The sequence below is a fragment of the Ovis aries genome, chromosome 6 (assembly GCF_016772045.2).
Source record: "Ovis aries strain OAR_USU_Benz2616 breed Rambouillet chromosome 6, ARS-UI_Ramb_v3.0, whole genome shotgun sequence".
NCBI classification, from domain to species: Eukaryota; Metazoa; Chordata; class Mammalia; order Artiodactyla; family Bovidae; genus Ovis; species Ovis aries.
The window spans coordinates 26,397,262-26,458,209 of NC_056059.1; the positions used below are offsets into that span (position 1 = coordinate 26,397,262).

General features: G+C 41.7%; 2 pseudogenes; one reads left to right on the top strand and one right to left on the bottom strand.

Annotated features, from left to right (window-relative positions):
- Positions 1 to 14,586: 14,586 nt before the first annotated feature.
- On the top strand, positions 14,587 to 16,935 carry LOC101123379 (nucleolar RNA helicase 2-like; annotated as a pseudogene).
- A 16,500-nt stretch (positions 16,936 to 33,435) lies between these two features.
- LOC101123634 (actin-related protein 2/3 complex subunit 1A-like) lies at positions 33,436 to 42,062 on the bottom strand (annotated as a pseudogene).
- Positions 42,063 to 60,948: the final 18,886 nt, after the last annotated feature.

Genomic DNA, 60,948 nt, shown 5'->3' on the forward strand with positions numbered 1-60,948 from the left:
TTTCCAGAATTCTGGGAGGTGGATCATAGAGGATCCTGCTGTGATTTATGTCTGAGAGTGTTTTGCCTATGTTCTCCTCTAGGAGTTTTATAGTTTCTGATCTTACATTTAGATCTTTAATCCATTTTGAGTTTATTTTTGTGTGCGGTGTTAGAAAGTGATCTAGTTTCATTCTTTTACAAGTGGTTGACCAGTTTTCCCAGCACCACTTGTTAAAGAGATTGTCTTTACTCCATTGTATATTCTTGCCTCCTTTGTCAAAGATAAGGTGTCCATATGTGTGTGGATTTATCTCTGGGCTTTCTATTTTGTTCCATTGATCTATATGTCTGTCTTTGTGCCAGTACCATACTGTCTTGATGACTGTGGCTTTGTAGTAGAGCCTGAAGTCAGGCAAGTTGATTCCTCCAGTTCCATTCTTCTTTCTCAAGATTGCTTTGGCTATTCGAGGTTTTTTGTATTTCCATACAAATCTTGAAATGATTTGTTCTAGTTCTGTGAAAAATGTGGCTGGTAGCTTGATAGGGATTGCATTGAATTTGTAAATTGCTTTGGGTAGTATACTCATTTTCACTATATTGATTCTTCCAATCCATGAACATGGTATATTTCTCCATCTATTAGTGTCCTCTTTGATTTCTTTCATCAGTGTTTTATAGTTTTCTATATATAGGTCTTTAGTTTCTTTAGGTAGATATATTCCTAAGTATTTTATTCTTTTCGTTGCAATGGTGAATGGAATTGTTTCCTTAATTTCTTTTTCTACTTTCTCATTATTCGTGTATAGGAATGCAAGGGATTTCTGTGTGTTGATTTTATATCCTGCAACTTTACTATATTCATTGATGATCTCTAGTAATTTTCTGGTGGAGTCTTTAGGGTTTTCCATGTAGAGGATCATGTCATCTGCAAACAGTGAGAGTTTTACTTCTTCTTTTCCAATTTGGATTCCTTTTATTTCTTTTTCTGCTCTGATTGCTGTGGCCAAAACTTCCAGAACTATGTTGAATAGTAGCGGTGAAAGTGGACACCCTTGTCTTGTTCCTGACTTTAGGGAAATGCTTTCAATTTTTCACCATTGAGGATAATGTTTGCTGTGGGTTTGTCATAGATAGCTTTTATTATGTTGAGGTATGTTCCTTCTATTCCTGCTTTCTGGAGAGTTTTTATCATAAATGGATGTTGAATTTTGTCAAAGGCCTTCTCTGCATCTATTGAGATAATCATATGGTTTTATTTTTCAATTTGTTAATGTGGTGAATTACATTGATTGATTTGCGGATATTGAAGAATCCTTGCATCCCTGGGATAAAGCCCACTTGGTCATGGTGTATGATCTTTTTAATGTGTTGTTGGATTCTGATTGCTAGAATTTTGTTGAGGATTTTTGCATCTATGTTCATCAGAGATATTGGCCTGTAGTTTTCTTTTTTGTGACATCTTTGTCAGGTTTTGGTATTAGGGTGATGGTGGCCTCATAGAATGAGTTTGGAAGTTTACCTTCCTCTGCAATTTTCTGGAAGAGTTTGAGGAGGATAGGTGTTAGCTCTTCTCGAAATTTTTGGTAGAATTCAGCTGTGAAGCCATCTGGACCTGGGCTTTTGTTTGCTGGAAGATTTCTGATTACAGTTTCAATTTCTGTGCTTGTGATGGGTCTGTTAAGATTTTCGATTTCTTCCTGGTTCAGTTTTGGAAAATTGTACTTTTCTAAGAATTTGTCCATTTCTTCCACGTTGTCCATTTTATTGGCATACAACTGCTGATAGTAGTCTCTTATGATCCTTTGTATTTCTGTGTTGTCTGTTGTGCTCTCTCCATTTTCATTTCTAATTTTATTGATTTGATTTTTCTCTCTTTGCTTCTTGATGAGTCTGGCTAATGGTTTGTCAATTTTATTTATCCTTTCAAAGAACCAGCTTTTGGCTTTGTTGATTTTTGCTATGGTCTCTTTTGTTTCTTTTGCATTTATTTCTGCCCTAATTTTTAAGATTTCCTTCCTTCTACTAACTCTGGGGTTCTCCAACTCTTCCTTTTCTAGTTGCTTTAGTTGTAGAGTTAGGTTATTTATTTGACTTTTTTCTTGTTTCTTGAGGTATGCCTGTATTGCTATGAACTTTCCTCTTAGCACTGCTTTTATAGTGTCCCACAGGTTTTGGGTTGTTGTGTTTTCATTTTCATTAGTTTCTATGCATATTTTGATTTCTTTTTGATTTCTTCTGTGATTTGTTGGTTATTCAGAAGTGTGTTGTTCAACCTCCATATGTTGGAATTTTTAATAGTTTTTCTCCTGTAATTGAGATCTAATCTTAATGCATTATGGTCAGAAAAGATGCTTGGAATGATTTCGATTTTTTGAATTTATCAAGTTTAGATTTATGGCCCAGGATGTGATCTATCCTGGAGAAGGTTCCATGAGCACTTGAAAAAAGGTGAAATTCGTTGTTTTGGGGTGAAATGTCCTATAGATATCAATTAGGTCTAACTGATCCAATGTATCATTTAAAGTTTGCGTTTCTTTGTTAATTTTCTGTTTAGTTGATCTGTCCATAGGTGTGAGTGGGGTATTAAAGTCTCCCACTATTATTGTGTTATTGTTGATTTCCCTTTCATACTTGTTAGCATTTGTCTTACATATTGTGGTGCTCCTATATTGGGTGCATATATATTTATAATTGTTATATCTTCTTCTTGGATTGTTCCTTTGATCATTATGTAGTGGCCTTCTTTGTCTCTTTTCACAGCCTTTGTTTTAAAGTCTATTTTATCGGATATGAGTATTGCCACTCCTGCTTTCTTTTGGTCTCTATGCACGTGGTATATCTTTTCCAGCCCTTCACTTTCAGTCTGTATGTGTCCCTTGTTTTGAGGTGGGTCTCTTGTAAGCAGCATATAGAGGGGTCTTGTTTTGTATCCATTCGGCCAGTCTTTGTCTTTTTGGTTGGGGCGTTCAACCCATTTACGTTTAAGGTAATTATTGATAAGTATGATCCCGTTGCCATTTACTTTATTGTTTTGGGTTCGGGTTTATACACCCTTTCGTGTTTCCTGTCTAGAGGATATCCTTTAGAATTTGTTGGAGAGCTGGTTTGGTGGTGCTGAATTCTCTCAGCTTTTGCTTGTCTGTAAAGCTTTTGATTTCTCCTTCGTATTTGAATGAGATCCTTGCTGGGTACAGTAATCTGGGCTGTAGGTTATTGTCTTTCATCACTTTAAGTATGTCTTGCCATTCCCTCCTGGCCTGGAGAGTTTCTATTGACAGATCAGCTGTTATCCTTATGGGAATCCCCTTGTGTGTTATTTGTTGTTTTTCCTTGCTGCTTTTAATATTTGTTCTTTGTGTTTGATCTTTGTTAATTTGATTAATATGTGTCTTGGGGTGTTTCGCCTTGGGTTTATCCTATTTGGGACTCTCTGTGTTTCTTGGACTTGGGTGATTATTTCCTTCCCCATTTTAGGAAGTTTTCAACTATTATCTCCTCAAGGATTTTCTCATGATCTTTCTTTCTGTCTTCTTCTTCTGGGACTCCTATAATTCGAATGTTGGAGCGTTTCATATTGTCCTGGAGGTCTCTGAGATTGTCCTCGTTTTCTTTTAATTCGTTTTTCTTGTTTCCTCTCTGATTCATTTATTTCTACCATTCTATCTTCTATTTCACTAATCCTATCTTCTGCCTCTGTTATTCTGCTATTTGTTGCCTCCAGAGTGTTTCTGATCTCATTTATTGTGTTATTCATTATATTTTGACTCTTTTTATTTCTTCTAGGTCCTTGTTAAACCTTTCTTGCATCTTCTCAATCCTTGTCTCTAGGCTATTTATCTGTGTTTCCATTTTGATTTCAAGATTTTGGATCATTTTCACTATCAATATTCGGAATTCCTTCTCCGGTAGATTCCCTACTTCTTCCTCTTTTGTTTGATTTGGTGGGCAACTCTCCTGTTCCTTTACCTGCTGAGTATTCCTCTGTCTCTTCATCTTGGTTATATTGCTGCGTTTGGCGTGGCCTTTTATATTCTGATAATTTGTGGAGTTCTCTTTATTATGGAGCTTCCTCACTTTGGGTGGGGTTCTATCAGTGGTTTGTCAAGGTTTCCTGGTTAGGGAGGCTTGTGTTGGAGTTTTGGTGGGTGGAGCTGGGTTTCTTCTCTCTGGAGTGCAGTGGAGTGACCGTAATGGGTTATGAGACATCAAAGGTATTGGGATAATTTTGAGCTGCCTGTATATTGAGGCTCAGGGAGTGTTCCTGTGTTGCTGGAGAATTTGCGTGGTATGTCTTGTTTTGGAACTTGTTGGCCCTTGGGTGGAGCTTGGTTTCAGTGTAGGTGTGAAGGCTTTTGATGAGCTCCTATTGCTTAATGTTCCCTGAATTCAAGAGTTCTCTAATGTTTTCAGGCTTTGGGTTTAAGCTTCCTGCTTCTGGTTTTCAGTTTTATTTTCACAGTAGCCTCTAGACTTCTCCATCTATACAGCACCGATGATAAAACATCTAGGTTAAAGATGAAAGTTTCTCCACCTTGAGGGACACTCAGAGAGGTTCACTGAGTTACAAGGAGAAGAGAAGATGGAGGGGTAATTAGAGGTAACTGGAATGAGATGCGGTGAGATCAAGAGAGGAGAGCAAGCTAGCCAGTAGTCACTTCCTTATGTGCGCTCTATAGTCTGGACCGCTCAGAGGTATTTACAGAGTTATACGGGGAAGAGGAGAGGGAGGAAGTAGACAGAGGTGGCCAGGAGGATAAGAGAGAGGAATGAGTAGGAGAGAGACAAATCCTGCCAGTAACCAGTTCCTTAGGTGTTCTCTACCGTCTGGAACACAGAGATTCACAGAGTTGGATAGAGAAGAGATGGGGAGAAAAGAGACAGAGGCCACCTGGTGGAGAAAAGGAGAGGCCAGAGGAGGAGAGAGTGGACAAGCCAGTAATCTTGCTCTCAGGTAAACTTGGGTAGTGAAGTTTGGGTTTTAAATGTACAAAATTGACAACAAAGATTAAAAATCTGGAGTAGAGGTTGGATTTTCAAAGATACAATATTAAAGAAAAGCAGAAGGAAAAAGGAAGAAAGAAAAAAAAGAATTATTAAAAAACAAACAAACAAACAAACAAAAACAAAACAAAACACCAACAACCATCCAAAGAGTATATATGGTGTTTGCCTTAAAAAAAAAAAAGTCTTTTTTTTTTTTTAGTAATACTAGGTTATAGAAATAAAAATTAGAGGAGAAATAGATGATTTAACAATTAAAAAAAAGCTCGGAAAAAAAAGAAAAAAAAATGCAAAGGCAAAAAAAAAAAGAATGATTTTAAAAATATTAAAAATTAAAAATATATCTGGCTCTTCTCTGATGTTATGGGCCGTGTGGGCTCACTTCCAAGGTGGTTCCCTCTGTTTAACTTCTTCTGTTTGCTGGTTTTTAGGCTCACTAGTTCAGTCGCTGTGGGGAGGGGGATGCTGCAAACAAATAGCACTGTTGTGTACACAGTATCTCTGCCCGCTTGACCTGTCCTTCCTCGCGGCGCACAAACCGCTCCGGCTCTACGATGCTCAGCCGGGGAACCGTCTGGGGCCGGCCCTGGGCTGCGTGCACTTCCCGGTCCAAGCCGCTCAGGTTCGGCCTCAGGCAGCCCTCAGAGGCACAAATGTGGCTGGGACTGCGCTTTGTGCCCTTCCCAGGTCCGAGTAGCTCAGGAGTTTGGCGAGCGCAATCGCCGCGGCTTGTCACCTTTTCCGCCGCTGCCGCTCAGCTCTCTGGGTGGACCGCTGGCGCACCCCGTGAGGCAGACTGTGACCGTCCAGCACCCCCAGAAGTCTTAGCAAAGGAGCCTGCTTGCAGTTAGGTAAGTAAAGTCTCTCCGGGTCTGCAATTGCCCTTTCCAGTCCTTACGGCTCTGGCTGCCTGTCCCCGGCGGGGAATGGTCTGCAGCCGGCTTTTTCCATTCCGTCCTTTGTTCTGTGCTGGATCCTGGCGGTGTCTTATGTTCGAGCTTTTCGTGGTAGCTATCCCACAGTCTGGTTTGCTAGCCCAAGTTAGATCGTTCTGGTGGAGCGTGGGGCGTTCGTGCCCGATTCTTACAAAGCTCTGCAGCCCGCGCCTCCCGCGCGTCCCTGCCCTGCCCCCACTTCCCAATGGCGGATGCAGGCGTCTGTGCTGCTTTTCCACTGGGGGAGTTACTGGTGAGCTTGTAATCTCTTGGTTTTAATTATTTATCTATTTTTCCTTCCTGTTATGTTGCCCTCTGTGTTTCCAAGGCTCGCCACAGACTCGGCAGGGAGAGTGTTTCCTGGTGTTTGGAAACCTCTCTTCTTAAAATTCCCTTCCCGGGACGGGCCTTCCGGGACGGAGCTCCCTCCCCACCTCCTTTGTCTCCTTTTTCGTCTTTTATATTTTTTCCTACCTGATTTTGAAGACAATGGTCTGCTTTTCTGGTTGCCTGATGTCCTCTGCCCGCCTACCGAAGTTGTTTTGTGGAGTTTGCTCGGCGTTGAAATGTTCTTTTGAGGAATTTGTGAGGGAGAACGTGATCTTCCCGTCCTATTCCTCCGCCATCTTTCCCTCCCTCCTGATGTTCAATTTCATTAGGGGTTCATGTTATACACTGGAAGGAGAGCTGAGCTAATTAATAGTTCTATTAATTAGAACCATTTAAACTGATTATTAAAAAGTCACATCTCTTTTTGAAGATTGATTGATTGATTAGTTTTTGGCTATGCTAGGTCTTTGTTGCTGCACGTGGGGTTTCTCTAGTTGTGGTGAGTGGGGGCTCCTCTTTGTTGTGGTTCCCAGACTTCTCACTGTGGTGGCTTCTCTTGGTGCAGAGCACAGCCTCTAGGCGCTTGGACTTCAGTAGTTGTGGCGCGTGGGCTCAGTAGTTGCAGCTCAGGGACTCTAGCGCCTGGCTCAGTAGTGCATGGGCTTAATTGCCCTAGGGTGGGTGAGATCTCCCTGGACCAGGAATTGAACCTGTGTCCCCTGTATTGGCAGGTGAATTCTTAACCACTTCCCTGGTGGCTCAGAGGTTAAAGCGTCTGCCTCCGATGCAGGAGACCTGGGTTCGATCCCTGGGTCGGGAAGATTCCCTGGAGAAGGAAATGGCAACCCACTCCAGTATTCTTGCCTGGAGAATCCCATGGACGGAGAAGCCTAGTAGGTTACAATGCACGGGGACGCAAAGAGTCGGACATGACTGAGCGACTTCACCTTCAGCTTCACCTTCACCTTCAGACCACCAAGGAAGCCCCAAAATGTCATGTCTTACTGAACTGGGGAGACTGGTAAGTGGCTGACTTGAGGCATAGTCAGTGATGTCATTGCGGCGTTCTCACTTTGAGACAATCTTTCTCTACCTGGCAGGCTAAGAAGTCCCTGGAACCCCAAAGCTAATATCCAACCACTCGAACAAACCCAGATAAAACAGAATTGTCCCAGAAAGTGCCTGTAAAACTGTTTCAGAAAGGACTCTGCTGGATAGCTTGATTTATATGCTTATTCCTAAACTGTGGTCCAAGATAGGGGTTATTCCAACCAGCCATGCTGGAAGCATGTGTCTACTTATGGAGAATAAAGGTTGGGAGAGTTGCCATGTGGGGTTCAACCTTCCTGGAATCCCATATAATGGATACTTCCCAAGTAAGGGTATCCTTTTACAAGGAAAAAAGGGGGAAACACACTGTATGATATATCCATTCTAGATACAGTGATGATAAAATTTATTCCCCAAGCTGGATAAATAATGATTATTCTAGGACAACAGTCATGAAATAGAATTTTCCTTAACCACTCAGGAAATATGGTCCACCTACTTGTGGGGGAGAGGCTATGTGATCCTTTAGTTTTTACTCCAAACTGTACAGAAAATCCTCAATTAAATTTTTGTCAATTCTTTCAGTACTCTTATAATAGAGATACAGTATATTTAATAATGTCAAACTCATTCCTGGTTTGATGACTTTGATATGCTTTTACAGATTAACCTTGATTTATCAGAGTTAAAACATCATTTTCCCCTGATTATAGTAGTCATCTTTAAAAAGAACTCATGAAAAAATGATGTTAAATAACATAAATATGATGAAAGCATAAAGTGTAAGTCAGGGAATCATGAAATACATGTCAGTGATATCTTTTGGAATAAAAATCCAGCATGTTTTGACTCAGATGCTTAGAGACTGAACAGGAAGTTATCCCCAGAATCCATGGACCTCAGTGAAGGTAGTCGTGGTGGCTTTGAAAAGGAGGACAGTAAGTTACAGATTTGTTTAAGAGATAGGACCCAGGACTTGGTGATTTGACCTAAAAATACAAGGGAAAGACTAAGGTCCAGGATTCTGAATCAGGTAACTTCCTAGGAAGGGAGCCCATCATAGAAGAATTATTGGAAGACAAGGAGGACCGAGAGATGTGAAAGAAACACAGTCTCAAACCTGTTCTGAGTCTGATTTAATTTATAATCCCATTCTTGAAATTCAAACCTTCTTTTCTTTCTCTTCCTTGTTTAACAATGATGATTTAATGTTCTCTTTACCTACAGAATGCTCTGCCAAGCCTTACTCTTTGAGATGACCACAATAGGCCTCTTCTTTGCAGCCAAATCATGACGGAATTCCAACATGTGCTTGTAACTGGGGAAATGCAGAGGAGGAGACTGCATGCTTCATTTATAGACATTTTAAACCTTAGTTCTATGGAGATTTTTGTAACACAAAAATAGTAATTATTATAGAAATATATATCTACTGAAAGTATAAAGCATAGGAATCTTGTTTTCAAATCATCTTTATCTATTCTTTTTTTCAATATTTGTATTTCTTTCTGTGAATTTTCTTTTGGTTTGTTGCCTTTTTGAAATTCAATTGTTGATACTTTTTATAATTTAAGGATATTGCTCCTGATCAGGTGACTTTTCTAGGTGGCATCTTAGAGTTGGAGTCTTCTGTAGTGACCCCTCCTTGACTTGTTTCACTACTATCAGAAGCTAATTGCTGCTTCAGCAATTGCTATGCACCAGGCATTGTTCACCTTGGCCTCCCGAATAGAACCACATTCTGCTGCTGCAGTATTTGCCAGATATTGTTTGTTGTTTAGTTGCCAAGTCATGTCCAACTCTTTGAGACCCCATGGACCCTAGCCCTCCAGGCTCCTCAGTCCATGGGATTTCCCAGGTAAGAATACTGGAATGGGTTGTTCTCTGGGGGATCTTTCTGACCCTGGGTTTGAACCCGCATCTCTTGTATTGGCAGGCAGATTTTTTTTTTTTTTTTACCACTGAGACATCAGGGAATAAATACTTGATGAATAATGATAGCAGTAAGGTTCTTGAATGATGACTGTTTTCCAGGAGTTACTAAGCATATTGCAAACATTATTTCATTCAAATGCCTCCAAATGATTCTATAAGGTAAATACAATCCTTGTCATCATTTTACAGATCAGGAAACTGAGGATATATAAATAATTCCTCTGAGATCCCACAGCTAGAACTGAGTTTAGAACCCAGTCCTCTCTTACTTTAGAGTTTAAGCTTTTAATTATACTATCAAGAGAATTGTACCTAGAAGGGACGTTTTAGACCATATGTATGGACTTTTGACCCTATGAAGAATTAATCATTAATGTGATCTCACATTTTGAATCAGTTTTTTTTTTAAATGAAGTTAAGAGCATTGCATTATACAACTAGAAAAATCCCAGACCATAAATTTCATGTTTCTCAAAGCTCCTGAATTATAGTACCAGGCAGAATTTGGCAGAGAGAGGACCCAATGGATACTGAAAGACCCCACAGGTAATAAAGTAAGCTAATGATCCAGACTAGAGTCATGAAACTACCCATGAGTGCAAAAGGCAAAGTTAGCTTTGTGGAATTAGCTCTTATTTTGTTGAGCTTTTATGGCGGCTTTTAGGCGGAAACCTTGGTCTTACGTTGTAATCAGTTTTTGCAATACAAGTTAATCTTGAGACCATCTTCTACTGATACAATTTTAGGAGTGCTAATGTGTAAAATCCTCTTCCTGTAGGTAGAATCAAATTCCTAATTGACTAGGCCAGTTTAGATTTGAGTTCACTTCTGTAAGCAGAGGGCCACCTTCATAGTCACGTGCTGCTTTCTCAGCTGAGCTCCAGCTCACTGGCTTCTGGGGTTAAGCAGAGAGAAACCATATCTAAGGCCAGCTAGCTCCTCTTTCTTTCAACTCATTTTCCTTATTGCTTAATTGGTTAGAATATATTTTGTCTGTTTTGTGGAAAGAGCATAGGACAATGAGTCAGAAGATACATGTCCTTATCCTGTGTGATTTAAAACAAGACATTTCAATTTCCCTTTAAAAATTTTTTTATTTTATTGAAGTATAGTTGATTTACAGTGTTGTATTAATTTCTGCTGTACAGCAAGGTGATTCCATTGTTTATACAATGCATATGTATTATATATTCTTTTCCATTATGGTTTATTATAGGATATTGAATATTGGTACCTGTACTGTACAGTAGGAACCTATCGGTTATTTATTCTATATATACTAGTAAAGTGAAGTCACTCAGTTGTGTCCGACTCTCTGCAACCCCATGGACAGTAGCCTACCAGGCTCTGCTGTCCATGGGGTTTTCTAGGCAAGATTACTGGAGTGGGCTGCCATTTCCTTCTCCAGGGGATCTTCTCAACCCAGGGATCAAACCCGGGTCTCCTGCATTGCAGACAGATGCTTTACCATCTGAGCCACCAGGGAAGCCCCAGTTTGCATCTACTGATCCCAAACTCCCGCTCCGTCCCTCCTCCACCCCCACCCCCCACCCCCTTGGCAACCACAAGTCTGTTCTCTGTCTGAGAGTCTGTTTCTGGTTTTGTAGAGGAGTTCATTTGTGTCGTATTTTAGATTACATATATAAGTGATCTATATTTGTCTTTCTCTTTCTTACTTAGTGTGATAATCTCTGCATCCATACATGTTGCTGCACATGGCATTATTTCATTCACTCTTTTTTCGGCTGAGCAGTATTCCATTGTGTATATGCACCACATCTTCTTTATCCATTCGTCTACAGATAGACATTTAGGTTGTTTCCATGTCTTGGCTACTGTAAATAGTGCTGCTATGAACACAGGGGTGCATGTATCTTTTTGAAGTATAGTTTTCTCAAGATACGTGCCTAGGAGTGGGATTGCGGGATCACGTTGTTGTTCAGTCGCTCAGTTGTGTCCTACTCTTTGTGACCCCATGGACTGCAGCACACCAGGCTTTCCTGTCCTTCCCTATCTCCCAGAGTTTGCTCAAACTCTTGTCCATTGAATCAGTGATGCCATTCAACCATCTCATCCTCTGTTGCCCGCTTCTCCTCCTGCCCCCAGTCTTTCCCAGCACTGGGGTCTTTTCCAAAGAGTCAACTCTTCACATCAGGTGGACAATGTATTGGAACTTCAGCTTCAGCACCAGTCCTTCCAATGAATATTTCCAGAAATCTGGACTGATTTCCTTTAGGATTGACTGGTTTGATCTCCTTGCAGTCTAGGGGATTCTCAAGAGTCTTCTCCAGCACCACAGTTCAGAAGCATCAATTCTTCACTGCTCAGCTTTCTTTATGGTCCAACTCTCACATCTGTACATAACTGCTGGAAAAAATGACAGGTTTGACTATGCAGACCTTTGTCGGTAAAATGATGTCTCTGCTTTTTAATACCCTGTCTAGGTTTGCCATAGCTTTCCTTCCAAGGAGCAAGCATCTTTAATTTCATGGGTGTGGTCACTGTCTGCAATGATTTTGGACCCCCCAAAAATAAAATCTGTCCCTGCTTCCACTTTTTTCCCTTCCATTTGTTGGATCATATGGTAGTTCTATTTTTAGTTTAGTTTTTTTTTTTAAGGAACCTCCATACTGTTCTCCATAGTGGCTGTGCCAATTTATATTCTTACCAACAATGTAGGAGGATTTGCTTTACTTTACACCCTCTCTAGTATTTGTTATTTGCAGACATTTTGATGACGACCATTCTGACTGGTGTGAGGTGGTATCTCATTGTAGTTTTGATTTGTGTTTCTCTAATAATCAGTGATGTTGAGCATCTTTTCATGGGTCTGTTTGCCATCTGTATGTCTTCTTTGGAGAAATATCTATTTAGATCTTCTGCCCATTTTTTGGTTGGGTTTTTTGTTGTGTTGTTATTGAGTTGTATAAGCTGCTAACATTTCGGTTTCTGAGCCTCAGGTTTCTCAACTATAAATTAGAGTTAATAGCATCTTTTGGGGATAATTGTAAAGATCAAATGAGAGAGTGTGTTTAAAATGCAGCATAAAGCTCTATGCACCTTATGAATTTTTTGATACGTGATTTTACTCCAATTTTTTAGCAAAGAGCTTGAAATTCACTGAGGTGAAGGCTACACCTCTAATAAGAAACAAACAAGGATTTGAACTAAGTCTAATCCCAAACCTCTGATCTTTTTTTTAAAAAAATATGCTGCCACATTCAACACATTGAAGTTGTTATTGTGACTATAATTTTTTTCACCATGCATGCTGGAAAGTTTTAACCCTGATATCAACAGTTTCATACGACACTCCACAGGACTCAGTTTCAGCTCTCCTTAAAACCGAGCAAAGAGAAGGTACCCAGGTCTATACTTCCTTTGGTTGCCTGTTTCTCACGGACCTGAAAAGAGGGCACAGCACACGTGTGAATGCCTGTCGCTGTGGCACCAGCAGCCATTACTCAGTGTGTTCTTTGAACACTAAACAATGCAGAGTGAAGAACACATCCTGTGTTTATTCTTTGTCCATTGTTCTCCTGTGCCCCACAACTCAAGGTCTTACAGCAACGTATGGTTGCAAGTGGCTTCAGAGAGTCCTTTCCACCAAGATGATACAATAAAAAGTTACAACCTCCTGACCCTAACCAGCAAAGAAGAATATGCTCGTTGTCTATCAGATGAAGTTACTCATGAAAAATCATATCTATTAGGAAAGCCTGAAAACACACTTCCAAAGGGGAGGGAAAGAATGGAATGTTTTCCTGCTTTCTTGCCTTAGACATCTTTAAGTTGGTGTATAGTCTTGAATTTGAGGAGCATAGTTTCCTTACAAGGAAAAAACACTTCTTTGTTGATTTGGTTTCTCCTCTGGCATCTTTCTTGTAGCCGGCTGTGCAACTTCTATTAATTAACTTAGTGATTCCTCAGTTGCTGCAATATGGAAGGTTCTGATTAGAACACCTATAAATAGCACAGCAGTCATACGATTCACACATGCAACTTCTAAGATATAAAAACTGAAGGTAGTGCCATCTATCATTACTGTGTGTGTCTTCAGGCACCTCATTTCCTTGATTGCTGAAGACCTATACTCTTCTTCTAGCCCAGCACTTGGTGCCTAGCACATGGGAGAGTTGCCCACACCCTCCTTGAAAGGGGCCACAGGTAACAAAGCTCAGAGGCCAGAGCAGGGCACTGTAGTCAGCTCAAGGATTGAACTTTGATTTCAAAGCTGTTTACAATTTAGAATATAAAATAATTATGGGAGCACTAGTGCACTTCTGACTACTGGTTCATAGGCCTGGATTTGGATTGCTTTCTTTTTTCTATAATTTTTAAAAGTTGATATATTGTATTTTCATTTTTATTCAGTTCAAGAAAAAGTTTTCTTTCATCTTCTTCTTTTCTTTTTGGCTGCACTGTATGTGGGAATCTTAATCCCTTGACCAGGGATCAAACCTGTGCCCCCTGCAGTGGAAATGTAGTGTTTTAACCACTGGACCATCAGAGAAGTCCCTGTTCTTTTTTAATTATTATCAAAAAATGATCTTTTCTTTCTGGGATGTGTTCTATGCCCAGTGTAGACAGAATTTCAGAAAATAATAGCAAAAGAAGAAAAAAGAAAACCATATTTTTACTCTCAGAGAAAACTTTTTGTTGTACATGTTTTAAAACATACAGAAGGGTGCAGCTGACACTGTCATGAGCTACGTGATGTTCAGTCGCTCCAGTTGTGTCTGACTCTGTGCAGCTCTGTGACTGTAGCTCACCAGCACCTCTGTCCATGAGATTCTCCAGGCCAAGAATACTGGAGTGGGTTACTGTGCCTTCCTTCAGGGATTCTTCCTGACCCAGGGATCACAACCCACATCTCCTGTGTTTCCTGCATCGCCGGCAGATTCTTTACCCACTGAGCCACGTTGGCTATCCAGTCACTCAGTCAAGTCTAACTCTTTGCAACCCCATGGACTGAAGCACTCCAGGCTTCCCTGTCCTTCACTGTCTTCCTGAGTTTGCTTAAACTCGTGTCAATTGAGTTAGGCCATCCAACCATCTCATCTTCTGTCATCCCTTTCTCCTCCTGCCCTCAGTCTTTCTCAGCCTTAGCATCTTTTCCAATGAAAAGATGCTTTTCACATCAGGCGCCAAACTTCAGCTCCAGCATCAGTCCTTCCAATACATATTCAGGGTTGACTTCCTTTGAGAAGCCCAATACTGTCATACCTCATGTATAATTTTAGCTTTAGAGGTAGGTTGAATATTTTTTCATGTCAGCAAGTATTCATCTACAGAATGATTGTTAATGAAAGTGTCTTAGTCTATAGTGTAGACAATAATGCAGAGAATGCGTTATGCAGATACATTCCGCAGATAGTGTAGGTAATGTGCAATAATTGATATGACCAATTCCCTCCTTTCAGGTATTTAGATTATTTCTAATTTCTCACTATTTTAAACTATGATGTGATAATTATCTTTGTAGAAACATTATTTCCTTCCCTTGAATACCCAGAAGTGAAATTGCTGGGTGAAATAAGTGTGTATTAAGTTTGTTGGTTCATAAGAAATAAATGGCGAAATTCGAGAGAAAAGCCCCAACTTCAGGAATGGATTCCCTGATTCTGGACCTGACTCCAACTCCAAGGAAGCTGCCAGTTAAGAAAACAGTGAGTTAGAGCAGGAAATGACTGTGGAGCAAAAAGAAAGAGCTTTCTCTAGTTTTCCCATATCTGAAGAAACTACTACAGTTCTCAAAGCCTGTGGGTTGACCTTCCTGTTTCCTGTACAAGCAAAGACGTTTCACCATATCTACAGGGGGAAGGATCTGATTGCACAGGCGTGGACAGGAACTGGAAAGACATTCTCCTTTGCTATCCCTTTGGTTGAGAAACTTCTTGGAGAACTGCAAGACCAGAAGAGGGGCTGTGCCCCTGAGGTACTGGTTCTTGCATCCACAAAGGATAATAGAGACTTCAGTGACATCACAAATAAGCTGGCAGTGGCTTGTTTTTATGGTGAAACTCCCTATGGAGGACAAATTGAATGCACGCAGAATGGGATTGATATCCTGGTTGGGACACCAGGTCGTATCAAAGACCATCTGCAGAATGGCAAGCTAGATCTCAACAGACTCGAGCATGTTGTCCTGGATAAAGATGACTAGATGTTGGATATGGGCTTTGCTGATCAAGTGGAACAGATTTTATGTGTGACATACAAGAAAGATTCAGAAGACAATCCCCAACTTTGCTTTTTTCTGCAACTTGCCCCTATTGGGTGTATAATGTTGCTAAGAAATACATGAAATCTACATATGAACAAGTGGACCTGATTGGTAAAAAGATGCAGAAACCTGCAATAACTGTAGAGTATTTGGCTATCAAGTGCCACTGGACTCAGAGGGTAGCAGTCATTGGAGATGTGATCTGAGTATACAGTGGTTTTCAAGGATGCACTATCATATTTTGTGAAATGAAGAAAGAAGCCCAGGAGTTGTCACAGAATGTGGTTGTAACACAGGATGCCCAGTCATTCAGTTCAGTTCAGTCCCTTAGTTGTGTCTGACTCTTTGCAACCCCTGAATTGCAGCACGCCAGGCCTCCCTGTCCATCACCATCTCCCGGAGTTCACTCAGACTCACGTCCATCGAGTCAGTGATGCCATCCAGCCATCTCATCCTCTGTCGTCCCCTTCTCCTCCTGCTCCCAATCCCTCCCAGCATCAGAGTCTTTTCCAATGAGTCAACTCTTCGCATGAGGTGGCCAAAGTACTGGAGTCAGTCCAGTCATTCCACAGAGACATTCCATAGAAGCAAAGGGAAATCACCCTGAAAGGTTTTAGAAATGGTGATTTTGGAGTTTTGGTTACAACCAATGTTGCTGCACATGGGTTAGACATCCCTGAGGTTGATCTGGTTGTTCAGAGCTCTCCACCAAAGGATGTTGAATCCTACATTCATTGCTCTGGGCGAATAAGAAAGCTGGGAGGACCAGGGTTTGCATCTGCTTTTACCAGCACGAAGAATACCAGTTAGCCAAAGTGGAGCAAAAAGCGGGAATTAAATTTAAATGAATAGGTGTTCCTTTTGCAACAGAAATAATAAAAGCTTCTAGCAAAGATGCCATCGGGCTCTTGGACTCTGTGCCTCCCACTCTGATCGGTCACTTCAAGCGGTCAGCTGAGAAGCTGATTCTGGCAGCAGCTCTGGCCCACTTTTCCAGTGCCACCTGGGTAGACCAGCACTCCTTGATCAACTCAGAAGCAGGCTTTTTGACCGTGATCTTGTGGTGCTCAATTGAAATGCCAAACATTAGTTATGTTTGGAAACAACTTGAACAGCAGCTGGGTGATATTGATTCCAAAGTGAAGGGAATGGTCTTAAAGGAAAGCAGGGTGTTTGCTTTGATATCCCTACTGCATCAGTAACAGAAGTACGGGAAAAGTGGCATGATTCACGGCGCTGGCAGCTTTCTGTGGCCACGGAGCAACCAGAGCTAGCAGGTCCATGGGAAGGATATCACAACTTCCGAGGACAGCAGGAAGGCAGTCAAGGCTTCAGGGGATAGCGCGAGGGCAACCGAGGTGTCAGGGGACAGCGGGAAAGAAGTAGAAGCTTCAGGGAACAGAGATCAGGAGGTGGCAACAAAAGTAACAGGTTCCACAACAAAGGCCAGAAGCATTTGGACAGTAATTTGAAGTAGAGGATTTATTTGGCAAAAACAGAACTATGTTCAACAATGTGGAACTGAACATTATTTTTCATACAAAGTATTTTTGTATTTTTCATACAGAAATATCATTTGTCTTTCATTTTACATGTGTGTATATTTAATCAACAAGGGCTTTTAACGTTTAGATTGTGAATCTTTGTTAAATCTTTTTAATATTTTTCACCTTTGTCATTTTGTTTATAATAGATTTCTCCCTCCAAAGACTGATTAGCCAGTTCTTTTGTTTTTACCTTGGACACTTAATTTATCTAGAATTTAGTTTGAATTATACTTCAAAGTTGGAGAAAGCGATGGCACCCCGCTCCAGTACTCTTGCCTGGAAAATCCCATGGACGGAGGAGCCTGGAAGGCTGCAGTCCGTGGGGCCGCTGAGAGTTGGACACGACTGAGCGACTTCACTTTCACTTTTCCCTTTCATGCATTGGAGAAGGAAATGGCAACCCACTCCAGTGTTCTTGCCTGGAGAATCCCAGGGACAGGGGAGTCTGCTGGGCTGCCGTCTATGGGGTCGCACAGAGTCGGACACGACTGAAGCGACTTAGCAGCAGCAGCAGCAGCATACTTCAAAGTAAAGATCTAATATTTTTTTTCCCAAAGACGTAACCAATTTTCTCACAATCATTTATTGAACAGCCTACCTTTATCATACATTAAATACTAATGAATCCTCAGGTTTGATGTTGTTTCTTTCTTTTTCTTTAATTTAATTTTTTTGGCTGCTCTGTATGGCTTACAAGATCTTAGTTCCCCAACCAGGGATTGAACCTGGGCCCTCGGCAGTGAAAGCCCAGAATCCTAACCACTAGGCAACCAGGGAACTTCCCTCAGTTTTTTGTTTTTAGATTTTTGTTAGGGTATAGTTGATTTATAGCATTGTATTAGTTTTAGGTGTATAGTAAAGTGAATCTGTTATATCAATATATGTACATATATTCACTCTTTTTCAGATTTTTTTTCCCATATAGGCCACTATGCAGTATTGAGTAGAATTTCCTATACTATGCAGTAGGCCCTTATTAGTTATCTATTTTATATATGGTAGTATGCATATGTCAGTCCCAATCTTCCAGTTTATCTTTCACACCCCCTTACCCCCTGTACCCATAAAAATAAAGATGCTTATTTTCTACACCTGTGACTCTATTTCTTTTTTTGTAGGAGAGTTCATTTGTATCTTTTTTTTTTTTTTAAGATTCTACATATAAGATATTGTCTTTCTCTGTCTGACTTCATTCAGTATGACAGTCTCTAGGTCCACTCATGTTGCTGCAAATGGCATTGTTTTGTTCTTTTTTATGACTAACAGTCCTTGCACATGTGTACACATCTTCTTTCTTCATTCCTCTGCTGACGGACGTTTAGGTCACTTCTATGTCCTGCCTTTTCTAAATAGTGTTGCAATGGACATTGAGGTGTATGTATCTTTTTGGAGTATGATTTTTCTCTGGATATATGCCCACAGTGGGGTTGCTGGATCACATGGTAGTTCTGTTTTTAGTTTTTTAAAGAGCCTCCGTACTGTTATCCATAGTGGCTGTACCAGCTTATGTTCCCACCAATAGTGTAGGAAGCTTTCCTTTACTCCACATTCTCTCTAGTGTTAACTGTTTGTAGATTTTTTGATGATGGCCATTCTGGCCAGTGTGAAGTGTTACTTCATTGTAACTTTTATTCACAGTTTTCTAATAATTAGTGATGTCCCTCGGGTTTGTTTTTAATGAAGAAGCAAGACAGGGCAGATAAGCCCTTTAGCACACAGCAAGGGCTGTTGTCTTAGTCATGACTGTTCCTGTGAAGCATGACTACAGACTAGAAACGAAGGGATGAAACTTTAAAATGTAAGTGAAAAAAATTTAAAGATTAATAAAATGTAGATTGTTATTCTCAAGTGTCTAAAAGATGCTGAGATATAGCTTTCTCCCAAATTTTCTTTGATGTGGTTGTTTTAAAAAATGTGGCCTCAATTTAATGAGTACGCATAAATTATGTATACATTAAAATTTTTTTCTCTTACTAGTCCACACAAGCGCTCTTCATAAATAATGCATTATTAAGAAATCTCTTCTAGTACAATCAATTTGTGATTGGTTACAAATGCATAGCAGGTAAGTATATTAAAGCTAGAGATCCATTGTTGGGATTTTTTAATTCAAATAAAAATAGGAGAAAAGATGTCCCTTATCCCTTCCATTAGGTCCAGTGCTAAACTATCCATAACTGACAAATTTTATTTCAGTGACACTTAAAAAAGTGTCACTAAATAAAGTGTCACTTCTAAGTGACACTTAGAGAAGATTCCATATTGCCCCTTGGTATAATCCATTTTCACATTTAATACAGATTTTCACATTTAATGTAAGATTTTCACATTTGATACAGATTTTCATTAATACAGAAATCCCTCATGCAGCAGTTTAAGCTGTATCTCACTTTTTTTTTTTAAAGCAATGTATTGATATAGTTCCCTGTGTTATATAATAAATCCTTGTTGTTTATTGTTTTCTGAATAGCAGTGTGTATCTGTTAATCCCATACTCCTAATTTATCCATTCTGCCCCCTCCTTCCCCTTTGGTAACCATAAGTTTGCTTTCTATGTCTGTGAGTCTGTTTCTATCTTGTGAATAAGTTCGCTTGTATTGTTTTTTAGATTCCATGTACAGGTGCTGTTACACGACGTTTGTCTTTCTCTTTCTGACTTAGTACGGTAATCTCTAGGTTTATCCGTGTTGCTGCACACGGCAGTGTTTCATTGTTTTTAATGGCTGAGCGATTCCGTATGTACCACATCTTTATCCATTCATCTGACATTTGGGTTGCTTCCATATCTTATCTGCTGTAAAAGGTGCTACAATGGACATTTGGATGCAGGCATCTTTTCAAATTAGATTTTTTGCCCTTTATGGGTATATGCCGAGAAGTGGGATTGTTGGATCATGTGGTAGCTCTATTTTTAGTTTTTTTAAGGAACCTCCATACTGTTCTCCACAGTGGCTATGCTGTGATATACATTATCACCAACAGTGTCGGAGGGTTCTCTTTTCTTTGCACCCTCTCCAGCATTTATTATTTGAAGATTTTTTGATGATAGCCATTCTGACCGGTGTGAGGTGATACCTCACAGTAGTTTTTATTTGCATTTCTTTAATAGCGATGTTGAGCATCTTTTCATGAGCTTGTTGGCTATCTGTATGTCTCTTTGGAGAAATGTCTATTTAGGTCTTTTGCCCATTTTTTGATTGAGTTTTTTTTTTTTTATATTGAGTTGTATGAGCTGTTTGTATATTTTGGAAAAAGAGCCCTTGTCCATCACATCATTTGCAAAATTTTCCACCAGTCTGTAAGTTATCTTTTCGTTTTGTTCATGGTTTCCTTTGCTGTGCAAAGGCTCACTAATTTGTTTAGGCTCCATCTGTTAATTTTGCTTTCATTTCTTTTGCCTTTGGAGAATGAGCTAAGAAAATATTGCTATGATTTATGTTGGAGAATAGGCAAAAGTCTATGTTCTCGTCCAGGAGTTTTATGGTGTCACATTTTATGCTCAAGTCTTTAAGCCACTTTGAAGCCGTTTAACCTTTTTTGTAAACTTAATTCTTAAATAGTGACTTTCTTCAGGCTATTGTCCCTCAGGCTTCATTTCTCCAAGTTGAACAATCCCAACCCAATATGCAGACCAAATCAGTATACTTTCTCTTATATTTATCTGGTGTGCAAGAACATCTGAGGAGCCACTGACACTAACTGAGACTCAAAGAGCCTGCCCTCACACTCACACACACAAACCTATGAGCAGGTGACATTCCCTCACTTAAAAAAAAATATTTAAGATTGACTCCAAATTTTCCATTTTAATTTTGGCAAAATGTCTTTTATTCTGCTGAAACGAAGACAAACTATAATACACTGAGTTGGCATTTCATCTTAGTGAAAAATCTGAGCAAAGCCCAAGAGGATCCCTCACCATAGAGGGGCCACGGCTTGGCTGTGGGGAGGCAGAGGATTGCCAGGCCATGTTGGTGGTAAATATAAGTTTGTCAGGCCATGTTGGTGGTTGAATATAAGTTTCCAGCACTTGCTGTCATTGTGCATAGAGCTCTGCTCTGAGCCTGAGCTTTCAGGAAGGAGTTTATCCTTTCCTGGGGGGCGAGAGCAAACAAATGACGCATCCATGTTAACAGAGAGGATGGATACACAAAGAATTCCAGCTGCAGAGCTGCGTGCTTGGGTGTAGGAATGGCAAATGACATGGGACAGAATCCCAGTGCGAATTTGTTGTAAAGACAGATTCAGTAGGTTTGAGGGCTATGTTGTAGGTCAAAGGACCTTAAGCAAATAACTAGGCACAAGGGAGGTTAGTCACATTTGGGCTTTCAACAGAGGGATCTACAGCCCAGATGCCTCGTCAACATCTTTGAGAGATGATTTTATTCCCTAGGCCCATTTTCCTCCACCGCATCTCTTCATCCATAGCTATATGCCTTCCTAATTCCTATTGGCCCTGGGGGGTGGGGAGGGGAGCTTTAGGTGTGGGGCCCAGAGACTCTCTATGTGGAGTCAACTCATTTCAGGTGGGTCTTGGCTGATATGAGACGATGCCTGGGGTAAGAATACTAGGGAATTTAATAACTTTACACTGGTTGCCTAGTGAAAATTGGCTGAGTGACTGCACAGGTGTCCTGCTCGTTCTTTTATCCTTAACGTATAGATTTGCCTTGAGATCTCCCCACTTACACCTGCTTGCTCCTCAAGAGGTAAGTCTGGAAGGACACACGAATCATCTAGTTTAAAGAACTGTCCTGATGAACCGTGCTATCTCTGCAGTTTGAGCTGGTCAGAGCTCCAAGATGGGCAAGTCCTCAGGTCCAGGGTCTTAGCCAAATGTGTGGCTGAGTTTTTTGGCAAGCTAATGCTTTGGCACTCCTTCAACTAATAGTTCAAAAATACTCTAGACTCTTCAGGTCCCTAGTTGAGGGAGATGCCAAGAGCTTGGGTAGAGATGTAGGACATGAGGCAACACTCAGTGTCCCCTCCGTTAACCCAGAAGTTCTGCTCTGGCCTGGCTTCACTAAGGAAAACTAAAATTTAGTCGTTAATTGCACTTGTCTTTCTTAGAAAATGGTTAGTTGGCCAACTATTCTTGTTTCTGTTTATAAGGATGCCTCTTAGAGGTTCTAATTCCCAGCACAGGGAACTTTATGTCTTTGAACCAGAGCTTGCTTTCTCTGAGAAGTTTGGTGAATAAATTTTCACCCTCTCATTGTATTTTCAGTGGTTTGTTTTTTTAAATACACATATTGGATCTCTTGGAAATTTTCCTACTGGCCCATATCATGGTGTAATCTACATGGGCAGAGCTTCCCATTGGCCACCTCTGCTCTATTACTTTTTGAGTTAGCTCAGGGCAAACAGAAAAGGGTATAAGGACAACTTGCTTCATAACCAATTCAAAGCAATTCACAGAATGCTCTGTTCCAGGTTTTGTCTTCAAATTGCATCAGGCAGGAAGTGTTTTTCAGCAGGTGGTTTAAGCTCTGAGGGATTGTTTTCTTTTAGGAAACAATCCCTTATCACCAAAAAGCTTGAGGCCCCAGGAAAGGTCTTTATTATTTTAACTTGGGCACATGGTGTTTGTCCAGCTGCTCTGAACTTTCATGGCGTGAGGGCAGCAGCTGGGGATGGGAACAGCCCTTGAAGGTGACCGAGGGAGCCTTCTGGGAGGGGAAGCAGCCTCTGGACAGAACCACGAAGAACAAAGGGTGCCTGCATTCTTATGGCCCTTGCTGGTGAACCCACTTCATGGTAGTGACAGCGAAAGGCCACCCTGTCAACAGTTTGTGGCACAATCTTCAGGGAAATGAGTTTGTGTGGGCCCCACTTCATCAGGTTCAGATCAGTTCAGACGCTCAGTCATGTCCGACACTTTGCGGACCCCATGAATTGCAGCACACCAGGCTGCCCTGTCCATCACCAACTCCCGGAGTTCATTCAGACTCATGTCCATCGAGTCGGTGATGCCATCCAGCCATCTCATCTTCTGTCATCCCCTTCTCCTCCTGCCCTCAATCCCTCCCAGCATCACAGTCTTTTCCAATGAGTCAACTCTTCGCATGAGGTGGCCAAAGTATTGGAGCTTCAGCTTCAGCATCAGTCCTTCCAATGAATACCCAGGACTGATCTCCTTTAGAATGGACTGGTTGGGTCTCTTTGCAGTCCAAGGGACTCTCAAGAGTCTTCTCCAACACCACAGTTCAAAAGCATCAATTCTTCGGCGCTCAGCTTTCTTCACAGTCCAACTCTCACATCCATACATGACCACTGGAAAAATCATAGCCTTGACTGAACGAATCTTTCTTGGCAAAGTAATGTCTCTGCTTTTCAAAATGCTATCTAGGTTGGTCACAACTTTCCTTCCAAGGAGTAAGCGTCTTTTCATTTCATGGCTGCATTCACCATCTGCAGTGATTTTGGCGCCCCCAAAAATAAAGTCTGACACTGTTTCCACTCTTTCCCCATCTATTTGCCATGAAGTGATGGGACCAGATGCCATAATCTTCGTTTTCTGAATGTTGAGCTTTAAGCCAGCTTTTTCACTCTCGTCTTTTACTTTCATCAAGAGGCTTTTTAGTTCCTCTTCACTTTCTGCCATAAGGGTGGTGTCATCTGCATATCTGAGGTTATTGATATTTCTCCTGGCAATCTTGATTCCAGCTTGTGCTTCTTCCAGCCCAGCGTTTCTCATGATGTACTCTGCATATAAGTTAAATAAGCAGGGTGACAATATACAGCCTTGATGTACTCCTTTTTCTATTTGGAATCAGTCTGTTGTTCCATGTCCAATTCTAACTGTTGCTTCCTGACCTGCATACAGATTTCTCAAGAGGCAGGTCAGGTGGTCTGGTATTCCAGTCTCTTTCAGAATTTTCCACAGTTTATTGTGATCCACACAGTCAAAGGCTTTGGCATAGTCAATAAATCAGAAATAGATGTTTTTCTGGAACTCTCTTGCTTTTTCCATGATCCAGCGGATGTTGGCAATTTGATCTCTGGTTCCTCTGCCTTTTCTAAAACCAGCTTGAACATCTAGAAGTTCATGGTTCACGTACTGCTGAAGCCTGGCTTGGAGAACTTTGAGCATTACTTCACTAGCGTGTGAGATGAGTGCAATTGTGCGGTAGTTTGAGCATTCTTTGGCATTGCCTTTCTTTGGGATTGAAATGAAAACTGACCTTTTCCAGTCCTGTGGCCACTGCTGAGTTTTCCAAATGTGCTGGCATCTTGAGTGCAGCGCTTTCACAGCATCATCTTTCAGGATGTGAAATAGCTCTACTGGAATTCCATCACCTCCACTAGCTTTGTTGGTAGTGATGCTTTCTAAGGCCCACTTGACTTCACATTCCAGGATGTCTGGCTCTAGGTGAGTGATCTCACCATCATGATTATCTGTGTCATGAAGATCTTTTTTGTACAGTTCTTCTGTGTATTCTTGCCACCTCTTCTTAATATCTTCTGTTTCTGTGAGGTCCAGATCATTTCTGTCCTTTATTGTGTCCATCTTTGCATGAAATGTTTTCTTGATATCTCTAATTTTCTTGAAGAGATCTCTAGTCTTTCCCATTCTGTTGTTTTCCTCTATTTCTTTGCATTGATCTCTGAGGAAGGCTTTCTTATCTCTCCTTACTATTCTTAGGAACTCTGCATTCAGATGCTTATATCTTTCCTTTTCTCCTTTGCTTTTCACTTCTCTTCTTATCACAGCTATTTGTAAGGCCTCCTCAGACAGCCATTTTGCTTTTTTGCATTTCTTTTTTTGGGAATGGTCTTGATCCCTATCTCCTGTACAATGTCACCAATCTCTGTCCATAGTCCATCAGGCACTCTATCAGGTCTAGTCCCTTAAATCTATTTCTCACTTCCACTGTATAATCATAAGGGATTTGATCAGGAGGTCAGGAGGTGTGGTGGTGAGGGGATACCCCTCGTCCAAGGTAAGGAGCAGTGGCTGCACTTTGCTGAAGCAGCCATGAAGAGTTACCCCACGTCCAAGGGAAGAGAAACCCAAGTAAGATGGTAGGTGTTGCAAGAGGGCATCACAGGGCAAACACACTGAAACCATAATCACAGAAAACTAGCCAATCTGATCACACGGACCATAGCCTTGTCTAACTCAATGAAACTAAGCCATGCAGTGTGGGGCCACCCAAGACAGATGGGTCATGATGGAGAGGTCTAACAGAATATGGTCCAGGGAATGTGGAGAAGGGAATGGCAAACTACTTCAGTATTCTTGCCTTGAGAGCCCCATGAACAGTATGAAAAGGCAAAATGATAGGATACTGAAAGAGGAACTCCCCAGGTCGGTAAGTGCCCAATATGCTACTGGAGATCAGTGGAGAAATAACTCCAGAAAGAATGAAGGGATGGAGCCAAAGAAAAAACAATACCCAGCTCTGGATGTGACTGGTGATAGAAGCAAGGTCCGATGCTGTAAAGAGCAATATTGCATGGGAACCTGGAATGTCAGGTCCATGAATCAAGGCAAATTGGAAGTGGTCAAACAGGAGATGACAAGAGTGGACGTCGACATTCTAGGAATCAGCAAACTAAAATGGACTGGAATGGGTGAATTTAACTCAGATGACCATTATATCTACTACTGCAGGCAGGAATCCCTTAGAAGCCATCATGGTCAACAAAAGAGTCTGAAATGCAGTACTTGGATGCAATCTCAAAAACGACAGAATGATCTCTGTTCGTTTCCAAAGCAAACCATTCAATATCATGGTAATCCAAGTCTATGCTCAAACCAGTAATGCTGAAGAAGCTGAAGTTGAATGGTTCTATGAAGACCTACAAGACCTTTTAGAACTAACACCCAAAAAAGATATCCTTTTCATTATAGGGGACTGGAATGCAAAAGTAGGAAGTCAAGAAACACCTGGAGTAACAGACAAATTTGGCCTTGGAGTATGGAATGAATTAGGGCAAAGGCTAATAGAGTTTTGCCAAGAGAACACACTGGTCCTAGCAAACACCCTCTTCCAACAACACAAGAGAAGACTCTACACATGGACATCACCAGATGGTCAACACCAAAATCAGATTGATTCTATTCTTTGCAGCCAAAGATGGACAAGCTCTATACAGTCAGCAAAAGCAAGACTGGGAGCTGACTGTGACTCAGATCATGAGCTCCTTATTGCCAAATTCAGACTTAAATTGAAGAAAGTAGGGAAAACTACTAGACCATTCAGGTACGACCTAAATCAAATCCCTTATGATTTCATCAAGAGAAGGACTCAATACTTGGCCAGATGCTAGAGTTTGCTTGAAGGACAGAGACCCCCAGGGTGTCATACATGTCCATGCACGTATCCTTGGAGCTGTCTGGACTGTTTTCTGGCCTTTAGGGTTCAGACCTTTTTAAAAGCATTTGAAATAAAGCAGCACTGCAAGAGAAGGTCAAAATTATTTCAGCTGAGTCAAGAATTCCTAGTTTAAGCAAGTCAGTCAGGGGTCCTCAATTGGATGTCAGTAAGGGAACTTCCCTGGTGATTCACACCATAAGGAATCTGCCTGCAATGCAGGAGACCTGGGTTTGATCCCTGGGTTAGGAAAAATCCCCTGGAGAAGGGAATGGCAACCCACTCCAGTATTCTTGCCTGGAGAATCCCATGGACAGAGGAGCCTGACGGTTACAGTCCATGGGGTCGCAGAGAGTCAGACAAGACCGAGTGACTAACGGTGCACAGCTACTACTAAGGTGAATTCAGTCAGTGATTAGCTTGGTTTGCAGGGTGATTTAAAAATACATATATTGCAAGCCCTGCACAAAGAAGTAATAATTCCTGCTGAAGTTCAGGATTTCTGTGGAGGCCCACAAGGGGTTCTTGGAGGAAACACATGATGGAACAGGCTTTCTGGTAGCCTTCTAAGCCTTGTGGCCTTGGAATAAGCTGCAGAACCAAATAGCAATGGGCCCCACCTTTGGAGTGTTTGAGCCTCTCCCCTCCTGAGTGTGGCTCAGAGCAAGATTAAGAAGTCTCCTGTTGGCAGCAGATAAAGGGATCAATGGAGGCAGGAGCAGCTGAGGCCTCACGAAAATTTACATAAGCCTGCTAGAAGTGGGGGCTCAGAGGCCCAGAAGGGAACCAGACCAAAAGAAAACATCTGTAATGAGCTGTGAGGGCAAGTGAGCTGCAGAGGTTGGAGCAGGCGCCTCCCCACCTACAGAACAATCAGGCAGCTGCCAAAGCAAACCTTTCTCCAGTTGGGATTTCTTTTATTGTCAGGCCTCCCTTCCCAGGGCTGCCAGCCTTTGAAGTAGTCCTCAGTGTGAAAAACTAAGGGGGGTGCACACATAAGAGGGCCTTTGAAAAAGGCTTGGGGAAGTAGCTGAGCTTGGCAGAGAGCAATTGCAAGGTGAGGAGGATAAGGAAGACTTGGAGGGAGACCAGATTGGGTTGGATGGCTGAACAACTTAGGGGTGGCAGGGCTTATTAAAGCAACAAGCCCTACAGCTCCACCAGGGCGGCCGCAGCCAGCACCGTGCACATGCGTCCTACTTCAGTGTGGCCTGGGGACCTCGATCCTATGCCTGCCACAATGGCAGAATAGTTAAAATGACCTCAGTGACTGCACTCCGAACCACTAAGGATCGTTTTCCTTTCGAAAAAAAATCCTTTGTTGATCTATGTTCATGAGTAAAAAGTAATTATTTGAACATTTAACAGTGCTACTTACTGACTAGCAAAATCTAGTGAGTAAGGTATAGGTGGCAGAATAATAATGAGAAATTCGTTCCTGGACTACTCTCCTATCTGACTCAGAAATGTGGGGCTTGTCCTGGCTCCTCTGGAGACTTGCAAGAAACAGAGTAGAGAGGCAAAGGGAAAAGCAACTTTACCCTTTTAGGGCAAACCCGGAAGACTCTGGTGTACGCCTGGAGAGGTTTACCAAGAGGGTATAAGTAAAGCAGGTACCTCATCAGCCCTGCCACTAACCCTGATAAACAGCTCTGAGCCTAAGAGAGGCAGGAGAGTTCACAGTTGAGGAGAAGTGTAAAATGTAGCATAAAGTCCTTGTGCGTGAGTGCCAACTTGCTCAGTCATGTTGGGCTCTTTGCGACCCCAGGGACTGTAGCCCACCAGGCTCCTCTGTCCATGGATTTCTCCAGGCAAGAATACTGGAGTGAGTTGCCGTGCCCTCCTTCAGGGCATCTTCTCAACCTAGGGACTGAATCCATGTCGCCCCTGGCTCCTGAGATACAGGCGGATTCTTCACCGCTGAGCCATCAAGGAAGTCCATGCCCCTATATGCTGAAATGAGCCCTGTGCGGAGGATGATATGACCAAATGTTTCCTGATGGTTTGAGGGATCCAAGACTAGAGACAACTCCTGCCCTGTTTCGAGGTGTGTGTGGGGAAGGCCAGCAGGACAATGGCATGGAAGAGCTAAGTGGGAGGAGACTAGAGACCCCATCTGATGTGGGGATGGAAGGGGATCCAGAAGATTTTTCAGGTAAGGAGGTTAATTCAGAAGAAAGAGAAGGAGCAGGTCTGCTCCAGTCCAAGGGAAGGACCAGGCAGCAGGAGGGGGTGGGAGGCCTCTGCCCGTGAAGGGAGGAGGTCACTGCTGCAGTCTTAGAGGCATCACCAGCCCCACGTGCTGAGCGGCAGCAGGACACAAACCCATATGTAGGTGGGCTTTTAGCGTTTCCACAAGTGAGACCCATGGGTAGTATACCAAGAACTAAACTAACTCGGGTTGCCTAGCGTGGGGCTGCTATAGAAAGATCCCAGAGAGGACCTACTTCCCTCCCCTAAGGATCCCACTCAGTATTTTATATAACCCCTGGGAGTTTAGGAGAGCCACATTGGAGAAGGAAATGGCAATCCACTCCAGTGTTCTTGTCTGGAGAATCCCAGGGATGGGCGAGCCTAGTGGGCTGCCATCTATGGGGTCGCACTGAGTCAGACACGACTGAAGCAACTTAGCAGCAGCAGCAGCAACATCCTGAGGAAGGGGGAACTCCAGAATAGACCTAAATTGCAAGTTAGAAGATACTGGCCAGGGTTGAGAAGAGCCAGAGTAGCACTCAGAATGTGGCAGAGAGCTGGTTCAGCTCTAGGAACTAACACTCTTCAGGGCCTGAGGGCAAATGGAGGAAGTGCTTAAGTAAGAGAAAAGACGATTGAACTTGTCAGTCTTCCTGTCAGATAGCACTAATACAATAAATAGATCCTTGCAGAGTGAGGAATCATTTAGTAGTGATGGCAAGTGCCCATTTATTTTGCTTCTCTTTAGAATCCTATTTACGGAGGGAGAGGTGTTCACCTCTCAGATGATTCACCTTACTCTTAAATTTATACTATGTGGTTATAGGTCAGTGGTTCTGGGGACCCCCGAAGTCCCAGACACCTTTTCAGGGTCTAGAGATCATGTTATTTTTTTTCTTAATACTGCTACCGCTACTGCTAAGTCACTTCAGTTGTGTCCAACTCTGTGTGACCCCATAGACGGCAGCCCACCAGGCTCCCCCGTCCCTGGGATCCTCCAGGCAAGAATACTGGAGTGGGTTGCCATTTCCTTCTCCAATGCATGAAAGTGAAAAGTGAAAGTGAAGTCGCTCAGTCGTGTCCGACCCTCAGCGACCCCATGGACTGCAGCCTACCAGGCTCCTCCGTCCATGGGATTTTCCAGGCAAGAGTACTGGAGTGGGGTGCCATTGCCTTCTCCGTTTGTCAGTACTACTAAGACTGTATTTGCCCTTTTCATTCTCATGCTTTCTAGAGTATATAGTGGAGTTTTCTAGAGGTTGCAAGACATGTAATGTCATCTGTGCTCTGGGAGCTAATGGAATTTGTGCTTATACATTCTTGTGTTTTACAAACTTCCTAGCGTTAATTCTAACATAAAGGCTTTTTGGAGTCCTCAACAACTTTCAGTAGCTTAAGGAGTCTTGAGACCAAAAATTTAAGAACCCGAGGTCTAGGTATAACATGAATGAAAGTAAGATATTAATTCTTACATTGGAAACTTGATGTACATTTAGTATTAGAACTGCAAATGGCTTTATTTTTATAAAAAGTATTAAATGTGACTGAATTAATTTATAAAATATTTTTCAAAATCCAGATATATTTAAATGCTTTTTAAAAATTGTTAACTATTTGTTATAATTTGTATCTCCCTTTCAATTTAATATCTGCTTTTAAGTATCTTAGAAGAAAAGTAATTTTTAAAAATGTAAATGAAAGTTCAGTTCAGTTCAGTCGCTCAGTCATGTCTGACTGTTTTTGGACCCCATGAGGCACGGCAGGCCTCGATGTCCATCACCAACTCCCAGAGTTCACTCAGACTCACATCCATCGAGTCAGTGATGCCATCCAGCCATCTCATCCTCTGTTGTCCCCTTCTCCTCCTGCCCCCAATCCCTCCCAGCATCAGAGTCTTTTCCAATGAGTCAACTCTTCCCATGAGGTGGCCAAAATACTGGAGTTTCAGCTTTAGCATCATTCCTTCCAAAAGAAATCCCAGGGCTGATCTCCTTCAGAATGGACTGGTTGGATCTCCTTGCAGTCCAAGGGACTCTCAAGAGTCTTCTCCAGCACCACAGTTCAAAAGCATCAATTCTTCGGTGCTCAGCCTTCTTTACAGTCCAACTCTCATATCCATACATGACTACTGGAAAAACCATAGCCTTGACTAGACGGACCTTAGTTGGCAAAGTAATGTCTCTGCTTTTGAATATGCAGTCTAGGTTGGTCATAACTTTTCTTCCAAGGAGTAAGCATCTTTTAATTTCATGGCTAGAGTCACCATCAGCAGTGATTTTGGAGCCCCCAAAAATAAAGTCTGACACTGTTTCCACTGTTTCCTCATAAATAAAAGTACATAACAATTTTTTTTTATTTCCACTAATGTACTTTTAAAATGAAAAATGTATACAAATTGTGCACCCTTTGAATGAAATTACATTTTAATTTTAATCCATCAAGTATTTGCTGTCAATAGAATGCAAGTTAAGTAAGAATCTTCATTATAACAACAGATGAGGTGGTCACCATTGTAGAAATAAGCATGAAATAAAGGCAAGAAAAATACATTTTATGGAATAATGTATAATTAATTAAAGGCAAGCCCTTACCCATGGGCCTTTCAGGTCTCTTGTGCCTCTCTTGCCTTCTGAAGTGGCCTACACTCTGTCTGTGGAGTGTGTTTCTCCCTGAATAAACCTTTTTTCACTTTATCGTGGCTTGCTCTTGAATTCTTTCCTGCACAGAGACAAGAACCCACACTTGGCAGCTGTCCCAGGGACTTGGACGTGACCTGGGATGTGACCATCCTCTTGCACCCCACTCTCTGTCCCGCAGCAACACTCGAACTGCTTCCGACCTTGTCCCCTCAAACCCTTACCAGCTCTGAGCATTCTTTTTCTCTTTAATCTTTGTCAATTTCACAGACCACTATGAGATCTCAGGATTATTTTAATATATATTTCTTTGATTACTAGTGAAATTAAACATATTTTATTATGTCTATTGGCCATTTTTACACCCTTTATGAACTGTTTTTTATACTACTGTCCTTTGCCTATTTTTCAATTGGGATAACTGGCTTTTTAAAATTGATTTTTAAGAGTATTTCTTTTCTAGAGTTATACTTTATCCTTTAGCCTACTTTAAAGCTTTAGCATTCCTTGGAAAAGATTTTTTTTTCTGATGAACAGATTAGAAGTGTGTGTTTATTATAGAAAAATTAAAACCCAGAAGATACAGAGAAAGAGTAAAAATGATCTATTGTTCTACCATGTTTTCTTCTTTTTTTAAATGTACAAATGGAAAATTCTCCCATTTCTCCCCCTATAACTCTGTCAACCTTCAGAATACATTCTTTTAGCAGAACACTTATTTGCATATTAAACATATGATTTTAATTCTTCTTTCATCTTTATCATTGTCATCATCATTATGATCATGAAGAACCTTTGTAATCATTTCTATTGATTTTTTTTTTCTATTATGTTCTCTAGCTTTTCTAAGAAAGGCCACTTGCACTCCCAAGGATATATACATAACCAACTCTATATTCTTTAGAAAATGGCTTCATTTAAAAAAAAATTAACTCTTTAATTCATCTGGAATTTATTCTGGCATATGATGTAAAGTAAACATTTAACTTTATATTGGTTACATGGTTATTCACATCCTATATTGAACTGTCTATCCCTTTTGAACTGATTTCAAAAGTCAGATTCATCATTTAATGTTTTTTTATATGCTTTTGGACTTTGCATTTTGGCCCCAGATTTGCACATTTAAAGATCTGGCAAGACAGATATAATTGATTACTCATGTTTTTGGAAGTTTTCTGGCTATTCTTACTGGTTCACTTTTCGGATGAATTAGTATTGGTAATTATGTTAAGCATCCATAGGTTGATTTGGGGTTCAGTTCAGTCACTCAGTTGTGTCAGACTCTTTGCAACCCCATGGACTGCAGCATGCCAGGTTTCCCTGTCCGTCACCAACTCCCAGGGTTTGCTCAAACTCATGTCCGTTAAGTCGGAGATGCCATCCAACTATCACATCCTCTGTTGTCCCCTTCTCCTCCCACCTTCAATCTTTCCCAGTATAAGGATCTTTTCCAATTAGTCAGTTCTTTGCATCAGGTGGCCAAAGTATTAGAGCTTCAGCTTCAGCATCAGTCCTTCCAATGAATATTCGGGACTGATTTCCTTTAGGATGGACTGGTTGGATCTCCTTGCAGTCCAAGGAACTCTCAAGAGTCTTCTCCAACATCACAGTTCAAAAGCATCAATTATTCGTGGCTCACTGAGCGACTTCACTTTGACTTTTCACTTTCAGGCATTGGAGAAGGAAATGGCAACCCACTCCAGTATTCTTGCCTGGAGGATCCCAGGGACAGAGGAGCCTAGTGGGCTGCCGTCTATGGGGTCGCACAGAGTTGGACACTACTGAAGCGACTTAGCAGCAGCACCACCACCAGCTTGCTTTATAGTCCAACTCTCACATCCATACATGACTACTGGAAAACCATAGCTTTGATTAGACAGACTTTTGTTGGCAAAGTAATGTTTCTGCTTTTTTTTTTTCAACATATTCAGTGTTTTTATTTAATATTTTTAGCAGACAATTTACATACCTCCCCACCCCTTCCTTTAAGTTAGTGTTGACAGTGTTCCATAATAAACTACTTAAAGAGACGCTTTGGCCCAGAATGGAATGAAATTGCAAAACAAAACAAAACAACCCCCAAAACAAAACCAAAATCACTGTTGCTTTTAAAAAACCAACACTTTCACCAATTATATTCAAACAAAACACACAAGGAGGTTTGCACCATGTGCTTATTCAGTGTTTCCTGGCAGCTGGCTCCCCTTCCATGCAAATGGCGGAGCTTCTCCGCCGCTGCCTGTCTGTCCTCATGCTGGGTCTGGAGGCTCATTCAGCTTCACATTATTTGAAAACCCTGGATGGAAGATTCTAAGGTCTTAAAATCCCAAGTGGTCATGGCTCCGTCGATGCTGGTAGTGCAAAATTTGCAACAGTCTTGCTTGCCTACCTCATAAATAGACACTTGAGTAATGCTGTTCTGGTGCAGCGTCTCCAGGGCCGTGTTGCAGTCCTCTGTCGTGGCCCGCCTGTCCATATTGCGGAAGTGCTCCACGGCCAACACGTTGCGCTGGATGCTCTGTTTGGGAATGTGCAGCTTGAGATGAAGGTCAAGCAGCCGCGGTCATCGTAGTTAAGCATGGGCAGCAATTGTGGCCAGCAGCCACGACACTGTTCTCTGAGATGAACGACACACTCAGGAGGGGCAGGAACTCCGTCTTCAGAGCTGAGACCTGCACGCTTTTTGAGGTGTCAGCAACGGACACCATGCTGTCCCGGCTGACTCAAGCCAGGCGGCTGCCGCTTGCCAAGAGCTGACCTTCTGCACCCCGCCGCCTGTGCCACTGCCACCAAACGCTGACATCAGCTGACCGAAAGGCATCTTGCTGCCCCAGGGCACCCTGGCTGGCTTCTCATACGCTTCTTTAATGTAGGCAGAAAACACTCTGCATTTGAAGTCACAAGATCCCACTGCCAGCAAGACGTTGTTGGGATGCCAACCCAAGCTGAGGGCCGTGGAGCAGATGGGCTTTTTAATGTGCTTGCTCACCCACCAGGCATTTTCAGACTCAAAGTAATAAATGGAGCTGAGCTGTGCTCCGCTGCCCACAGCAAATTTGTTCTCTAGCGGGGACCACTTGAGGAAAGTGGCCACCCGGTTGAATTATCAGGATCACCAGGGTTGGCTTTGAGACACCATCCTTCTGACTCCAGACGTAGGTGTTTCAGTTGGCCCCACAAGTGACAATGTGGTCACTCTTAGGAGCCCAGTCAATACCTGTGATGTGTCTATTGTGTTCCTTGAGTTCATGAGCTTTCACCCACTGGCCCCCATTCTTCTTACAGATGTGGACTTCATGATCACTGGGGCTAAGTGCGATCTGGGTATGATCCCTGTTCCAGGCAGGACAGGTGATTGGCTCCAGTAAAAACTGATGCAGGGACGTTATTCTTAGTGTTTTCAAAGGATAGAAAGCTGGGATCAGGGCGGTCCAGATGGCTCAGAGCGTTGAATTTGCAGACTCTGGTCAGTCAGTGCAAACAGGCCCCAGTGGGCATGGTCGGAGAACTGAGGCTCAGCTGTCTCTGCTTTTGAATATGCTGTTTAGGTTAGTCATAGCTTTTCTTCCAAGGAGCAAGCATCATACTTTCATAGCTGCAGTCACCATCTGCAATGGTTTTGGAGCCCCCCCCCCCACAAATGAAGTCTATCAATGTTTCCATTGTTTCCCCATCTATTTGCCATGAAGTGATGGGACCAGATGCCATGATCTTAGTTTTCTGAATGTTGAGTTTTAAGCCAACTTTTTCACTCTCCTCTTTCACTTTCATCAAAGGACTCTTTAGTTCTTCTTTGCTTTCTGCCGTTAGGGTGGTGTCATCTTACTTTTTTGGTGATCCAAGGGATGTTGGATGTCATGTATGGATGTGAGAGTTGGACTGTGAAGAAGGCTGAGCGCTGAAGAATTGATGCTTTTGAACTGTGGTGTTGGAGAAGACTCTTGAGAGGCCCTTGGACTGCAAGAAGATCCTACCGGTCCATCCTAAAGGAGATCAGTCCTGGGTGTTCATTGGAAGGACTGATGCTGAAGCTGAAGCTCCAATTCTTTGGCCACCTCATACAAAGAGTTGACTCATTGGAAAAGACCCTGATCCTGGGAGGGATTGGGGACAGGAGGAGAAGGGGATGACAGAGGATGAGATGGCTGGATGGCATCACCGACTCGATGGACATGAGTTTGGGTAGACTCTGGAAGTTGGTGATGGAAAGGGAGGCCTGGCGTGCTGTGATTCATGGGATCACAGAGAGTCGGACACAACTGAGCAACTGAACTGAACTGGAGGGATGTTGGCAATTTGATCTCTGCTTCCTCTGCCTTTTCTACTTTTGTAAATCCAACTTGAACATTTGGAAGTTCAAAGTTCAGGTACTGTTAAAGCCTGGCTTAAAGAATTTTGAGCATTACTTTGCAAGCATGTGAGATGAGTGCAATTGTGCCATAGTGTGGGTATTCTTTGGCACTGCCTTTCTTTGGGATTGGAATGAAAACTGACCTTTTCCAGTCCTGTGGCCACTGCTGAGTTTTCCAAATGTGCTGACATATTGAGTGCAGCACTTTCACAGCATCATCTTTCAGGATTTGAAATAGCTCAACTAGGATTCCATCACCTCCACTGGCTTTGTTGGAAGTGATACTTCCTAAGGCCCACTTGACTTCACATTCCAGGATGTCTGGCTCTAGGTGAGTGATCACAGCATTGTGGTTATCTAAGTCATGAAGATCTGTTTTATATAGTTCTTCTGTATATTCTTGTCACCTCTTCTTAATATCTTCTTCTGTGAGGTCCATACCATTTCTGTCCTTTATTGTGCCCATCTTTGCATGAAATGTTCCCTTGGTATCATTAATTTTCTTGAAGAGATCTCTAGTCTTTCCGATTCTATTGTTTTCCTCTATTTCTTTGCATTGATCACTGAGGAAGGCTTGCTTATCTCTCCTTGCTATTCTTTGGAACTCTTTTGGGGTTAACTGATGTTTTGGGGTTAACTGATTTGGGGTTGCCTGATGTTTTTTTAATAAAGACTGTCCTCATACAGAAACACAGTATTTCTCTCTAATAAATAAAATCTTGTATATGCCTCAGTAAAGTACATCTGGATGTTTCTTGCTAAATCTGTCCCTGGGAATTTTGTCATTTTTATTATTTAGGCCTTTTATTTTTCTGTCAAGATATCTAACTGATAATTGCTGGAAAGAGATGGAAAGTGTTTTAGAAGAGTGAATTCAGGGATGTTAGTCAAAGGAAGTGAAACCAAGCCAGGGCACTATCACAAGTGAATGCAAACACACCTTCCCTATGGCACATCCTGTTATTGAGGAAAGGTAAGAGTCGGACATGATTGAAGTGACTTAGCACGCAGGAACACACGCAAGTGCAAGCTTGCTGGAAAATGAAGCTTGTGTCCTAATCTGGGCCACAAACTTCCAAAAAACAACTTTTTCCCCATGTTCTCTAGGTCATAATACAATTTGGAAAAACAGTTTCAGGTATTCTTCAATGTCCGAGGGTGTATTTTTCAGCAATTTTTTCAGGCTGGTGAGAAAGAACTTTAGCTCCCCAGGTGTTCTAGCCCACTAGGCCTCTCTCTGAGGCTGCTGTGTGTAGCTGGTCCTGGAGGCAGGTTTATTTCCTTTTCCCCATTTAATGGGGAACTTTAATTATTCTCTCAGAAGTTATGAAATTAATGAACAGAGGATTCAGTTCAGTTCAGTTGCTCAGTTGTGTCCAACTCTTTGCGACCCCATGAATTGCAGCACACCAGGCCTCCCTGTCTATCACCAACTCCCGGAGTTCACTCAGACTCACGTCCATCGAGTCAGGGATGCCATCCAGACATCTCATCCTCTGTCGTCCCCTTCTCCTCCTGCCCCCAATCCCTCCCAGCATCAGAGTCTTTTCCAATGAGTCAACTCTTCGCATGAGGTGGCCAAAGTACTGGAGTTTCAGCTTTAGCGTCATTCCTTCCAAAGAAATCCCAGGGCTGATCTCCTTCAGAATGGATTGGTTGGATCTCCTTGCAGTCCAAGGGACTCTCAAGAGTCTTCTCCAACACCATAGTTCAAAAGCATCAATTCTTTGGCACTCAGCCCTCTTCACAGTCCAATTCTCATATCCATACATGACCATAGGAATAACCATAGCCTTGACTAGACAGACCTTAGTCAGCAAAGTAATGTATCTGCTTTTCAATATGCTATCTAGGTTGGTCATAACTTTTCTTCCAAGGAGTAAGCGTCTTTTAATTTTATGGCTGCAATCACCATCTGCAGTGATTTTGGAGCCCCAAAAAATAAAGTCTGGCAGTTTCCACTGTTTCCCCATCTATTTCTCATGAAGTGAAAGGAGGATAACGTTTATCTAATAAAAGATAGGAAATATGGATCTTTTTTGAAAATAAGTCACAGACAGAATGTATTTAAAACTTATATAATCCAAATGTAGATTATAAGAAGACCACATATGGTGCTCATGCAAATCAGTAGGGGAAAGAAGTGACCAGTTGTGAAAATGGGTGAAGGATTTGTTAAACCAGCTCACAGAAAAGCATACCTGAATGGCCAAAAAGCATTTGAAAAGATAAAATTCTTTACCAGTAATCCTGGAAATCAAAACAATGAGCTACTATTTTATACATCATATTTATTAGGAAAAAATGTATGGCAATATCACATATTAGGAACTCATATTCTGCTGGTGGTGATATAAATCAGTTCAGTCAATTCAGAGAGCAAGTTGACACTATCTAATAAAGACATTTATAACTCATGGTCTAGCAATTCCATTTCTAAGTATACTGCCAAGAGAAAACTTGCAAGGGTGCTCAAGGAGACATGTATAAGGATGTTCAGTGCAGCATTATTTATAATAATAAAAAATTGGAAGCAGCTCATAACTGGGAACTGCAATAACTGGGAATCAAGATTATATACTTGGTTTGTTTTTTTTTCCCCACAGTAGAATACTGAATGAACTACATCTCTATTTCGAAGTTGATGACAAAATTTTAAACACATAATAATGGATGAAAATGTTGCAGGATAATTCCTACAGCTTGATACCAATCAATATCATATATTGTTCATTGTACATACCTTTGTAGTAAGACTAGAAAGATGCAGATGGAAAGGATACACACCAACTTCATGATACTGGTTGACTAGGAAGATAGGAGCCAACTGGGTTCAGAAGGGATAAAAAAGAGACTTTAAATCTCTCTAAAGTTTTATTTCTTAAAAAATTCAAATATGAAAATATGGAAATACTTGCTAGATATTGGTAGCAGAAATATGGATATTTATTAGTTTCTGTACTTTTCTATATTTTAAAATAGCTCATATTTTTAAAATTTATTTATTTTAATTGGAGGCTAAACACTTTACAATATTGTGCTGGTTTTTGCCATACATCCACATGAATCAACCATGTGTGCACATGTGTCCCACCATCCTGAATCCCCCTTCCACCTCCCTCCCCACCCCATCCCTCTGGATTGTCCCAGAGTACCGGCTTTAAGTGTCCTGCTTCATGCATCAAACATGCACTGGTCATCTACTTCACATATGATAATATACATGTTTCAACGCTATTCTCTCAGATCGTCCCACCCTTGCCTTCTCCCACAGAGTCCAAAAGTCTGTTCTTTACATCTGTGTCTCTTTTTCTGTCTTGCATATAGGGTTGTTGTTACATCTTTCTAAATTCCATATATATGCATTATTATACTGTACTGGTGTTTCTCTTTCTGACTTACTTCACTCTGTGTAATAGGCTCCAGCTTCATCCACCTCATTAGAACAAACTCAAATGCCTTCTTCTTTTATAGCTGAGTAATACTCCATTGTGTATATGTACCACAGCTTTCTTATCCATTCATCTGCTGATGGACATCTAGGTTGCTTCCATGTCCTGGCTATTGTAAACAGTGCTGCGATGAACATTGGGGTACACTTGTCTCTTTCAATTCTGGTTTCCTCAGTGTGTATGCCCAGCAGTGGGATTGCTGGGTTGTATGGCAGTTCTATTTCCAGTTTTTTAAGGAATCTTCACACTATTTTCCATAGTGGCTGTACTAGTTTGCATTCCCACCAACAGTGTAAAAGTGTTCCCCTTCCCCCACACCCTCTACAGCATTTACTGTTTGTAGACATTTTGATGGCAGCCATTCTGACCAGTGGGAGGTGGTATCTCATTGTGGTTTTGATTTGCATTCCTCTGATAATGAGTGATGTTGAGCATCTTTTCATGTGTTTATTAGCCATCTGTATCTTCTTTGGAGAAATATCAGTTTAGTTCTGGCCCACTTTTTGATTGGGTTGTTCATTTTTCTGGTATTGAGCTGCAGGAGCTGCTTGTGTATTTTGGAGATTAATTCTTTGTCAGTTGTTTCATTTGCTATTATTTTCTCCCATTCTGAATGCTGCCCTTTAACCTTGTAAAATAGCTCATATTTTAAAATTAAGTTGAAATAACCCACTTTTCTATAAAAATGGAAATCTAGTCAGAATATTTCTGTGGTGAGAACACTTTCTGGACTTCGTCTTTTGTGAAATATAAAACATATCCTTCCCATTGCTAGTCTACCTTTGGCATCTTTCTGTGTATGACAAACACCCATGATGCTTCTCGTCAAGTCTTTGAGTGTGTAAATTCAGAAAATACTCTCTAGCAATTCAGAGGAATTATAAGACTGTGAGGGGTTGTTCATGCCAAGAAGTCATTAGAATGACTATATGAAGTCTGATTTTTCATCATTTAAAACCTGCTCTTCACTCAAAAGATATGTGAATTTTCTATTAGACTCCAGGAAGAAAAGGCTTGACTTACCTAAAAACCTAATAAAATTTCTTTCATTAGGCCTTAAGAACTGCACAATTCAGATTCCCTTTATGCCTGGGCTTTTAGGAAGCTAGAGCTAAGGTAATGATCAGTTGAATTTTATTCTATTTTATTCTATTCTATTTATTCATTTTATTCTAGATCCTGATTGTTGATAATTGCCTTTCTATTTCCCTCATATAGTTTTTGATGTTCATTTCTGATTTATTTACTGCTGAATTGCACGTTTATAAGTGTTCTTAGATCCATCTTGAAGGAAATGCATTTTAAAGTAATAAGCATGTCAATAGATGAATACATGAGTGGACTGATTTACGAACCATAGATTATATTAATTTACCCTGAGAAATATGACAGCCAAATAAACAGGCATATTTTGTCAGCTGGTCAGTGTACTTGCTTACCAGTATGAGAATCTCCTTAAGAAAAAAATTTTCAGCAAGAAGTTTTCTCAGCAACAATTTATACTAGTGACTACCAGATGACTTTTCCCCCAGATAGAACACTAGTCTCATTATATCCCTGCTCAAAAACCTTCAGAATTTCTGTACTCTCCTTAGGTAGACACGCGTCAGCTGGGCATCTTATATGATAGTCTCCAACTATTCTAGCTTCAGTGTCTTTTGTCCCTGTCAGGTACCCTCCGTCTCAACCAAACTGGAAAACTTTCGCTTTCTAAGCACCAGCCACTTTCCCATCTACATCCTTTTTAAACACTGCTTCCACCACTCACATGCCTCCCCCACCACCGAATCTTACTCATACATGAATGTCCATCTCAAAAGTCATCTGGTAACAATAACAACACATATTCTTATGTTAACTCATTTGATCCTCATACAACCCTGCATGTGATAAGCAGTATTAATCTCACTTTACTGATGAGAAAAAGTGAGACACAAAGAGGTCATCACTTTCCCAAAAGAATGTAACTAATGAAAGAGATGAAACTGGATTCAAATCCAGCCAGCCTGGCTCTGGAGTCCACATTCCTATCGATGAGTTTCAATATTCCCCAAAATGGAACCTTGGCGTATGGAATATTTCAAGCTAAGGAATTTGAGAAATGGCTGGCGCAGGAAGGACTTTCTGATTTTCCCCCAAAGTAGGTCATAAGACTCTGATGTGAGAGGTACCCTCCCTATACCTGGAGGAAAGGACCATATTTATCCGTGAAAGATTATTGTTGTTCAGTCACTAAGCTGTGTCTGACTCTTTCTGGCCCCATGTGCTGCAGCACGCCAGGCTTCCCTGCGCCTCACTAGCTCCTGGACTTTGCTCAAATTCATGCCCATTGAGTCAGTGATGACATCCAACTATTTCATCCTCTGTTGTCCCTTTCTCCTCCTGCCCTCAATCTTCCCCAGCATCAGACTCTTTTCCAGTAAGTTGGCTCTTTGCATCAGGTGGACAAAGTATTGGAGCCTCAATTTCAGCATCAGTCCTTCCAATGAATATTCAGGGTTGATTTCCTTTAGGATTGACTGGTTTGATCTCCTTGCAGTCCAAGGGACTCTCAAGAGTCTTCTCCAGCACCACAATTTGAAAGCATCAATTCTTCAGTGCTCAGCTTTCTTTATGGTCCAACTCTCACATCCATTCATGACTACTGGAAAAACCATAGCTTTGACTAGACAGACGTATGTTGGCAAAGTGATGTCTGCTTTTTAATTGCTGTCTGGGCTTGTCACAAATCTAAACAAACCTTTCAAACCTGGCCCTCTTTCACCGTTTCTTCAGGTGTGAAGGCATGAAGGAAGGTGTGAGTCCTCGGTTGTGTCTGACTATTTGCGACCCTGTAGACTGTAGTTCACCAGGCTCCTCTGTCCTTTGGATTTCCCAGGCAAAAATACTAGAGTGGGTTGCCATTTCCTACTCCAGGGGATCTTCCTGACCCAAGGATCGAACCCATGTCTCTGACGTCTCCTGCATTGGCTTGTGGACTCCCACTATGCCACCTGGGAAGCCCCTCTTGCTTCAGGGACTGTTGCCAAGTTCTAACATGGCTACTTACCCCTCTCTGGCGCTAGCCTCCCCCTCGCCATCAGTGCTCTGGCTCTGCATCATCTTGCAGTTTTTCAAAGCCCTGCTCGACCCTGTCCTCACTGCCTTTGCACACACTGTTGCCTCTATTGGAGTAAACCTCCCCCTCAACCCCCATACTTATCACCCAGGTAGCCAGAACTCAACTTCCAGATTCAGCTCAAATACGACTACCTCACAGAGCTTCCTTGACCCTGTAGGCCAGACCAGGGACCCTTGCCTGCACTCTTAGCATTCCCTGCAGTTTTTCTTTCTACCAAATAGCACAGTTTGCAATCATAGGTTGTGTGTCCCAGATTAAAACTGAGAACACACATGGTCCAGTCCCCACACAATCTCTCTCAAAGAAACATCTACTCAAAGTAAATAATTAAAAGCAATTCTATTCTTTACTACAATCAGTTATAGAACACTAAGGGGACCCAGTCAATAACTCACAACTATTCTTATTAATTTGGAAATTTGGAAGACTCGGCAGTGGCCACAGGAATGGAAAAGGTCAGTTTTCATTCCAATCCCAAAAAAGGCAATGCCAAAGAATGCTCAAACAACTGCACAATTGCACTCATCTCACATGCTAGTAAAGTAATGCTCAAAATTCTCCAAGCCAGACTTCAGCAATACATGAACCGTGAACTTCTATATGTTCAAGCTGGTTTTAGAAAAGGCAGAGGAACCAGAGATCAAATTGCCAACATCCACTGGATCATCAAGAAAGCAAGAGAGTTACAGAAAAACTTCTATTTCTGCTTTATTGACTATGCCAAAGCCTTTGACTGTGTGGCTCACAATAAACTGTGGAAAATTCTGAAAGAGATGGGAATACCAGACCGCCTGACCTGCCTCTTGAGAAATCTGTATGCAGGTCAGGAAGCAACAGTTAGAACTGGACATGGAACAACAGACTGGTTTCAAATAGGAAAAGGAGTCCGTCAAGGCTGTATATTGTCACCCTGCTTATTTAACTTCTATGCAGAGTACATCATGAGAAATGCTGGGCTGGAAGAAGCACAAACTGGAATCAAAAGTGCTGGGAAAAATATCAATAACCTCAGATATGCAGATGACAGCACCCTTATGGCAGAACATGAAGAAGAACTAAAGAACCTCTTGATGAAAGTGAAAGAGGAGAGTGAAAAAGTTAGCTTAAAGCTCAACATTCAGAAAACTAAGATCATGGCATCCAGTCCCATCACTTATTGGCAAATAGATGGAGAAACAGTGGAACCAGTGGCTGACTTTATTTTTCTGGGCTCTAAAATCACTGTAGATGGTGATTGCAGCCATGAAATTAAAAGATGCTTACTCCTTGGAGGGAAAGTTATGACCAACCTAGACAGCATATTAAAAAGTGGAGACATTACTTTGTCAATAAAGGTCCATCTAGTCAAGGCTATGGTTTTTCCAGTGGTCAAGTATGGATGTGAGAGTTGGACTATAAAGAAAGCTGAGTGCTGAAGAATTAATGCTTTTGAACTGTGGTGTTGGAGAAGACTCTTGAGAGGCCCTTGGACTGCAAGGAGATCCAATCAGTCCATCCTAAAGGAGATTAGTCCTGGGTGTTCATTGGAAGGACTGATGTTGAAGCTGAAATTCCAATACTTTGGTCACCTGATGCAAAGAGCTGATTCATTGGAAAAGACCCTGATGCTGGGAGAAATTGAGTGCAGGAGGAGAAGGGGACAAGAGAGGATGAGATGGTTGGATGGCATCACTGACTCAATGGACATGGGTTTGTATGGACTCCGGGAGTTGATGATTGACAGGGAGGCCTGGCATGCTGCGGTTCATGGGGTCACACAGAGTTGGACACTACTGAGCGACTGAACTGAACCGAACTGATACTTAATAACATCTATTTTGCCATTTCTCTGACTCTATATCACACTTTGCATTACTGTCCTAAGAATCATCTCTTGCAGCTGGTGCAGGCTCTGGGGTCATACTACCTGGTTTTAAATCCTGGCTGTACTGCTTATTCAGTATGTAAACTTGTACAAGTTACTTCTTTATGCCTCTGTTTCCATATCCGAAAAATGGGGTTAAATTCAGTACTTCTTTCATTGTTTTGGGGAGAACTATGAGAGAGAATGGGGCTTCCCAGGTGGTGCAGTGGCAAAGAATCTGCCTACCAGTGCAGGAGATGTGGTGTGATCCCTGAGTTGGAAAGATCTTCTGAAGTAGGAAATGGCTACCCACTCCAGTATTCCTGCCTGGAAAATTCTGTGGAAAAGGAGCCTGGCAGGTTATAGTCCATGGGGTCTCTGAGTCAGACACAATAAGCGCAGCACGATGAGAGAATACTAGGTAAAGTGCATTGACCAGTTCCTGTAATAAGATGAGGTATTCAATAAAAATTATAAAAAGCAGTAGTTTAGGAGCACCAGATTTGAGCTCCCTGTGTCGTACGGCAAATTCCCACTGGTTATCTGTTTTGCATATGGTAATATATATGTTTCAATGCTACTTTTCAATTCCTCCCAGCTTCTCCTTCCCCCACTGTGTCTGTAAGTCTGGTCTCTCTGTCTGCCTCTCCATTGCAGCCCTGCAGATAGGATCATCAGTACCGTCTTTTTAGATTCCATGCTGCTGCTGCTCCTAAGCCGCTTCAGTTGTGTCTGACTCTGTGCGACCCCACAGACGGCAGCCCACCAGGCTCCCCCATCCCTGGGATTCTCCAGGCAAGAACACTGGAGTGGGTTGCCATTTCCTTCTCCAATGCATGAAAGTGAAAAGTGAAAGTGAAGCCGCTCAGTCGTGTCTGACTCTTAGCGACTCCATGGACTGCAGCCTATCAGGCTCCTCTGTCCATGGGATTTTCCAGGCAAGAGTACTGGAGTGGGTTGCCATTGCCTTCTCCGTCTAGATTCCATAATATGCACTAATATGTGATATATTTTTTCTCTTTCTGACTCACTTAATTTAATACACAAATGCCTCATTCATTACTTCATTTAAAAAGCAATGGTTTTGAACAGGTTATTTATTTATTCTTAAAAATTATTTTTTTCAATTTAAGGATAATTGCTTTACAGAATTTTGTGGTTTTTCTGTCATACATCAACAAGAATCAGCCATAGGTACACCCATGTCCCCTCCCTCCCAAATCTCCCTCCCATCTCCCTCCCCAACATTTTATTTTTTAATAAATTATTTCTACCTGCCTCTGTTCGTTCTTTTCTTGAACCAATAGCTCACCTTTACTTCTGAAGTCTAGTCTCTTTTCTCCCATTAATTGGATCTGGCATCCCAACAAGTTAGAAACCCAGCTGACAGAATATTTCTTGAAATGAGGAAGGGGAGGAAGTGAGATGGGAGATGCTTAGAAGACAAAAGCAAAATTCTCTTTGTTGAAAGAGTGAAGGAAATTTGCTAATATTATAATTAACAACTTTTCCCCTTTTCCCTTCATCACACCTTTATGATTATTTGACTATTGTATAGCATCGCCCACTGGGCTAAGCGCTGGAAGAATAGAATCTGTGTTCGTTTAAGTCACCATTGTACCCATACTTCCTGGAACACAGCCATTGCTTAAGTCAGATGCCTGAATAAATGAGGGAGGTGATGATGATTCAGTGAAATCATGCTGATTATACGCTTGATACAGTGCCTAGCACATTGCACTGAACACATACTCATTTGGGGTATTCTTTCTTTTACACCCACCTTCTCCATAAGAAATCCTTTCTGTGCCAATTTTACACCTAATTTATTTCCAGAGCTCCTCTTCAGGGCCCCTTTCCCAAGAAACCTTCCCAAATATCCCTCCTGGACTAGGAGTTTTACTCATTTGTCCCCATGGCCGGGTGGCCATAGGATTAGTCAGTAACATGTGTCTCTCCTCACCAGATTGGAACCCCCCTCCCAGGGGGTCAGTGGCCATGTCACATTTGACAAGGAATCTCCAGTGCTTGGCACACTGTTTGAGACATAGTAGGTGCTCAATAGATGCATAATGAATATTAGTAAATCACAGTTTCTCTTAGATATGTTTCAACACAGTTTTCACTAATTTCTATATGAAATTTGGGAAATACTACTTGGTGTGCTGCAGTCCATGGGGTCGCAAAGAGTCAGATGCAACCGATTGATGGAACAACTTTTTTAAAAAAAAACTTTCAGCATATTTTTTATTTAAAAAGTGAAACCTCAGAAATATACTATGGTGTACCAAAGTTGAAATTTCAGAAATAAAGCTTTCATTAAAAAAAAATTGTTCATACAGACTCATGTTCACCTCAGTAAGTTTCCCACAGAGAAATACCAATAGTTTATTTTCAAGTTCTAAGACTACCATGGTGGAAATATAATTTCTTGAAGGTGACAAACATGGGATGCCCTGTGCTTAACTATGAACCTTAGCTGCCTGCAAGTTTAGTGAGCTCGAGGTAATTAGAATTAGGCAGAAAAAGGCTGTCTCTTGTCTTATGGCAAAAATAATATACCTTCATTAATTAGCCTTTAGAAAATAATTACTAACTGGAAGTACTGAGGCTTAGCTCATTTTTTTCTTCTTAGTAATATTTGCAAACCAACTTTTAGAGTTGTATTCCTTTACCATATGGTTAATATCAGTCATTTTATGTTAAATCTTTCAGAATGAATGATGATGTATTCTGATGACCTTGTTCCCAAGTGAGAGAAACCTGGTCTCCCCTCTCCACTGGCTAAATCTTTTAACCTGGCTTTTGAGAATGCAAATTCATGGAAGCATAGAGCTGAAAGGGATTTCCTTCTCCAGTGAGTAGCCTAAACTACACAGAGCTAATGGTTATTCAACATATTTTCAAAGCTCTCCAGTGACGGTAATGACAGAGTTTAATCACCTTTGCAGTTGAGTTCTGCCTTAGGTCAAAGAGACCTCTCTTGTTCATTCTAATCCAGTTTTGTCTGGTTTTCATCTTTATGGAGATGGAGAAAAGTCAGCTAGTATCCTCCTCCAAATAAACCTTCCTGTTCTCTAAGAAAGCTATTAAATCAGTCCTTGGCCTGCAGTTTTCAAGTGAGGCCAGTCCAGTGTCTTCAACCTTTCCTCAGAGGTCTTTTCCTCCATCCTTTTAATGATTTTTTGTTGTTTCTCCTTGGATCTTTTCCAAGTTCTTTACGGCTCTCTAGAAACTGAGAAACAGGAACTCGACTCAAAGCTAATAGGGGCCTGACCACTATCAAATACAGAAGAAAATGATAGGTTCTCTGGTTTTTTGTGTCATACCCCATCAGTACACATCAGGGCCAGTAAAACTCATCAGTGTACACATCACTAAAGCGTCATTTGTGATATTCTAAAATAAGATTGAATAAAGACTTTGCACTTTAAAAATACCTTTTTATTCACAGAAAATATACAGGGATGCATAGGAAGATATTTCAAATGCTTATGACAAAATACTGTTTGAAGCATTCATTAGCTGAAAAATAACCAATATCACACATCATAAGTCATTTTTAATTCTTTGTTGTTATTTAGTCACTATGTCATGTCCTACTCTTTTTTGACCCCAGGGACTATTGCTCACCAGGCTCCTTCTGTCCATAGGATTTCCCAGGCTAGAATACTGGAGTGGGTTGCCCTTTGTCTAGGAACTCTTTAAAACACTAGTTTAGTAAACCAGATTTTATTTCTGTGAATATTTGAAGATAATATTGCATTTTGACACTCAAATATATATTTGTAACAGAGTTTTTACTGATCCAACTGAATTCCAAATTTCTTAAATTTAGTGATTTTTCTAAATCAAAAATATAGTCATATTTGTAAATTTTTCAAAATCACTTATTAAAAAAATTTTCCCCATCTTATTTTAGACCTTATTTGCCAAAGATTGTTCCTCAGAATAGATTTTCACATTGTAGTTGCCTAGTTTATCAGAGAAGGCAATGGCACCCCACTCCAGTACTCTTGCCTGGAAAATCCCGTGGATGGAGGAGCCTGGTGGGCTGCAGTCCATGGGGTCACCAAGAGTTGGACATGACTAAGTGACTTCACTTTCACTTTTCACTTTCATGCATTGGAGAAGGAAATGGCAACCCACTCCAGTGTTCTTGCCTGGAGAATCCCAGGGACGGGGGAGCCTGCTGGGCTACCGTCTATGGGGTCGCACAAGGTCGGACACGACTGAAGCGACTTAGCAGCAGCAGCAGCAGTTTTATCTAGAGATATGATCTGGTGTAAAAAGTAACTGCCTTTGTTGGCATTTCTCTGGAGAGATGGTTGGGTTTTAAGGGTATCCCTGGTGTGTCTTCCCACTGTTCTCTGGTGCCACCCACCCACTTTTTGACTTTTTCAGCTCCCAGATGGATAAGAAATGTATTCAGGAACAACTAACCTCTCTTCTATAAGATTACTAAATTTTGCTATTGATTTCTAAGTTTCTACCTCCGTTTCTTTTGTTCTTCCAAGGATAACTCCACCAAGTATTTGTTATCAAGTCCCTTCCTATCCTTTTATTTTTAAAATATTTTTAAAAATATCTATTTATTTGCCAATGCTGAGTCTTAGTTGTGGCATGTGGGATCTAGCTACCTGACTAGGGATTGATTCTGGGTACCCTGCATTGAGAGCAGAGAGTCTTAGCCCCTGGACCACCAGGGATGTACCCCTTCCTAGCCTTTTAAAGACATTGCATACACGCATATCATGTTGTGAAGGTTTTCTTTGGGTTCATGAAATAATTTATTTAGGTGTGTTTTTTGTTAAGTTGGGCTTCCCTGGTGGCTCAGATGGTAAAGCGTCTGCCTGCAATGCAGGAGACCCGGGTTCGATCCCTGGGTTGGAAAGATCCCCTGGAGAAGGAAATGGCAACCCACTCCAGGACTCTTGCCTGGAGAATCCCATGGAGGGAGGAGTCTGGTAGGCTACAGTCCATGGGGTCACAAAGAGTTGGATCCGACTGAGCAACTTCACTTCATTTTGTTAAGTCAATTAGATTGTGCTTAGTTTAGATTCTCTTTTAGTTCCCCTAAAAGCAGAGACCCACCTAAGGACTTGAGTATAGGTGTTTTGTTGGGAGGTTATCCCAAGGAACGAGAAGGAGAGCAAAGAGAGTGTGGGACAAGGGAGAAAGGAAAGTCAGTGTAAGGATGTATTATCAAGTTCCAGCTTCAGGCAGTGGAGATTCAATTTCTGAGATTCAAGGACAGTTGAGAACATAAGAAATTCCTCCTGCAATTGTCCCCTGAAGGACAGGAGGCTGGAGTATGCTTCTGTTAGCACCCATCCCTTCTTTGAGAGTTGTTTCCAGGCGTGTTAGGTCCCCATTCTGGCCTGGCAGGCACACAGGGGGGTGTCCTATGACAGGTATTGGGATGGGCTCTGAGGGGGTCCAAGCCTGCACGGCACTGTCCCTTGTTCCTGTACTGAAATTAGAGATGGGGCGAGGGAATGCAACCCAGAGCCCAGGCCTCTTACCACAACAAACCTTCCGTATTATGAACCGGTAGGACTTACAAGAGCCCTCAGAAAAAGTGGGGTCACTTGCTGGGACTATGCTCATGACGAACCATTTGTGCATGTGTGTGCTGGGTCATGTCTGACTCTTTATGACCCTATGGACATATTGTGGCCAGCCAGCCTCCTCTTCCATGGGATTCCCTAGGCAAGAACACTGGAGTGGGTTGCCATTTCCTTCTTCAGGGGTCTTCCCGACCCAGGGATCAAACCTGTGTCTCCTGCATCTTCTCCAGGATGATTCTTATACCACTGAGCCACTGGGGCCTAATGATCAATTAATTGCACTGGAAGTTGAAATTTGGGAAGTGGCTTCTAGTCTCTGTGGAATTAAAAATAAAATCAGCTTAGTATGAATCTATACCAAGATGAGGATACTTTTACCAACAATGACACAGAAATAAACCTCTTTAGTGACATGGCAGTCAGATTGCAGATTGGAAAAGAATTTCCAGACACAGCGTTTCAGAAAGGAGTGAGTTTATTAAGAACAAGGAGCAGAGATAATGAAGTTGCTACAAATGCAGTGGGTCAGGGAGAGCTGTTAAAACAGCAGGCTGGCTCAAGGGAGAGCCAGAGCTTTCCATGGGTTGTATGTTCAGTCTTTCAGTCATGTCTGACTCTTCAGAACCCTGTGGACTGCAGCCCCCCAGGATCCTCTATCTATGAGATTCTGCAGGCAAGAATACTGGAGTGGTTGCCATTCCCTTCTCCAAGTGATCTTCCTGACCCAGATCGAACCTGCGTCTCTTGCATCTTCTTCATTGGCAGGCAGATTCTTTACCACTGTGCCATCATGGGTTAGCAGGCAATTTTTATAGCCTCAAGACAAAGAAAACTCCTGCTAAAAGGTAGCATTAGGTGATTGTTCAGGGTGCTATAAGGTAACTACTGGGTGGGCATTTTTGCCTAATTTGGGATCAGGAAGCTTGCTGGTAATGATCCAGGGGCTTTTGGCAACAATTACAGAGGGACTCACTCAGTTCTGAAGATGGCCTTGTTTCTGCACTCTGCTGCAGTGGTCGTGGTGCAAGGCCTTGCACCTGTGACCTTGGTGTGACACTCCACATTTATCCTCCTCCCCTTGTGTCAGCATAAGAAATAAGAATCACGTAGAAACCAAAGATGTTCAGAGAGACTTCTGGAAGAGAATGCAAGAATGAGTTCCATGAAGGGACTCAGCCTGAGACCCAAGGAGCTCACAGGGGCTCACCAGGTGTTCTGGATCCTAGTTCATTACAGTCACACGAGAATATTTTCAATTAGAAATGATGTTAGATTTATTTGTATTATTAAAGCACATCAGCCAGTCAGTGTGGATAGTTTATAGAGCTGTGTGTAAAGAGGGATGGACAGAGCCTCTCTTTATTCTTAGACACTATTTATCAAACCTTTTTGGCCATGATCCATGATAAGGCATACATTTTACATGACGATTCGGTAGACACATATGTAAGTATAAAACTGAAACCAAAGTTCCATAAGGTAATAATCCTTACTATGTTCTCTGAGATTTTCTGTTTTATCCTTTTCTAGTCTATCCTATTCTGTTTGTTCTGTTTCATTTTTTAAATGCTCGTCTGGACTCACTAAATTATTCGTATGACTGATGACGAACAGGTCACAAACTGCTATTGGAAAAACACTGCTCTAGGGCACAGGAGCTTTGCATTCACAATTCCTCAACTGACTGTTTCCTTTCATGTCATAAATCAATGTACATATAATTTGTTGCCTGCTATAACTGTGGAATTGGTTTCCTATCCAGGCTTTTTCCTCCTATCAAATCTTTTTCTTCCAGCCAAGCGTAAAATAATATAGGATATATTGTTTTAGACACACTGGAAACATGTCTAAATCGTTTGGTACTTCATTCTAAAAAGAAAACCTATAAAACTGTAAAATCTACAAATGAGGATCCTGGATCAGAATGCTTCAGGTTGTAAGTACTAGAAATCCTGCCTTAAGCTGCCTTAAATAATACACAATTATGCCAGCTCAAAGTGAGGAAGTTCAGAGCTAGACTTGGTTGACTCAGGGGCCTCCTGATGTCACCCAGGACACTGGTTCTGTCCACCTCTCTGCTCATCTCCAGGTTGGCTTCATCCTCAGGCTGAAGTTGGGCCCAATGTTCCAGGTAGCACACCCAGGCACAACTCATCCAGAGGAGAAAGGTGATTCTCTTCCTGTATTTCCTTTATGGAGACACTCCCTACAGATGTCCTGCTGTACCCTGTTAGCACTCATGAGGGTCACAAGTCTTTTTTTATATAAATAACTGGCAAGGAAGATGTGATGACTCTTAAATCAATTTACAGAGTCAAAAGAATCACCTGCACAATTAAATTAAACTTCCTAAATTTATCTTCGATTTCTCCATTTTTCTCATCTCCACATCTAATTTGATACTAAATCCTGATGATTCTTCCTCTAACTGTCCAGTATCAGAAGACTTCTCACTGTCTCCTTGGCTTCCACCCTAGTCCCAGTCACCATCATCGCCTGCCTGGTTATTGCCATAGCCTCCAAGTTGGTTTCCTTTCTTCTTGACTTTACCTTCTTTAATCTCTTCTCAATACAGAGTAACCTTGTTGAAACAGTAAATCAGGTCATGTCACTGGTCATACTCCTCTAATTTGAGACTTTGTACCAAGAGTCAGATATGGAGGAGTAAATGAAATAGACATGGGACATACCTTCTATTGAGGGATGCATGCAAGCCAATGAAATAAGTAAACTATGTAGTGGAGTAGATGGTGATAAGCGCTGTGGATAAAAATAGACAAGTCCCTCTCATAAAGTGGTTTATATTCTAACGTACTTGAAGGACCTAGCACAGAGCAAGTCTCTGATATATGATAGCTACATTAGTTCCCTTTTCATTGGAAAGTAACAGGAAGCTAATTCATACTAAATTAAGCAAATCAAGCGAAACACAACAGCAGGCCCAGCTCTAGGACTCAGAGTTTCCAACATCATCGGAAGCCGGTTTCTGTCCACCTTCCCTTCATGCTTTTCCCCACCCTGGTTTTATTCTCACATACATTCTCACCAAACAGGGCAATGAGGGACACCATGGCTCCAACTAACATTTATTTTCCTAGCGACCTGGTAGGAAGAGACCCCACCACAAAGTTCTAGCCACACGTTGAAAAATACAGCCCCAAATAAATGATTAACCTGAATGCCAGTTTATTTTTCTGTGAATTAAGAGCACTAGCAATAATAGCTATTTCACAGATCACCATCAGGAAATTTTGCCTAATGTACCTAAAGGCAGCTTGCATAGGACTTGGCCAAAAGTGCACACAATAAATATTGACTCATTAATTTGTTTTCTGGTATGCAGGCGTTGATCATAATTTCTGCTTTAGAGGCCGGCCAGAAATCCACAAGTTTTATCAGTGCTTAAAATGAGTACTTTGTTATGCATTATCCTGCCCTGTGACTGTTTTATGAGACCGGTTTTTCCAATGGTATTACAGTGTTCCCTGTGAGATGAGATACAAAAGAGATGAATTGGTTATATGAAAACCTAGGTTCAGATCCTGTTCTGCCACTTAAACTTGTGGGTTTTTGTGCAACTGATTACCTTCCATGAGACTTACTTCGCTTATTTATAAAGTGAGATGGAGATGCCTGCTGTGCTGGGGTTGCTGGACAGGTAAAAGGAGATGGTATTTATTATTTCCCTGGCACCATGGTGAGTTCAATACACAGTAGCTTGAGGCTCTGAGCTTGGGATAATGTCCCCCACACAGTAACTATTCAGTAAATCCATGCTTGGAATTAAACACACACTCTACACCCTCAGCTTTGGTGACTCACACCTGAACTCTTGGGGCAGCTCCGCTTCAACAGATATTTTTGCAAACACATTCTTAAGAATTTCCTTGGACGTGAGTTCTGAACAGTTCAAGACACTTCTTTGGATTAATAACTGTCCCCAAAGATGTTACTTTATGCTAGTTTTTCTTAAACTGCATCCCACATCAATAATTAACCTTTCCTGCCGTTTGTCTCATAAATCGCATGCTATTTTCTTTTTTCTCAAGTAAGCTAAGAGGTTTCTAAAGGACCCCAGGGTGAGGAGGAAATGTATTGGCTGGCTTCTGAAATGGTCTGGCTTCTGAAATCGTGAAAGGGTGGCTTTGAAAGGGGGGAGAAAGCGAGATGATGACATTTAAGGATGTAAGCTGTGTGTGGAAGGGGCTGGTGTCATCTGGTAGAAAAGCAGCACTGATATTTTGGCATCAACTGGTGATACAGTTATCCTCTCCATTCACTAGGTTTCTCTTTCTGTCTATTTTGCTTGATTCAGAACCAAACAAGTATTTGTTGAGCCTGTATTCTATACCAGGCTGTGTGCTGGATGTGGGGACACCAGAGCATAAGGCACAGCCCGTTCCTGAAGAGACGTGCAGCTCTCAGAGTGAGGGTTGCTGGTGGATGTGGAGGGAAGGGGGTTCTCATGGGAGAAAGACCTGGAGTAAGGATGCTGGGCACATGTCGGGGTCAGAGAACACAGCTGTGTTCTGGGTGGAGTCCACAGACTGCAGGAAGGGGCGTGTAAGAGGTCAGATCAGGCAGGAGGGTGGGACCATATCCCGTGTTAGGAGTTGGGGCTTTCACAATGAGGATCCTATGGCAGGGGTGTCAGAAACCACCCGTTGCCGCTGTGCCACCCCAGCTGTTGCCGTGATGAAGCTGGGCAGAGGACGAGCCATGCCTGCCACAGCTCTTCAAGGACAGCCGGTCTAACTTGGGATGTAAGAGGCCTGCAGATCCTGAGATGCCTGAACCAACCGTTGCGAGCCTACACTGGTGGTAAAGGACAGTTTGGTCATTTGGATGTGGAAGCAGTCAATAAATAGAACCTGGAAGGTGTGTGCTCTGACTGGGATAAGAAATGGTACATCGTGCTGATGTTCACCACTTGGATGGCCCAGCGATCTTACTTCACAGACGTGGCGGTGTAGAACCTCTGCTGACTTCTTTATGAAGAAGTCTATCAAACAAATTTTGACAATGAAAAACCCTGTTAAAAAACCCCATCTACCCAGTCTCCCTGCCTTTAGGCTAATAAGGAATTGTCTCTATTTGACTAATGCGGGCAATGAGACTAAAGTGAAGTCGCTCAGTCGCGTCCAACTTTTTGCGACCCCATGGACTGTAGCCTAACAGGCTCCTCTGTCCATGGGATTTTCCAGGCAATAGTCCTGGAGTGGATTGCCATTTCCTTCTCCAGGGGATCTTTCCAACCCAGGGATCGAACCCAGGTCTCCTGCATTGTAGACAGACACTTTACCGTCTGAGCCACCAGGGAAGGCAATGAGGCTGAGAGATGTTAAATGACTGTCCTGAAGTCACACAGCTTCCATGGGCCTTGTTGGAAGCATGAAGCATCTCCCAAAAGCACATCTTTGACATGGCTTTGTTCTAAAAGAAAGGGTCAATATGAGTTACAACAGGATTTTTCTAACCTAGTTGACCATTACATTTCATAAATAAGGACAATCACAAATATTTTAGTATTTCTTTTAATATATTTGCACCTAGATCAAAGGATAATAATCTAAACAGAGAATGTTTAGATTTCATTCATTCATAAGCACACATTACATAGAAAGCATGGGGCTAGGATTCTTCAGAGAAGAATGTATAGTACACGCTTTCTCTTCTACTTGTATGCACACTAATATAATCCTAAATTGAGTTCTGTATTCCATCAACATAATAAAATCTATCCATTTTGACATTGGGCTGCTCGTTATCCAATTTAAAGCAAAGCTTTTTTTTTTTTTTTTCCAATTAAGAGTTTTTTAAAAGTAGTTTTAGATTCACAGAAAAATTAAGGGTAACGAACAGAGATTATACCCTGTTCCTATATGGACATAACTTCTGTACCCCCACCAGAATGATATATTTGTTATAACTGATGAACCTACATCACTATTGTTCCCTGAAAACTGGGTTTTCCTCTTGGTGAGTTTTGAGCCAAAAGGTGCAACCAAGCCAAAGATCAGGAAAAAGACTTGCAGCAAGTAAGAACACTGAGGCTCTTTCTCAAAGCAGTGTCTCTCTGAACAGCAAAATTGGGGAAGTTTTAAGCTAAGGTACATCCACATACATGACGCAGCTTGGGAGGTCCACAGAGTCCAAGGTTTAGTTGATTGAAGTCACAAGGGTCAGAAAAGGTCAACATTGTCATCCCTTAGGTTCAGGACGATCTGGTCGAGCCTTGAAGCTAACCTTTACCATTGGAATAGAACTGGGAATCTTTACAACTGATTTATTATCTTTGCTGCTGTTACTTCTCTTTCCTGATTGCATTAATTACCAAGGCCTATTCAACAGCAAGTGTTAAGGCTTAGCTCACAAAATGACTTAGACCCCAAATGACTTCTCTTACATCAAGAAAGCTATATGCCTAGTTCTCTTGCTCTGGGAACCCCCTATCATATCTGCTTGCATTATCACTCAAACTTCATAGTAAACATTAAGCTTTACTCTTGGTTTTGTCCAGTCTATCGGTTTGAATAAATGCATAATGACACATATCCATCATTATGGTATCATATAGAATATTTTTACTGCCCTAAAAGTCCTTTGTGCTTCACCTATTCATACATCCCCAATCGCTGTTCTTGGCAATCAAAGATCTTGTTACTGTTTCAATAATTTTGCTTTTTCCAGAATACCATATGGTTGGAATGTTATGGTATGTAGCTGTGATATTGTGATTTGTAATAAGTAATATATATTTGTCTTCATTGAATTTCTATCACTGGGCTCCTAAAACACTTGGAATTTGCTAAGTCAGAAGAGCAACAAACGGGTCTTTTATTATGTCAGTGAGATGACCTGTGGACTGCATCTAAGACTGATTGCCAGGAGAACCAACCATGGGCTTAGAGAGTTGGAGCTTTTAGTGCTATCCCTGACCTCCAGGGAGGGGAGAGGGGCTGGAAATTGAGTTCAGTCACCAATGATTTAATCAGAGGTTCGGTGGCAGATGATTTGATCATTCATACCCATATAGTGAAGTGAAGAAGTGAAGTGAAGTGAAGTCGCTCAGCTGTGCCCAACTCTTTGTGACCCCATGGACAGTAGCCTACCAGGCTCCATCCATGGGATTTTCCAGGCAAGAATACTGGAGTGGGTTGCCATTTCCTACTCCAGGGGATCTTCCTGACCCAGGGATCGAACCCAGGTCTCCCGCATTGCAGGCAAACGCTTTCAGTTCAGTTCAGTTCAGTCGCTCAGTTGTGTCCGGCCTCCCTGTCCATCACCAGCTCCCAGAGTTCACTCAGACTCACGTCCATCGAGTCCATGATGCCATCCAGCCATCTCATCCTCTGTTGGTCCCTTCTCCTCCTGCCCCCAATCCCTCCCAGCATCAGCGTCTTTTCCAATGAGTCAACTCTTCGCATGAGGTGGCCAAAGTACTGGAGTTTCAGCTTTAGCATCCTTCCTTCCAAAGAAATCCCAGGGCTGATCTCTTTCAGAATGGACTGGTTGGATCTCCTTGCAGTCCAAGGGACTCTCAAGAGTCTTCTCCAACACCACAGTTCAAAAGCATCAATTCTTCGACGCTCAGCCTTCTTCACAGTCCAACTCTCACATCCATACATGACCACAGGAAAAACCATAGCCTTGACTAGAAGGACGTTAGTTGGCAAAGTAATGTCTCTGCTTTTGAATACGCTATCTAGGTTGGTCATAACTTTTCTTCCAAGGAGTAAGCGTCTTTTAATTTCATGGCTACAATCACCATTTGCAGTGATTTTGGAGCCCCAAAAAATAAAGTCTGACACTGTTTCCACTGCTTCCCCATCTACCGTCTGAGCAATTCCTATTGCTCCATGTAATTACCAACATTTGCTGTTGTTAGTGTTTGATCATTCTGAAAAGTGTACAAAATTTTATCTGTATCTATATGTTTATGTATCTATTTATTTCCAATGGTTTAGTGGCAAAAAGATAAACCTAGGAATCTAATGAGGATCCCAGCCCCATTACTTCCTAGCCATATGGCCTTGGGTAAACTACTTAGAGTCTCCATTTCCTAAGTGAAAGAGGAGTGAAAAAGTTGGCTTCAAGCTCAACATTCAGAAAATGAAGATCGTGGCATCCGGTCCCATCACTTCATGGCAAATAAATGGGGAAACAGTGGAAACAGTGGCTGACTTTCACTGCAGATGGTGATTGCAGCCATGAAATTAAAAGACGCTTACTCCTTGGAAGGAAAGTTATGACCAACCTAGACAGCATGTTAAAAAGCAGAGACATTACTTTGCCAACAAAGGTCCATCTAGTCAAGGCTATGGTTTTTCCTGTGGTCATGTATGGATGTGAGAGTTGGACTATAAAGAAAGCTGAGCACCGAAGAATTGATGCTTTTGAACTGTGGTGTTGGAGAAGACTCTTGAGAGTCCCTTGGACTGCAAGGAGATCCAACCAGTCCATCCTAAAGGAGATTAGTCCTGGGTATTCATTGGAAGGACTGATGTTGAAGCTGAAACTCCAATACTTTGGCCACCTAATGTGAAGAGCTGACTCATTGGAAAAGACCCTGATGCTGGGAAAGATTGAGGGCAGGAGGAGAAGAGGATGACAGAGGTTGAGATGGCTGGATGTCATCACCAACTCAATGGACATGGGTTTGGGTAAACTCCTGGAGTTGGTGATAGACAGGGAGGCCTGGCATGTTGCAGTTCATAGGGTTGCAAAGAGTCAGACATGACTGAGCAACTGAACTGACTGAAACAGGCCATGGTAATGGAAACCTCATTTTGAAAATATTGAATAACCGTACACAAAAATAAACTCAAAATGGATTAAAGATCTAAATGTAAGATCAGAAACTATAAAACTCCTAGAGGAGAATATAGGCAAAACACTCTCAGAAGTAAATCACAGCAGGATCCTCTATGATCCACCTCCCAGAATTCTGGAAATAAAAGCAAAAATAAACAAATGGGATCTAATTAAAATTAAAAGCTTCTGCACAACAAAGGAAACTATAAGCAAGGTGAAAAGACAGCCTTCTGAATGGGAGAAAATAATAGCAAATGAAGCAACTGACAAACAACTAATCTCAAAAATATACAAGCAACTTATGCAGCTCAACTCCAGAAAAATAAACGACCCAATCAAAAAATGGGCCAAAGAACTAAATAGACATTTCTCCAAAGAAGACATACGGATGGCTAACAAACACATGAAAAGATGCTCAACATCACTCATTATTACAGAAATGCAAATCAAAACCACAATGAGGTACCACTTCACACCAGTCAGAATGGCTGCGATCCAAAAATCTGCAAGCAATAAATGCTGGAGAGGGTGTGGAGAAAGGGAACCCTCCTACACTGTTGGTGGGAATGCAAACTAGTACAGCCACTATGGAGAACAGTGTGGAGATTCCTTAAAAAATTGCAAATAGAACTACCTTATGACCCAGCAATCCCACTTCTGGGCATACACACCGAGGAAACCAGAATTGAAAGAGACACATGTACCCCAATGTTCATCGCAGCACTGTTTATAATAGCCAGGACATGGAAACAACCTAGATGTCCATCAGCAGATGAATGGATAAGAAAGCTGTGGTACATATACACAATGGAGTATTACTCAGCCGTTAAAAAGAATTCATATGAATCAGTTCTGATGAGATGGATGAAACTGGAGCCAATTATACAGAGTGAAGTAAGCCAGAAAGAAAAACACCAATACAGTATACTAACACATATATATGGAATTTAGGAAGATGGCAATGACGACCCTGTATGCAAGACAGGAATAAAGACACAGATGTGTATAACGGACTTTTGGACTCAGAGGGAGAGGGAGAGGGTGGGATGATTTGGGAGAATGGGAATTCTAACATGTATACTATCATGTAAGAACTGAATCGCCAGTCCATGTCTGATGTAAGGTGCAGCATGCTTGGGGCTGGTGCATGGGGATGACCCAGAGAGATGTTGTGGGGAGGGAGGTGGGAGGGGGTGTCATGTTTGGGAACGCATGTAAGAATTAAAGATTTTAAAATTAAAAAAATAAATAAATAAATAAATAAAAATAAATAAAAATAAACTGAAAAAAAATAGAAAAAAAAAAAAAAGAAAATATTGAATAAAGCAACATGGGTAAAGCACACAACAGTGTCCAGCCACATAGCAAGCACTTAATGAATACACATCCTTGCCTTCTCCCCTTGTAAAACATATGGTTCTGGTCACAGTCATCTCACTCTCTCTCACTCTCTATCTCTTTTTTTTTTTTGGTAAAGTACCTTGTATTATTATTATTTTAAATTGATTAATATATATTTTTGGCTGCGCTGGGTCTTTGTTGCTGCTTGCAGGCTTTCTCTAGTTGCTGTGAGTGGGAGCTACTGTCTAGTTGCTATGCTCGGGCTTACTGCTGAGGCTTCGCTTGCTGGAGAGCACAAGTTCTAGGGTGTGTGGGCTTCAGAGTTGTGCTCATGGGCTCAGTTGCCTTGTTGAATATGGACTCTTCCCCAACCAGGGATCCAACCCATGTCCCCTGCATTGGCAGGCAGATTCCCAACTGCTGGACCACCAGGGAAGCTCCTGGTCACCTCTCTTTATTATGACAGCACTTCTCTATTATCTCACCATTATCTCCTGTCAATTACTAACATGACTAGACTTAACCTTCTGATTTTTAAGGATACAGTTTTAACTTTATTTACAGGATAGTGATGAACTTAAAGCTATTGCCTTTTGTTTTACTAGGGGCTACACAGCCCCTAGAATATAACTTAAAGCAGTATAGAAACTAATATTACTGGCTCGTTTCATGTAGTGTTCTTTTAAATGAATTAATGATCAAATTCTCTAATCTGAAGAAACTTGTAGATTATTAAAAACCCACCAAGTAATAATATATTGTCCTGATGGTTTACAGATTCCGTGCTTAGATCACCTATCCAGAAACATTAGCACTGAGACTTTTACGTTTCTGTTTCTAAATGTGATATCCTTCAAAGGGAGATTATTAAGCTGTTTTGCATTAGGAATGTAGCACATGAATAAGTTATGCCCACATGCGGAATACCTCCCATACAAGAACTGCAAGAGACCTACCAGAAACATTGCAAAACTTCCATAATTATAACAAAGCACTGGGACAAGCAATGTTGGTGGTATAGGAAGGGGGAGCAAGGAAGGAAACAGAACTTAAGAGAACTGGTCAAACCTCAGTCAAAAGAATTAGGAAACTGGAAACTTGATGGTCCAAGCAAGATTTGCCTCTGTTTATTTCTCAAATAAAAGCAAAGGAAACCATAAACAGTGGGAAAATTCCTTCCACCTCCCCAAAGGGAGATAGAAGGGGCCTAGAAAGGCTGTCACCCAGATTTATAAATAAGAAACTGAAACAGAGCCAGTTTTCCTGCCATCAAAATGTGAGCTCTTTCAGATGTAGCTA